Source organism: Apodemus sylvaticus, chromosome 20, assembly GCF_947179515.1.
Source record: "Apodemus sylvaticus chromosome 20, mApoSyl1.1, whole genome shotgun sequence".
In the NCBI taxonomy this organism is placed as follows: Eukaryota; Metazoa; Chordata; class Mammalia; order Rodentia; family Muridae; genus Apodemus; species Apodemus sylvaticus.
In genome coordinates, this window is record NC_067491.1 from 53,018,627 (window position 1) to 53,090,715 (window position 72,089).

Genomic DNA, 72,089 nt, shown 5'->3' on the forward strand with positions numbered 1-72,089 from the left:
CAAATGAGTGTTATTGCACTAACTTCTGCATGGAAAATCCAAAGACATTAATATTTACTACAGACAGTTGTTTTTCACGCTAAAATAATGGGAGAAATAACAAAAATGTTTTTATAAACAAATATTAGTCATTAAGTATTTATTGTGTAAGTATGCATTGTTGTCTCCTAAATGGCCACAATCTCATAGAAGCTGCATCAAGAATAACTTTTTCCATGTGTGTTCTTTTGTGATTGGTTACCTCACTTAGGATGATATTTTCCAGATCCAACCATTTGCCTAAGAATTTCATGAATTCATTGTTTTTAATTGCTGAGTAGTATTCCATTGTATAAATATACCACATTTTCTGTATCCATTCCTCCATTGAGGGACATCTGGGTTCTTTCCAGCCTCTGGCTGTTATAAATAGGGCTGCTATGAACATAGTGGAGCATGTGTCCTTATTACATGCCAGGGAATCCTCTGGGTATATGCCCAGAAGTGGTATTTCAGGGTCCTCCGGGGGAATACCAGGACAGAGAAGTAGGAGGGGGATGATAGGAGAATGGGCAGAGGGAAGAGGGCTTAGGAAACTTATGGGGAGGGGGGAACCTGGAAAGGGAAAATCATTTTGAATGTAAACAAAGAATATTGAAAATAAAAAATTAAAAATTAAAAATATAAAAAATTAAAAAACCAAAAAAGAATTACTTTTTCTATTTGTATTGTGAATCTGTTGATGCTGTTTAATAACTCAAAATGATGTCATCAGAAGCTTAATGATCTGTAATTTTATGTGCATCACTTTCACTATAATGTTAAATAACAAGGCACTCAAAGAAGGATTAAGATAAGTAACAAAGTGTCGATGGGAATAGCAAAACTCCGACTCTCATAAACAATTTAAGATTAATCTATTGAATTATTTTAAAATGTTTTAATACATATTGCTGTGCAACTAGAAACCTTAGAGCAATGTTTATAAGTTCCATAGAGAGAGAGAGAGAAAATATCAGAGATTTGTCCATTTTTTAAAAATTGATGCATGTAATGAGCAATGCTGATAGGCAAGTTTCTGTGGTCATCTCAAAAATGTGTTTCAGAATTTATTATTTCTCAAATAATTATTTCACAACCCCCATAAAGGAAGATATCATTAAATATCAATAGATTATCTTGTTAAACAGTGATAGGACTTTCTACTTGTGTGTCTGAGTGGTAGCATTTTTTTTATTACCAAATGTGATTATCCTCACCTTATGAGTTTCTAGGACCATAATACTGTTCAAATAATGGCAAAGCATTCTCTTTAATGTTGGTGTCTTTGGACTATGAACATGAGGCAAATTCCTGAATTGCTAGAACTTGTTTTCTCAGGGGGCTGTGAGAACTGGCATGCTGGCTCTAGAGGGGAGTGTCTCTTTCATGTGAAAGGGTGGAGACCTCTACTATTAGAGAGGAAAGTAAGTATGACAAAGGATCTTGATAAATAGGGCAGAGAATTACCAGGATATGCACTGTATGAAAAACATTAAATGGTCTATAGACTTATTTTAGAACTAAGTGAATGGTATATATTTCCTTATGTTTGGAAAGGAAGTGTTGGGGCACTTGTTTGAATTGGATAATAGGGTTCCTCAACAAAGGGTTAGTATACTATTGTGGCTCTCCTCTTTCTTACGTCAGTAAATACTGAGGGAGGCCTGTGATAGACCTTTCTGGAAAGACAAGGGGATAGCCATCGCAACAGAAAAGACGCAAAAACCCGATTTCCCAATTCTCCTTTTATTAACCTGTCCTGGATATCCTATTAAGCTAATAGCAAAGTGGGGGTGATTTTTCAGTGACCATTGAATATCTGAGAGGAAAAAAATAGATATAAAGAATATCAGAAAGAAAACAAATATTTTAGTCAAACACCGAATTACTAGAAAACTTACTACAAGTTTACGTGTTTAAAACATTGAGAACATAAAACTTTTTCCAGTTATAAAATTTTGTCTTGATTACATATGTTTTCATAAGGATGTTTCTTAACAGTCTAGAAGAAATTTCAACTCTATTCATTTTAATAGTTGATGACAACAGAAAATGAGGGCAATAAATGCTTTTGTTTAAATGCTCAGAAAGCTTCTAAACTGCTTTTGCTGAGCAGAAAAACAAAAATATATTGTGAAGAGAAGTTAAGTTCAGAAAGGCGATTTTGTCTTATAATTTAACAGGATTCATAGAGTTATGCTGTCAGAGGAGGTGTTCTCATTTTCAGAGAACCTCAATTTCATTTCCTGTAACTGCAACAAAATATCCTCACACCTACAGCCCTTGTTCTCTGTTAGGCATCATGAGTCCCCTGAATATATGTTATGGCTGAGTACCTGGGCAATCTTGTGGGGTTCCTAACAGTGGGAGCAGGGGGCTGTCCCTGACTTTTCTTGCCTACTTATGGGACTCCATTCCTCCCACTGAGTTGCCTCATCCAGCCTTGATATGATGGTATATGCCTTGCTCTTATTGTATCTTGTTGTGCTGCGTTTGGTTAATGTCCCTGGGAAGCCTGCTCTTTTCTGAGAAGCAGAGAAATCGATTCTGAGAAATAGAGGAGGCGGGAAGTGATACTGTGGGGAGATGAGAGAGCAGAATCTTGTTGAGATATAATATGCAAGGCAAGAATAAAAAGAACAATTCTTATACAAACATTTTGGGGATAATGGATTTATTTTACTTCACAGTTAAAGGCCACATGCTGTATTCACAAAGCAGTCATTAAAAACTTGACAGGAGATTGACAGAACTGGGCATATTATAACCACAATTAAAAGTGGAGAAGAATGAAATGAACATTGCCTTGCACAAGTCTTAATTTTTCTACTCTTAGTTAAGTTCATGCTTAGGGAATGTTGCCATCCATGGTATGTAAAATACTCTTCTTATCTCAATACACATACCATATGGACATATATTTATATTTGAATATGTACTCAATATATATGAGAGAAAATATGGAATGTTTCTCTGTGTAATGATTAATGTACTTAACATAACTAGTTTTACTTATTTTCTTGACAATTGCACTATTCAGTTCTTATTTCGGAACAAAAAATGTGTGTGTGTGTGTGTGTGTGTGTGTGTGTGTGTGTGTGTGTGTGTGGGCCAATTATTTAACTTCAGTATAGTGAATTATGCTGTAATAAACATGGATCTGACCGCTAATAAAAAAAAAGAATATCAGGTTCTCTCCCTATGTTTTTGTAAGGCTCTGTCCCTGTCATTTTAATCGTACTCGTGAGTTTATCCACATCACTTAGAATTTTGGGTATAATGACCACCAGTGTGCTGAGCCAGTGCAGCACTCACCGGGGAGTTATGGGACTGCCACTAGAGTAGGGAAAGAAGTAAAGACAGGGAGAATTATGGCAATGTGGGGTCATATCTAGTCAATCCATGTTTTCTAGGGCCGTGTCGACAGAATATAGAGCTGGGATTGCCTCAGGGGACGATGGCCATAAGGAGACGGGATTTCTATTTCCTTTAATAGGTCAAAGAGAAGTTGTAGAGTTCTTGGAAGTAGGCTAAACAATGGTCTGAGCTTGTTAAAGTTATCTGAAGTTATCTAAAACTCTCTGGAGGTAGGGAACCCTTAAGTTTTGGGGGAAGGTAAGGGCTGATTTAAGAGGACTTGTTGAAATGAGAGAAATTTCTTTTACCAAGAGTATGGCAGATGGAATAAGTTGTATTTAGTGTGGTGTTATTTTGAATCCTAGGGAGAAAAGGGAAATTATTAATTGATGTGTAGTTTGGAAGGAGGTGAAAGAATCTCCCCATATTTTTATGTCATCCATGAAATGGTATACATTGACTCTTTCGTCTAATTGAAGTTTTATTATTGTGGCCTTGGCAAGGATTTGGCTGTTATTTATCTCCTGAGGTTGTACGACCCATTCATATCATGAGGGTGGTTCAGAGTTGGTACTTGAGGGTACTGAGAACTCAAAGCATTCTCAGAAAGAAGAGGAGAGGAGAGGACAGGACAGGAGAGGAGAGGAGAGGAGAGGAGAGGAGAGAAGAGAAGAGAGGAAGGGAGGGAAGAGGAGAGAAGGAGAGGAGAGGAGAGAAGAGGGGAGGGGAGGGGAGGGGGAGAGGGGAGGGGAGAGGAGAGGGGAGGGGAGGGGGAGGGGAGAGGAGAGGAGGGGAGGGGAGAGGAGAGGGGAGGGGAGGGGAGGAGGGGAAGGGAGGGGAGAAGAGAGGAGAGGGGGAGGGGAGAGGAGGGGAGAGGAGAGGGGAGGAGAGGAGAGGGGAGGGGAGAGGAGGGGAGAGGAGAGGGAGGGGAGAGGAGGGGAGAGGAGAGGAGAGGGGAGAGGAGGAGAGAAGGGGAGGGGAGAAGAGAGGGGAGGGGAGGGGAGAGGAGAGGAGAGGAGAGGGGAGGGGAGGAGGGGAAGGGAGGGGAGAAGAGAGGAGAGGGGAGGGGGAGAGGAGGGGAGAGGAGAGGGGAGGGGGAGAGACCCAGAAGTCCTTAATATCATTTGCCAATAGAGGAACATTTGCAGGGATGGTTGACAGGGGCAGGAGCAGTCTCCTTTGGAGGGTACCCTAGACTCACATGGTTTTATTAATTGCCCTGAAATACTGCACTAGTCACCATTACCGTGAGCTTGTTCATTATATGGAACAAAAGGCTGTTCTTTGGACTGCAATAGGGTGGAATAGAAGCTGCTGTTTTAGCTGGGCGGTTGGTGGCGCACGCCTGTAATCCCAGCACTTGGGAGGCAAAGGCAGGCGGATTTCTGAGTTCGAGGCCAGCCTGGTCTACAGCGGTGAGTTCCAGGACAGCCAGGGCTACACAGAGAAACCCTGTCTTGAAAAAACAACAACAACAACAAAACAACAACAACAAAAAGCTGCTGTTTTATTAGTTGTATGAGCACTTTGAATTTTTCTGTCGATAGGAGCCAGAATTCAACCCAGATTGCTCCACTTAAAAGCTAATCAAGGACATCATTTAATATGTGGATTATGTCTTGGGTGTCCAAGAAGAACGGAGAAGTGGCCCCTGGTTCTGGAAAGACTCAGTGCATCAGTATAGGGGAATACCAGAACAGGGAAGTGGGGTGGAGTAGATGGAGGAACAGGGGGAGGGAAGAGAGCTTATGAGACTTTTGGGGAGTGGGGAGCCAGAAAAGGGAAAATCATTTGAAATGTAAATAAAGAATATATAGAATAAAAAAATTTTAAAAAGCTAATTAAAGCAGAAAGTAATTACATTAGAAATGGCTCTTAAAATTTGTGTTACTCAGAGGGAAGTTTTTAAGGTTCTCTAGAGAGTATCATTTTACTTATGGTTATCTATCCTGATGCAATTCCTTTCAGTTTGTGTTTTAAACACAGTGTCCAGGGTTTCTATAATATGTATCCCTAGAAGACTGTAAAAATGTTAGCTAGTAGAGGGCATATTAGATGGTTAGCCCCATCAGTGTGTTTGTCTGTAGACTTGCTTAGTGATAATTATAGGTGAGCTCCCCACTTTGCCTAAGATTTGAGGTACTTGAGTCAGACTCAATTGTCTGGAGCCTCTTATTGTCTCAAAATTGTTTTTATGGTTATATTTGGGTGAGCTTCCTCTGAGATGCTGAATAGAGCCCATATAAGGGTAGTTTTCCCGGTTATTGTTGTGGCTATTGACTGCCCCATTTTAAGTTTAGCGTGTACAGGTGTTTACCATCATCATAATACTAGAAGTGAAAAGTCTCTTTTCCAGTGATAATTTTGTGACATTTGGGGCCAGTTGTCTTAGGGATATTGTAGTCCTTTATGTGGAGTTTCCATTCTAGTCATTCAATTTACAATATCCTGTTTTTTAACATTTAAAAACAACCCCTCTGTTTAGTATTTTTGTCATGAAGCGGTAAGGTACAGACTTAATCTGGTGTGACATTGTTCCTATGTCTTGGATTATCATGACCTACTTCTAGTAGTGTTCATTTTTGAGATGTTGGCAGGCAAACCTGGATTCAGAAGTAATACCCTTTGCTCTGATGTTCTTATGGAAGAGATTTCTGACTACAAAATGAGAATTTTTTTCTCTTTCTTGTTTAAATTCTAACAATAAAATCATATAGGTCCTCTCAAAACATTTGGTGATGTAGGTGCAGGGAAGAGGCAGGGTCTTGTGAGACAGAGGGTGGGATGGTTCTAGTAATATGCAGGTTATATTGCCTCTTGTGTTCTGGTGAAAAAGTCTCCTTGGTCAAATAGTTGATTTTTTTTTTTTGGTCCTGATTTCACCTGATCTGTTGAAGACATTTGTCCCAGAAAAGGTCCTCCCAGTGTATAAGAATTGGACCAGACAGGGAGCTAATATCTTGCCAATCTTGAATTTTGTTTATCGTGGAAAATTTGGCTCTGAAGGAGCAGTTTTATCCAGGGTTCATAAATGCCATTTTTCTTTACTGAGTACTTTAAATCTGTGGCTTGGTATGGTTACGAGTATTTTATTTCATGTGGGTTTAATATTAACTCATAATTACCAGCATTCCCATTTTTATCTTTTGAATGGAGGGGAGGCAGAGTTTTTGTAGGGGAGTACCAGGACAGAGAAAAGGGAGGGGTAATGATTGGAGAATGGATGGAGAGAAGGGGATTATGGGACATATGGGGAGGGGGGAACTGGGAAAGGGGAAAGCATTTGGAATGTAAACAAAGAATATAGAAAATTAAAAATATATATATACAAAAAAAAGAAAAAAATAAAGAGGTGCTAATTCGTAGTTTACTTTTGTTTGTGTTAGGAACAATCTTGGATACTGCAAAGTTTTATGGTGGAGGGTTATGGGAAGCAGACTATTGAGTAACTTGGCTTTTATCCATTTTTTGGCAGGATTTTGCAAAGTGAATCTTTGTAAGTCGGGGGAAGTGGAAACAGGAACCACTCTCCTCTTTGGAAGAGGGAGGTAGAATAGGGGAAGTGCGGCTATTCATCTGCCTTTATAATGCAGCACTGTGGGAATACAGGTTCTTGGGCAAGGGGAAGAGGGTCAGGTAGGGCTGAAGGATAGTGAATCATTCTCTTTAATGTTCTGAGTTGCAGATGTGTATATGTTTTGATCTCTCACATTGTGTGAAGGCTGGAAGATGTAGGATGGGACAGTGTTTAGAGCCCTAATCCTAAGTCTTGTCTGGCTTAGAGGATGCAGCAATATCTGCTGGTTCTGTTTTAAGTGGAAATATGGGCTGGTAGGGAAAATTGGCTGAAAATTAGAGGAGAGAGCATTTCTTCTCAGATATCTTACCTTCAGGTGAGAGAACCTATCAAATAACTAGTTTTCTTTGAAATAAAATAATTTACAGTCATTGATACACGAACCATCACTGTAAATATATATTACTAGTTGTCAGACACGGGTACTAGGTGGAGTATTTCCTACCAAATCAAATCAACCTGTTTTGGGTAAACTTTATTCCAACAGATTTTTACAGGGCAATTAATTTCCTAGCCTGTGTGGACTTTTATCTGTTTGTTTTGTTTAAATGTGATGAAAAGTTACCCATAATGGAAAAGAAAGAGGACTCCCTGTCTCATACTACTTTCATGCAGTCTTTCATCTTTAGGAGGTTCAAAAGAGCTCCCAAAGTTTAGTTTTGGAAGTTTTCCAATGGACTACATGACCTTCCTCAGGTAGAGGTTGGGGGGGGGCGTGCGGGGGCGTGGGGGGGCGTTGAGTACTCTAGACAAATATAGAGAAGGGGATAACCTGTTGTTTAGGGAGTCCTCTATTTTATTTTATTTTATTACCAAGCTCAGAGAAGCTCTCTAGACATGGTTGAGTGCAACCTTTATTTGCAGTGTTTCCAAATATTTACCTAAGTTGACAGACTGATCTTTCATTATTTATATATTACTGAATATATTCAGACTATTCTTTCTGTAAATAGAAAATTTGGAGTAAGGTGTTGTTTGTAATTCAAAGATAATGCCTACCTATCTGTGCAGAACATTAAGTTCTAAGTTTCAATAATTGCACTTTCCAATTATTATTTACTTTTGCCTCTTTATTATACACAATAAGAATAGAATAATTTTAATTTTGCTGCCAACCAGATTCTGTAGGCAGAAAACAGAGATTAAATTTATTTATAGGATATTATTCTGGATACTCTAAATAATGTAATTTGGTAGAAAATAGAATATAAATTCCTAGTGACCACTGGGCGGTGGTGGCGCATGCCTGTAATCCCAGCACTCTGGGAGGGGGGGGGCAGGTGGATTTCTGAGTTCGAGGCCAGCCTGGTCTACAGAGTGAGTTCCAGGACAGCCAGGATTACACAGAGAAACCCTGTCTGGGGGGGGGGGGGGAACCAAATCCAAATTCCTAGTGACCTTATATACATGAGTCACTCAAAGTTTTTTCACATGTTTCTTGTTCCTTCAACAAAAAGAAAAAAAGAAAATTTGTCATTGTATTCTTGGACTTGTCATGGTGAACTGTTTCTAATAACTCATTCACAAATAAATACATTGTATGAATAATATTCTTGTTCAACTCCTTGGACAAAACAAGAGGTAATTAAAGCACACTTGAGGTTATATGTGAGACAACATTTTCAGAGAACATTGGCTATGGAAGGAAAACCCATTTTGATTTTTAACACTGGATGGAATTTTGATAGCTTCTTGAATCGAGTATGTTACAAGCTTCTGCTTTAATCTGTGACTGAGTTTCTAGATCATGTTATTTGAAATATTAAGACCCATTCAATGATCTTTGACCATGAAAGGATAAATGTAGTTGCCAACTGAAGATAAGAAATAACCCTGCTGAGGTCCTCCTTATTAGTGTCTCCAGCTTTTTCATCAAACCTTCCATATGAGGGTGGACGGTGAGACCTTAAATGGAGAATCCAAATAAACTTTTTTCTGTATATTTCCTTATATTTGAGTTTATCATAAAAACGAAAGAAGTAATAAACCACATTTCATGCATGTGAAATAATCAAAAGGCAGAGAATTAGGTGTTACATACAGAGCCATTCTCTATGATCGAGTGAGTACATTATTGCCACCATGACATGTAAGACATAGGACTCTAGATTCACCAGCATTTTTTTTAAGTCTCAAATAAGTTTTAAAAAAGGTGAATATAGAAAATTCATTAGAAACTGAATTCATAACCCGGCAGTGGTGGTGCATGCCTTTAATCCCAACACTTGGGAGGCAGAGGCAGGTGGATTTCTGAGTTCAAGGCCAGGTCTACAGAATGAGTTCCAGGACAGCCAGGACTACACAGAGAAACCTCTCTCAAAAAACAACAAACAAAAAAAACAAAAAAAAAACAAAACAAAAAAGGAAACTGAATTCATTTTGTAACTAATGGAGGCAATAATTTGGAAACAATTTTTCCTTTTATATTTTTCTTTGTAACAGAGATTTGGAAAAACTGTCATAAACTGCTAAACACATATTAATGACTGTTTAGTGTTGGAAAGGTGACAATTATACTAAAAGTATACAGAGAGACTGTGTTCATCAAGTGTAGGATTTGAATAAAAAATTATTGATTATTGAATGAGCAGTTCTGACACTATATGATAAAAAACTATGATACATTAATACCAGAATATTATAAATTCTGATAATAAAGGTAAAAATATATCTAACCTTCAGTGGGTTTCTGGATAGCGTTACATTCAGTTTATTGCATGGGAATTTCAATGTTATTTATGATGACATTTAAATTTAAAACTATGTGAGAAAATACTGGAAATCCGGAGGACCCTGCTATACCTCTCCTGGGCATATACCCAAAGGATTCCCAGGCATGCAATAAAGACACATGCTCCATTATCTTCATAGCAGCCTTATTTATAATAGCCAGAAGCTGGAAAGAACCTAGATGCCCCTCAAAGGAGGAATGGATACAGAAAATGTGGTATATTTACACAATGGAATACTACTCAGCAATTAGAAACAATGAATTCACAAAATTTTTAGGCAAATGGTTTGATCTGGAAAATATCATCCTATATGAGGTAACCCAGTCACAAAAGAATACACATGGAATGCAATCTCTGATAAGTGGATATTAATTAGCCCAGAAGCCCTGAATACCCAAGGCACAAATCACATAACAAATGACTCCCATGAAGAAGTATGGAGAAGGTCCTGATCCTGGAAAGGATTGATCTCGCATTGGAAGGGAATATAAGGACAGAGGATAAAAAGGAGGGAGGTGATTGGAGAATGGATGGAGAGAAAAAGGTTTATGGGACATATGGGGAGGTGAGATCCGGGAAAGGGGAAATCATTTGGAATGTAAACAAAGAATATAGAAAATAAAAATATTTATAAAAAATAATAATTTTTCAAATTATTTTCAAACCTTTGAAACAAGAGATTATTTAAGATGGAAATCTTGGATTACTGAAATATTATACTCCCTGAAAGAAAAGTATGTACTTTGCCTAGAGACAATGTGAACAGTGACTTACAAATATCTCATGAATTGGATGAACCTCAGCTACTAAAGGGTCAAAATTATAGGCTTATAATAATCACCCATAAATGCTTTTTTATAGATATATTCTTTATTTACATTGCAAAATTGTCCCATTTCCTGGTCCCCCCACCAAAGTCTCATAACCCATCTCCCCTCCCCATGTTCCCCAATCAGCCCTTTCCTGTTTCCCTGTTTGCAATCCCACCAGCAGTGGAGGAGTGTTCCTCTTTCTCCATATCCTTGCCAGCACCTGCTGTTATCTGAGTTTTTGATCTTAGTCATTCTGACTGGTGTGAGGTGAAATCTCAGGGTTGTTTTGATTTGCATTTCCCTGATGACTAAGGATGTTGAACATTTCTTTAGGTGTTTCTCAGCAATTCGATATTCCTCCGGAGAAAATTCTTTGTTTAGCTCTGTACCCCATTTTTTGTTTCATTTTTTTATTTGATATATTTTTTATTTACATTTCAAATGATTTCCCCTTTCCTGGCTCCCCACTCCCCGAAAGTCCCATAAGCCCTCTTCCTTCCCCCTGCTCCCCCATCCATCCCTTCTCACGTCCCTGTTCTGGTATTGCCCTACACTGCTGCACTGAGCCTTTCCAGAACCAGGGGCCACTCCTTCGTTCTTCTTGGACATCATTTGATATGTGGATTATGTCTTGGGTATTCCAAGTTTCTAGGCTAATATCTGCTTATCAGTGAGTGCAGACCATGATTGATCTTTGAGACTGGGTTACCTCACTTAGTATGATGTTTTTCAGCTCCATCCATTTGTCTAAGAATTTCATGAATTCATTGTTTCTAATGGCTGAATAGTACTCCATTGTGTATATATACCACATTTTTTGTATCCATTCCTCCGTTGAGGGACATATGGGTTCTTTCCAGCTTCTGGCTATTATAAATAGGGCTGCTATGAACATAGTGGAGCATATATCCTTATTACATGCTGGGGAATCCTCTGGGTATATGCCCAGGAGTGGTATAGCAGGGTCCTCTGGAAGTGATGTGCCCAGTTTTCTGAGGAACCGCCAAACTGATTTCCAGAGTGGTTGTACCAGCTTGCAATCCCACCAGCAGTGGAGGAGTGTTCCTCTTTCTCCATATCCTTGCCAACACTTGCTGTCTCCCAAGTTTTTATTCTTAGCCATTCTGACTGGTGTGAGGTGAAATCTCAGGGTTGTTTTGATTTGCATGTCTCTAATGACTAATGATGTTAAACATTTCTTAAGATGCTTCTCAACCATTTGAAGTTCTTCAGGTGAAAATTCTCTGTTTATCTCTGTACCCTATTATTAATAGGGTTATTTGGTTTTCTGGGGTCTAACTTCTTGAGTTCTTTGTATATATTGGATATTAGCCCTCTATCTGATGTAGGGTTGGTGAAGATCTTTTCCAATTTGTTGGTTGCCAATTTGCCCTTTTGATGGTGTCCTTTGCCTTACAGAAACTTTGTAATTCTATGAGGTCCCATTTGTCAATTCTTGATCTTAGAGCATACGCTATTGGTGTTCAGTTCAGGAACTTTCCCCTGTGCCCATGTCGTCAAGGGTTTTCCCCAGTACCACTTTTCTCAACATGGTTCATCTAGGAAAATATTCTGCGATGATTAGCATCGGGGCTCTTAGTGGGGGCTGTCATGAAACTTCAAGGAATTCTAGCTTGGCCTTTGAAAACAAGATAATGTATTTCAAAGTTTGTTCCCATTGGAATGGGTTTTCTGATAAATATAGTGCATTTTATTGTCCTTAGAAAGAAGTAATTCCAGTTAAATTGTCTGGTTTCTACACTTGTATTAATGCCATGTAGGGCATTCTATAAACACATCTCCAAATAAAGCTGAAGAAGTTATAGACAAGTAATTTATTCATGATACTTAAGTAGACTTCAAAAGTTTCACAGGCTATGGTCTTTCATATGCAACAGCTGTTCTATGTCCAGACAACACCATTTCATAACACTTCCTATAGTCTCCAGAAGTAATATTCTTTCTGCCTTCTTGTCTGAAATGTTTCCTCATGTGTGATGTTTGTTGTGTATGTTCCAAATATATTCAAACATTCACAGTTTCTACTTAATCAAGTCGACAACCTAGTTCCCTCTTTAGTCTGAATTACCCACATAGAGATATTAACCATATTTAATTAACCATATTTAAATAACCAATCCAAATTCTGCCTTTAGACTGTGCTTCAAATTATATCAAGTAGTAAAGCTTTTGGTTGGTTGTTTTATCCACCAAAACAGATTTGTCACAATTACATCAGTTTACACAGCATGCCTTGCAGGTCGTTACTGCAGCATCTAGCACTCAGTATGGTGTAGCTCTATGTTTTATGAGAAAAAACTTCCTTAGAAGTCTGAATTTTACTTCTCAGCACTATGACACAGACACTAGAGTATGAATTTCCTTCTCAGTTCATTATTATTTTCTTCATGTCCCGCAACAACTGTGTTTAGTGTCTTTAAAAATAATATATCACCACTGAATTACAGTTGACAATATGGAGTAATAGGATTCCAGTCCGTTGTTTTTGTTACGCTCTGTGACTTCCTTGATCATGTTATAAGCAGTGAGATTTTTGTGTAAGAAAAAAAGGTCTAATATCATCAACCTTGTTTGCCCAGCATAATATCTTCCAAACTGTTCATTTAGTTATGCATTTATTTTTTTTTGAAAACTGTTCCATTCACACACACAAATAGATAGATATGGACATAGATATAGCCATAGAGATAGAGACAGAAACAAAGGAAGAGACAGAAACAGACAGAGACAGAGATAGAGATATACTGCCTGAAATTTCACATTTTGTGAGTGCCACTTCATTTAATGGACAGACTCCTTGCTATAAAGAAGCCATTTACTTTCTTTCACTTCAACCTGTCAGTATTTGTTCTTATTTTTGTACCACAAGCATTATGTGTAACCAATCCTAAAATATTAGTAAAAACTGATCAAGGATCCTGGCCATTCAATGTTAATTCATTGAAAAGTTATATTTTTTGGATTGACAGCTATAATGGATATTTTATTTGAAGATTTTCACATGTTACCCATTTTTTATGTCTTCCTTAATTTCTTTCTTTAGTGTCTTAACTTATTTTAAACACATGTTATTTTTTACAGAAGTCAGGCATTGAAATTAGTAAACATAAGTAGTACTATTGTTAAGTTAAACCATTACAAAGATTTAAAAAAAAACACATGAGAGGTAGAAACAATTTGAACTGAACATTTTGGAGTTAGGACATATAACATTTAAACACTTCACAGTGGTTAAGAATGACTATATGTCACAATATCATGGCTTGCAAATTTCAGGCCATTACAAGAATTCAGCTGAGTGAACAAAAAATCTGGAACACTAGAGGAAAATGCCAACAGATGTATGTATATTAGGATGGGAATTTATTGTTTCCATTGATGTAATTTATTTAAACTGAAAATAATGCCCTTTACTGATATTTAAAGTTGGATCTATCATACAGATCTTTCACTTGTTTAGTTAGAGTCACACCAAGATACTTTATATTGTTTGTGGCTATTGTGAAGGGTGTCATTTCCCTAATTTCTTTCTCAGCCTGTTTATCCTTTGAGTATAGGAAGGCCACTGATTTGCTTGAGTTAATTTTATATCCAGCCACTTTGCTGAAGTTGTTTATCAGCTGTAGGAGTTCTCTGGTGGAATTTTTTTTTTGGGGGGGGGATGTCTCTTAAGTATACTATCATATCATCTGCAACTAGTTTGACTAAATAGTGATAGTTTGACTTTTTCCTTTCCAATTAGTATCCCTTTGACCTCCTTTTGTTGTCTAATTGCTCTGGCTAGAACTTCAAGTACGATATTGAATAAATATGGAAAGAGAGGGCAGCCTTGTCTAGTCCCTGATTTTCTTTGAGTTTGTTTATGTAGTGGATTACATTGATGGATTTCCATATATTGAACCATCCCTGCATCCCTGGGATGAAGCCTACTTGATCATGGTGAATGATTGTTTTGATGTGTTCTTGGATTCAGTTGGCAATAATTTTATCAGGTATTTTTGCATCGATATTTGTAAGGGAAATTGGTCTGAAGTTCTCTTTCTTTATTGGATCCTTTTTTTTTTTTTTTTTTTTTTTTTGCTTTTCCGTGCTTTGTTTTTGCATATCTAGCATTCATTTTTTTATCTATTTCAAGATACCCATATTGGTGCTGTGTAGTCTGTACTTTGCCTGGCCTTATAATGGCTCATTTCCTTAATTATAGCATGGATACATTGATTTCCTTAATGTATTTACATCTCTAATTATATGATAATTATATATTTTTCTAAGGAAGTAAGGATTTTACTTTTAATGATTTAAGGATTTCATTTAAATGTTGCTGTATGGAGGTTGGAACTGTTCAAAATATATTAGGTTGACAAATAATATAAATTATTTAATCATAGTATTTGACTTTCCTAAAATATTATAATTTTATGTGTTCACCTCTACCTGTAGGACAATTATATATTTATTTAAAGAAATAAGTATTTTAACTTTATTGATTTAATGTTTTATTTTATTTTATTTACATTTCAAGTGTTATCCCCTTACCCCGGTTTCTCCTGGAAAACTCCCCTCCTATTTGTTGTTGATGTTGCTACTGCTGTTTAAAAGTTAGTACTGTTCAAAATATATTCATTTATCAAAAAAGAATTGTTTTATTCAATGATAATGTTTGATTTCCTTGAGTCAATAAGACCTTGGTTATGATTGGTAGGGCTCAGATCAAGCCTTATCATTGAAATATCTGATTTTAATTCTGAAATATTAATTTAAGTATTTCCTGTTTATGTAGAATTGCAAAAGGAATACTATAGGTTTGCAATGAACTATATTAAGAAAACATGTTAGGATACATTACAGAAAAAGGACTTTAAGTTGATAGTCACTATTCTTATTGACGTGCAAAAAACGATTACCTGTGCTGTCATCCCCAAGCTTGACATACCATATATTCAATTTCCTTTTTTATTTTAATGTCTATTGAGGATGTTCTGTTCACCAAATTAATACCTTCATGAGTGAATAAAATAAGAGATTATTTTCATGAAAAAGTGTATTGTACTTTTATGTAGGTTATTTAGACAATGGACTTTTGGATGACTTAGGAATTACCTTTGGATGCAGTAACAATTATAAATGATGAGCAATAGTTCTAATGGCACTGGGCACTTGAGTATCAAGTGTGATCCACATGACTTATGGATTCAACTAAACTGAACACAACTACACTGAGGAAGAAAAAAATCAAAATGGTTTTCCCTGTTAAATTTGGATTTTTAATTTATACATGCAAATGAGCTAGATAGCTTTTAACAACTTTCTAATGAAAATAAGAATAACATATCTCCTTGAGCTAGTCATTGTTTATGACACTAACCATTTTAAATAGTTATTACTGTCAATATTTTGTAACATGATAAAATTGAACAGGGAATTTAGGTATTTGCTCCGAATATTGACAGATTAATCTGGGATTACATAATTGGAGTGACTGAGTCGGGGAAAGTACTGGGAGGAACACAGAGAGGAGCTGTGTATGCAGTGCTTGAGGGTTGGATTGTCATTGAGTTGACACTAGTCACTCAGGAATCTTACCCTGTTTTCTAATTTTAAGAAAAACTAAATATTGCTTTTTCCCTATTTACTTCATGAATATCCACTGACAAGCATCATGTGATATCCTAGTTTAAAAGTAAAGGAAAAGAGTAACATATCTTCCTGTGTGAAACCCCAATTTTTATGACAGTATTTCTCAGGTTTTATAAAATAGTCACAATATCCCAAGTTTTATTGTAATATCAAACCAGAACCTTAACTTTTTATTTGGATGATGTCATTAAGCTGGGATCATTATATTTTAAATACTATCAAAATAGGGATAAATTTTGTAAAAAAGAAAAAAAGAAAAAAAGTTTGTACTCTATGTGTAAAGTCTTGGAAAACCTTGGCATGAACTATGAACAAAAATTTACATACAGCTATGAACAAAAATTTACATACAGTAAGTTTCTGTAAGGCAAAGGACACTGTCAAAAGGACAAAACAGCAACCAACAAATTGGGAAAAGATCTTCACCAACCCTACATCTGACAGAGGGCTAATATCCAATATATACAAAGAATTCGAGAAGTTAGATTCCAGATGGCCAGTAACCCTATTAAAAAATGGGGTACAGAGCTAAACAAAGGATTTTCACTTGAAGAATTTTGAATGGCTGAGAAGGACCTTAAGAAATGTTCAACATCATTAGTCTTTAGAGAAATGCAAATCAAAACAACCCTGAGATTTCACCTCACACCAGTCAGAATGTCTAAGATTAAAAACTCAGGAGACAGCAGGTGTTGGTGAGGATGTGGAGAAAGAGGAACACTCCTTCACTGCTGGTGGGATTGCAAGCTGGTACAACCACTCTGGAAATCAGTCTGGCAGTTCCTCAGAAAACTGGGTATGATACTTCTGGAGGACCCTGTTACACTACTCCTGGGCATATACCCAGAGGATTCCCAAGCATGCAATAAGGACACATGCTCCACTATGTTCATAGCAGCCTTATTTATAATAGCCAGAAGTTGGAAAGAACCTAGACGTCCCTCAATGGAGAAATGGATACAGAAAATGTGGTATATTTACACAATGGAATACTACTCAGCAATTAAAAACAATGAATTCATGAAATTCTTAAGCAAATGGTTAGAACTGTAAAATATCATCCTAAGTGAGGTAACCCAATCACAAAAGAACATACATGGAATGCAGTCACTGATAAGTGGATATTAGCCCAGAAGCTCTGAATACTCAAGACACAATTCACATATCAAATGATTCCCAAGCAGAAGGAAAGAGAGGGCCCTGGTCCTGGAAAGGTTTTATGCAGCAATGTAGGGGATTACCAGAACAGAGAAGTGGGAGGGGATTGATTGGGGAATGGGTGGAGGGAAGAGGGCTTATGGGATTTATGAGGAGGGGTAACCGAGAAAGGGGAAATCATTTGGAATGTAAACAAAGAATATAGAAAAGGAAAAAGAAAAAAAAATACCCTTAATAAATTTTCATCTGAGGTATGACAAACTCTTTCCTTTTCCCAGTCTGTTTTTCTGTGTCCTTTAGGATAATAACTAAGATTATCTTGTTCTAGGTTTTGTCTTCCACATGTTTAGATTTGACTCAGAATATAAGGCATAGTGATTATTTCATAATGTGGTAAATTGTGTTAGATCATTATAATAATGTTGATCTTAAATATTGGAAGACTCTGTTTATAAGAATATACAGATAGTATGGAATTTTATGCTTGATTCCAGAAACAAAAATGATAAATCTTTGCACATAATCAGGGATAACTTTGGTAATTAAAAGATTTGCTGGGAAAAAATGAGAGATGAGTATGATCAGTGTCTGTTTTGTATATACGTGAAATTCTCAAATAACTAGCAAGAATATTATATTGAAGAAGAAATGGCACAATTAACATAGTAAAAATGGCCATGTTTTCAAAAACAATCTACAGATTCAATACAATCTCCATCAAAATTCCAACTCAATTCTTCGTAGAGTTAGAGCAATTTGCAAATTCAGCTGGAATAAAACAAACAAACAAACAGGATAGTGAAAACTATTCTCAACAATAAAAGAACTTCTGGGGGACTCACCATTGCTGACCTCAAGCAGTATTACAGAGCAATATTGATAGAAATTGTGTGGTATTGATACAGAGAGAGGCAGGTAGATACGTGGAATAGAATTGAAGACTCAGAAATGAACCCATATATCTATGGTCACTTGATATTTGATAAAGGAGCCAAAAATCATCCAGTGAAAACAAGACAGCATTTCAACAAGTATTGCTCGTTCAACTAGTAGGCAAGAATGTAAATAGATCCATTCATTTTTTGGATTAGATATTTTCTTTATTCAAATTATAAATATTTTCCCCTTTCCAGGTCTCCTTTTTGTAGCCCCCATACACCATCCCCATTACCCCTGCCTCCCCCAACCTCCCCACTCCCTTCTTCCCACACTGGCATTTCCCTACACTGTGACATCAAAAAAAAAAAAAAACACAGTTTGTACTCACTGATAAATAGATCCATTCTTAACTCCTTGTACAAAGCTCAAGTCCAAGTGGATCAAGAACCTCCACATAAAACCAGATACACTGAAACTATCTGAAGAGAAAATGGGGAAGAGCCTCAAACACCTGGGCACAGGGGAAATTTTCCTGAACAGAAAACCAATAGCTTATGCTCTAAAATCAAAATAGACAAATTGGACATCATAAAATTGCAAAGCTTCTGTAAGGCAAAGGACATTGTCTATAGGACAAACCAGTAAACAACAGAGTGGGAAAACACCTTTACCAACCCTAAATCTGATAGAGGGCTAATATCCAATATATACAAAGAACTTAAAACATTAGACCACAGAGAACCAAATTACCCTATTAAAAATGGGGTACAGAGCTAAACAAAGATTTCTCAGCTGAAGAATATTGAATGGACGAGGAGCACCTACAAAAATGTTCAACATGGTTAATCATCAGGGAAATGCAAATCAAAAGAACTCTGAGATTCTACCTCACATCAGTAAGAATGGCTAAGATCAAAAACTCAAGTGACGGCATATGCTAGCAAGGATGTGGAGAAAGAGGAAGACTCCTGCATGGTTGGTGGGATTGAAAGCTATTACAACTACTCTGAAAATCAATGTGGCAGTTCCTCATTATATTGGATATAGTATTTCCTGAGGGCCCAGCTATACTACTCCTGGCCATATACCCAAAAGATGTTCCTACATGTAAAAAGGACTCATGCTCCATTATGTTCATAGCAACCTTAATTATAATAGCCAGAAGCTGGAAAGAACCCAGATGTCCTTCAATGGAGGAATGGATACAGATAATGTTATACATTTACACAAAGGAGTAATGGGGAGGGAGGTGACATAGAGGGTATCTATGGGAAAAACAGGAAAGGGGATAACACTGGAAATGTAAGTAAAGAAAATAGCCAATAATAAATTATGCTAATCCTTTTCCTTTCTGAAGTGGAGAGGAGCGATAAGGAAAGCTTTTTAGGTATACTTTAACTTTTTAACCTTGAGATTTTCTGTATCATTAAATGAGACTCTTTTAAAATGAAAAAAAAAAAATAGTGGTTGGTGAATGATACAGGCATTGGAATTCCAAGTTTATTATGGCCTCTTAGACATATAAACATAAGTTAAACTGTGCCATGAGATATTTTTCTCCATTCCCTCTATGACATTTACCTTCCAAAAGAACTCCTCACACAATAATAGTGGGAGACTTCAACACCCCCCTTTCATCAATGGGCAGATCATTGAAACAGGAACTAAACAGAGACACAGTGAAACTAATAGAAGTTGTGAACCAAATGGATTTAACAGATATCTGAAGCATATTCCACCCTAAAACAAAAAAATATACCTTCTTAGCACCTCACAGTACCTTCTCCAAAACTGACTGTATAATCAGACAAAAAAAAAAAAGAAAGAAAAACAAGTCTCAACACAAGAAGATTGAATAATTCTGTGTATCCTATCAGATCACCACAGACAAAGACTGGTCTTCAATAACAACAACAAACCAGAAAGCCCACAGAAATCTGAAAGCTCAACAGCTCTCTACTCAATGATAACTTGGTCAGGAAAGAAATAAAGAAAGAAATTAAAAACATTTTAGAGTTTAACAAAAATGAAGGCATGACATACCCAAACTTAGGGGTCAAAAATGAAAGCAGTGCTAAGAGGAAAACCCATAGCTCTGAGTGCCTCCATGAAGAAATTGGAGAAAGCAGATACTGACAGCTTAAAAGTACATCTGAAAGCTCTAGAAAAAAAAAAAAAAAAAAAAAAAAAAAAAAAAACAGAAGCAAATGCACCCAAGAGGCATAGATGCCATGAAATAATCAAACTCGGGGATGAAAGCAACCAAGTAGAAACAAAAAGAACTATACAAAGAATCAACAAAGTCAGAAGCTGCTTCTTTGAGAAAATCAACAAGATAAATATAAAGCCGTGCCCTGGTAGACATTGGGACTCCCCACCACCACCACCAAAACTGGCCTGGGTGATGGCAGTACATGGGGGAGGGGGCTAATCTAGCTCAAATAAAATAAAGACCTTGACGTGAATTGCATCAGATTAGCTCCTGTCTGCTTTAATTTGGGGGTGGGGGGGGGTGGGGGAATCACTAAACACAGCAGGATGAAAATTTGTGTCATTTCCCTGGCACAACAATACCATACCTGGGCCTTCATCTGAAGTCTGTCTTTGAACTCAAGAATCTACCTGCAGTTTTAAACATACACAGAAAGCTTGGCTGGGTGGGATCTCCTGTGATCACCACATCCTAAATCGTTTATCACTTTCTTAAGAATCTTTCTAACAAGTTGGTTCACGGTGTAGCGCCTATTGTTCTTTTGGATAGGTGAAGTCCCTCATATACTTCATATCACATCCTTAATTTTTGCATAGTTGAGAAATTATATAGTTTTGAACTCATGTTTTTAGAGTTCTTTCCCACAGCTTTAAGGTCCTTAAGGTCCCAACTTTTACAATTTTGCTGAGACATTAGTCAAAGCTTCAACTTACAGACTCATGCTGGTCCTGATTTTCAGTCATTTATGTTAACAGAGAAGATATTCCTTAAATAGGAACTTATAAATATGTACAATATTATACAAACAAGCTTTATATCCACAGCAGGCACTGAAAATTTAGGAGACATATGCACTGCTGGCCCTGTTCCACTGGTGGGAACCAGGTCATACCATCCCTACCAAAGTCATGTTAAACTTAACATCTTTTTTGTATTTTATTTGACAGTGCAAATGGTGACCATGAGCACTTGATGTGCTCAATGCAGATTGGAAGTACAATAAAACCAGTAAGAATAAACCAACTGTAATTCCTTCATTTATCAGCAAAGTTGTCTAGAAAGAAAAAGAAGTGAACTTATACACCACAGAGACAAAAGCTGCAAACACTTCCCCAAAGAAATGGAGTCCATTGTAAAATTACTACTATGAATGATTTTAAGACATCAGAAATCTGTATCCACAGCAAAATTAAAATTGTTCTAACCCCCTTCTAAATGATACTGAATTTCAGAACAGTCATGATCAAAGCTACTATATTATAAATGGGTTAAGCAAACCCACTGAACAATCAATGGAATTGCACTTAGAGCCTGATATTAGTGTTTTTAATTTCATTTTCCATAAATAGAACTGCTTCCTCTAAAGCGTTTAGCCTATCATTAAATCCCCCATCACTATTCTCATTGATCATCACTACTGCTATTTAAACATTTTTGGATAACTGATTTACATGATTTACTGTATGAATCTTTAGTCTTTTAACTAAAGACTGATGAATAAGTCAAAACTAGAAATCATACCTATTAAATTTGTGATCTCCAATATCAAGGTTGTAACAAACCTTTTTGATCTCAGATAATAATAAAGAGATATCAATCTCCACAGAATGGAGAAATAAAAAGTTACATTGTTTTAAGGATAGAAGGGAGAAACAGTGAGTAATGCTATAATAGTTTTTAAGTAATGCATGTTTTAAAAGTGTTAACTAGAAACTAATCTTCATAGATGGGTGAATAAAGAAATCCAGACCTTTGATCTCAAATGCAACAACAAAGACAGGAGAAAGGGAGAAACCATACCTCAACAGATAATAATAATTGTTTAAAATTGTTTTAATTTCCTTTGAGTTGTTTTAATTATCCTCAGTATTTATGAATTTTTATCCTCTTGCCCAAGGTACAAACTCATAGCGATCTCTGCTAATCATTATAACCACATTGAGCCCTTCAAATACCAAACCAAAGCACTAAAAAAGAACAATTCACTATCCTTCTTCTTATATATTTGTATTTACTCAAAGATTAATTTGTCTACATATTTCATTTCCTCACACATCCTTTGAAACTACTTCAGGACACATTCTTGTGCAACATCAAAATATTAAACTAGGTCAGTGACAATAAATAAACTGTATTTTTGCATGTCTTATGGAAAAATCATATTTTCTCTGATAAAACAAACGAAGGACATCTGTATGTATGTCCCAAGTTCCAAGACAATATACAGGTCTGATAGGCATGTACTCTTACAATGGGTAACAAATTTTTAAATAAAAACTGAATTAATTTATCAAGATAATCTCCTTATCTCTTAAGTCTTCTCCAAAAGCCCTTCATATATTCCCCTCTCTGATGGATACCCGTGGATTCCACTAATCCCCAGTGGTTTACCATAGTAAAAGAGAAAACATTCTCAGCAGGCTAATCCCTAGTTCCTCAGTTTTCAATTCACTTTAAAATTCTCTTGAACTTTCTAAGGTCCATTCAAGTGCCCCAGTGAATTCCAAACCCAACAAATACATCCATAACATGACTTATGTAGCTATGTGAAAGAGAAAGAAAAGAGATGGCAAAAGTCAGAATGATAAAAGTTTTCTGTGAGATTTCCAGAAATGTCAGAAATTTAACCCATAAAAAATCTTACCACCATGGCTGTCTGAACTTTACAGGTACATGGATGACATTTATAGTCATGGTAATTTGGATGAGGAAAGCACACGAGAGCCTCCACCCTACACAAATAACTCCAGGAAAGTAAGAAATGCTGAGATAAGGAGAAAGTTTTTGCCAGGGACAAATATACTACTTGACCTTTTGGTCATCTCATAAAATATCTATAGACACAGAACATAATACATGGTGAGCAGGTTGTATTTAGGATATTTGCATACACATATACATAAATATATGAATACACACATATAATATATGTATATTATATATGTAAACATGGATTCATATTTATGAAAATATATGCACAAGTATCTACATATCTGTATATATGCATATACATTATCTGTGTATAAGTATATATATGCACATATCTGCACAAATATATAAACACATATATATATGCGCATATGTACAAATGTGCATACATATGTACATGCATACATATTCATGTATGTATATATTCATACATATGTTTCTTGGACTGTGTATCTCTTTTCATTGCCCTGATGGCTAAGATATTTGACCATTCAAGTGTTTCTAAGCTACATAAGATTCCATTGTTGAAAATTCTGCTTAGATTGATAGTATCTATTTTTGTCACATCTTGGTTTTTTGTGTTCTTTATATATTTTGGATATTAAAACTTGTCAGACATGGAGTTGGTAAAAAAAAAAAAAAGTTCCTATTAAGTAGGCTGCTTCCTTTTACTTAAATTGATTGTGTCCTCTGCCTTATAGAATAGCCATGTACCACCATGCTTGGGTGTAGTATACTATATTTTATGGAGAATTAAGAATCCATGTATGCCTATGTACATATCTGCACATGCATATATATGTATATATATACATACATATATATATATATATATATATATATATATATATATATATATATATATATATATATATATATATATATCAGGAATAATTGAATAATAAACAAGAAACCAAACAAAATTGCTAACTCAAGGGAGGGGAAAAGACAAAAACTAGGAAGAAATTGTTGTTTCCTTTGCTGCTAAGGTTCAAACCTAAGGCCTTGTGCTTGATAGGCAAGCATTCTTTTCCTGAGATAAAGCTTCAACCTCCACCTGAGACTTCTGAGCACACATTTTCCCATAGCCTTGATATTTAAAATCTGTAACTGTTCCATTTGTTCAAAATTAATCTGTTAAAAACCTTAAAATTGAAAACAAATTTGAACAGAGGAATCTAACTCAGGCAATATTATTATTATATATAGAAAAGACTTGTTTGATGTGAAATCTGGATATCTTTATCAGTACGTATAAGCACCCCACCATCACCAACAAAGGTCTGCAAATAAATTTTACTTTCATTCTGCAGTTTGTTATGAGTGATGTTTGCTTATAATGTTCAAAATGATGTTGTTTTAAAATAATGATGTATGAATTATAAAATGGAACAAATAAATAATAAAAAAAGAATACTTTGGGTTTCATAAGTCCCTCTTCTTAAGAGTTGATCTTAGTTGCTTGCATTATAAGGATTGCAACCAGAAGTCTTCTGCTGTGCCAATAAGTTCAAGGATAGTCCCCATTTTCTTACTCTCAGGATCAGTGTGATGTTTTGTGCAATTGCTTTATATATCTCTATGTAATTTGATGTTAGGTATATGTTTGCTGTATATTGTCTTTATGTCTTTATTCTGTTCAAGGAGACAATATATATCTTGGATCTCTAAAAGTCGGTAATCATAAAGAGATGATTGATTTTGTCAAGGGCCTTTTCAGCAATTGATTGTCTTTTTGTTGATTGGTTGTTGCTTTTTTGTTATTGTTGTTTGTGGTTGTTGTCTGTTTTTTGTTGTTGTTAGCTGTGAAACTTTTAATGAATTATATTTCCTAGTTGTTAAAGAACTGTTTAAATTATTCATCTCAATTTTCTTACTATTATATTCATTCGATTCATTTTCCTTGATGATCACAAAGCCTTAGAGAAAATGGTATATAATAGATCCCACACTAAATTTAAGCAGTGTTCTTGATTACTTTTTAATTAATTTATATTGTTCTTTCTATCATTATGATAATTAGCCAGGGGAGATGAAGTTTCTAAATCAATACCAACTGCATTTCTCTATGTTTGATATATCAACTAAATGGTATTTAGAGTGACAGGGTCTTACTCTCAAGATTTAGAGGTTACTGCTGTGTCATACATCTCAAAAACCATCACACAGCCTACATATTGCAATGAGGTTTTTGCTTGATAGTTTGATATGTATAATAAAGGAATTGTCTCTCTTACTATAGGTTACTCAATTTAAAATATTGGTATGTGTACACATTTTAGGAAGTTTGTCAGTAGTATGTGTGCATGCAACAATTTCCAAAGAATTTAATGATGTTTATGCTTCCAACCTTCACCACATCTAATATTATATGATGTAATATTGGCTATTATCCCATTTATTACATTCTCTCTCCCCTTCATTGAAGACCATGCACATCCACATGACCATTTTGAATTTACTGAATTCTATGGGATATTTAACTCAAACATTGATAACCAAATATTTAAAGACAGAATTCACAGAATATAAGCAAATATATGAAAATGGCCTTTCTTACTTTGAGTATCCTCACTTAGAATGTCTGTGTTCTACTTCAGCCATCAATATTTAAGGTTTAATATTTTGGTTGTATTAACAATTGGGCAATTTTCCTTGCATCACTGTATATTTTCTTTATCTATCCTTCAGATGAACATCTCAGTTTTATGTATTTTAAAGGAATTGTGAAAAGACCATCAAAAACATTAATGAGCAATTACTACTATAATAAGATGTACAGTCCCTGATGTATGTGTCAAGCATGGTATAGGTGGATCATGAGGTATCGAAATCTTTTGAATAAATATTTTTCTTCGATCAGTTTCCTTCCACCCGTAGAATGTCATGCTTGAGACAGAGAAAAGGTTAATCCAGCTTTAATGAAATTTGAGTAACACAGACCACAGTTGAAAGGGCAATGGAAACATTTAGACTTAAAAAAAAATCTATGAATCTTTGTTTAATGTTCTTTATATCAAAGGTTAAGATGAGATCTGATGTTTTGGTCACATTTAGAAACAAGATTAAGCATTGCATATACAAACAAATAAATTCTAAATGGACAATTATTTAAGAATTTGAGACAATAGCCCTGTTCTGTGCACAATGTTATTGCAAGTAAGTGTGTGTGTGTGTGTGTGTGTGTGTGTGTGTGTGTGTGTGTGTGTGTGTGTTTTGTTTTATTAACTTCACTGTAAACACTACAAAGGGACAAATAATCACCATATATGGTGTTTTGATGACACAAATGTAATGGAAAAGTAATGAACCAGTTCTTCTTAAAAACAAATAATATGTGTTAATTATTTACATATGTATGTATTGATTTCCCTTAAAGAATTGAAATACTGCAAATTATCACAAAACCTTTGGTACAACTTCATGGAAGTGTCATCAGTGTGGCATCTTCCTTTTTATCTCCTAATAGTTTTTGACTATAGATTCTCACAAGTCCACTTCTAGCATTTTAAGCATAAGAGAAAATTTGACAATATTTGACTCAAGTGTCATCTTTTCTTCCTCTATTCATCAAATAAGTAAAAAATGACTAAACTGTAATTTTCACAGGTCTAATATTTCTATATTCTTTACCCAACAGCATGTCTTTGCTATTAGATGAAGGATGTTTTAAACCTTAAAACCACAGACATGGTGATCCTCAAATGCCCTGCTGAAAAAAGCCACACTATTATGCAAGTTCTGAGATTCTCATATGGAAGATATATACAGCATTTTATGAAAATTTGTGTGGCAATTATAAGTGTCTTAGCAGAAAAACAATATCTATCCACAAATCCAGCCTTACATAATATACTAGAAAGTAAAACTCCAATTCAAGGAGGATAAACACATCCAAGAAAACAGAAAAAATAAGTAATTCTGTACCAGCAAAAACAAGTAACACACACACACACATACACACACACACACACACACAAACATACAAATACACACTAACACCAATGACATTAAAATAAAGGAAATAAAAATTACTGGCCAATAATATCTCTCAACATCAAAGGGCTCAATTCCCCAATGAAAAGAAATAGGTTAACAAAATGGATATGAAAATGGGATCTGTCATTCTGCTACATGCAAAAAATACACATCAGCAATAAAGTTAGACATTACCTCAAGTAAAGCAATCCAACACATGTGCTTAATGAACAACTCTTTACTCAATAATCTTTGGGTCATGGAAGAAACTAAAAGAAAAGTAATTAAAGATGTTCTAGGATTTAATGAAAATGAATGAACAACCCATCCAAGTTAAGGTACAACTTCATACCACTAAGTATCCCCATCAAGAAATTAAAAATTTCTCATAAAAACCAATTTAAAAGTACCATGAAAGCTCTGAAAAAAGAAAAGAAAAAGCAAGGTCACCAAAGAGAAGTAGAAGAACGGAAATAATCAAAATCAAGACTGAAATTAATTAGTTAGAAACTAAGAAAACAATACAAAGAATCAATGAAACCAATAACAAATTCTTTGAGAAAATCAAGAAGATACACAATCAATTAGCCAAACTAACCAAAAGACAGAGTCACAGTATCCAAATACAGAAAATTAGAAATTAAAAGAGATACAAAGCAGAAGACACTGAGGAAATGTAAATAATCATTACATCTTACTTCAAAAGCTGTATACCACAAAATTAGAAAATATTAATGAAATGGAATATTTCAAATTCTTTTGTTATGTTTGCAAAGGTTAGACTGCTAGGCCAAATTATATTTTCTGATTCGTGAGGAACTCCAATACTGTTCTGTATAATGACTACAATAATTTACATTTCCATCTACAGAGTACAACAGTCTTTCTCATGTCATTGATTGATCCCTCTTAATAATTTGAAATTTCTATTTATGGATGTTCATGTCAAAACCTGTTTGTGTGTGTCAGAGGACAACTTGCAGAAAACAGTTCTCTACTTCTTAAATGTAGTTTGCAGGTGACACACTACAGTCATCAAATTTACTGTCAAGCTCCTTTACACAGTAAGCTATGTTGTTAGCCACAGCAAGGTCTTTCCTATTGCTCTAATAATCATTCTACCACATGTGAGGTTATTTCATTGTACCCAGTTGCATATTCCTGATGAGCATTGCTTTTGGACACCTGTGTGTTTCCTTTTGAGAAACATTTGTTCAGGTGTTTTAAATAGTTTCAGAAGAGTTTTTATTTTCTAGATTTTTTTAATTGAGTCATTTCAGATTTTTGGATACTATCCTCTTATTGGACAAATATTCATACATTTTCTTCCAATTCTTAAGTGGTCTCTCACATCTTTAATGGTTTTTTTCTTTGAGTTTGTTTATGTAGTGGATAGCATTTATGGATTTCCTTATATTGAACCATCCCTGCATCCCTGGGATGAAGCCTACTTGATCATGGTGGATGATCATTTTGATGTGTTCTTGGATTCGGTAGGTAAGAATTTTATTGAGTATTTTTGCATCGATATTCATAAGGGAAATTGGCCTGAAGTTCTCTTTCTTAGTTGGATCTTTGTGTTGTTTTGGTATCAGCGTAATAGTGGCTTCGTAGAAGGAGTTGGGTAGTGTTCCTTCTGTTTCTATTTGGTGGAATAGTTTGAAGAGTATTGGTGTTAAGTCTGATAGAATTCTGCACTGAAACCATCTGGTCCTGTGCTTTTTATAGTCGGAAGGCTATCTATGAACCCTTCTATTTCTTTAGGGGTTATGGGTCTGTTTAGATGGTCTATTTGATCATGGTTTAATTTTGGTCATTGGTATCTGTCTAAGAAAATGTCCATTTCCTCCAGATTCTCCTGTTGTGTTGAGTACAGGTTTTTGTAGTAGGATCTGATGATTTTTTGAATTTCCTCGGTTTCTGTTGTAATATCTCCCTTTTCATTTCTAATTTTGTTAATTTGGATACTTTCTCTGTGCCCTTTGGTTAGTCTGGCTAAGGGTTTATCTATCTTGTTGATTTTTTCAAAGAACCAGCTTTTGGTTTTGATGATTCTTTGTATGGTTCTCTTGGTTTCATCTTGATTGATTTCAGCCCTGAGTTTGATGATTTTCTGTCTTCTTCTCCTCCTGGGTGAATTAGCTTCTTTTTGTTCCAGGGCTTTCAGTTGTTCCATTAATCTTCTAGTGTATGCTCTCTCGTTTTTCTTTTTGGAGGCACTCAAAGCTATGAGTTTTCCTCTTAGCACTGCTTTCATTGTGTTCCATAGATTTGTGTATGTTGTGCCTTCATTTTCATCAAATTCTAAAAAATCTTTGATTTCTGTCTTTATTTCTTCCTTGACCAAGGTATCATTGAGTAGAGTATTGTTCAGTTTGCATGCGTATGTGGGCTTTCTTTTGTTTTTATTGTTATTAAAGACCACTTTTACTCCATAGTGCTCTGATAGGAGGCATGGGATTATTTCAATCTTCTTATATTTGTTGAGGTCTGTTTATGACCTACTATATGATCGATTTTGGAGAAGGTACCATGAGGTGCTGAGGAAAAGGTATATTCTTTTGCTTTGGGATGAAAAGTTCTATATGTATTTGTTAAATCCAATTGGTCCAAAGGTTCAATTAATTTCACTGTCTCCCTGTTTAGTTTCTGTTTTCCTGATCGGTCCATTGGTGAGAGTAGAGTGTTGAAGTCACCCACAATTATTGTGTTTGGTGCAATGTGTGCTTTGAGCTTTAATAAAGTTTCTTTAAAAAAAATAAAGTTTCTTTTATGAATGAGGGTGCCCTTGTATTTGGAGCATAGATGTTCAGGATTGAGAGTTCTTCTTGTTGGATTTTTCCTTTGACCAGAAAGAAGTGACCTTCCATGTCTCTTTTGATGACATTAGGTTGAAAGTCAATTTTATCTGATATTAGAATGGCAACTCCAGCTTGTTTCCTAGTACCATTTGCTTGTAGAATTGTCTTCCAGCCTTTTACTCTAAGGTAGTTTTTGTCTTTGACACTGAGGTATGTTTCCTGTATGCAGCAAAATGTAGGGTCCTGTTTATGTAACCAGTCTGTTAGTCTATGTCTTTTTATTGGAGAATTGAGTCCATTGACATTAAGAGATATTAAGGAGTAGTGGTCAGTGCTTCCTATCATTTTGTATTTTAATTTTATACGTGTGTGATTATCTTCTTTGGGGTTTGATGATAGAAGCTTAATATCCTGCTTTTTCCAGGGTATAGTTTCCCTCGTTGTAATGGTGTTTTCCACCTATTATCCTTTGTAGGGCTCGGTTTATGGAAAGATATTGTGTAAATTTGGTTTTGTCATGGAATATCTTGGTTTCTCCATCTATAGTAATTGAGAGTTTCGCTGGGTATAGTAGTCTCGGCTGGCATTTGTGTTCTCTTAGAGTCTGCATGAGCTCTGCCCAGGATCTTCTAGCTTTCAGGGTCTCTGGTGAGAAGTCTGGTATAATTCTGATAGGTCTCCCTTTATATGTTACTTGCCCTTTTTCTCTTACTGCCCTAAGTATTCTTTCTTTGTTTAGTACATTTGGGGTTTTGATTATTATGTGACGGGAGGTATTTCTGTTCTGGTCCAGTCTGTTTGGAGTTCTGTAGGCTTCTTGTATATTCATGGGCATCTCTCTCTTTAGGTTAGGGAAGTTTTCTTCCATAATTTTGTTGAAAATATTTGCTGGCCCTTTAAGTGGTAAGCCTTTACTCTCATCAATGCCTATAATCCTTAGATTTGGCTTTCTCATTGTGTCCTGGATTGCCTGGATGTTTTGGGTTACAAGCTTTTTGCATTTTGCACTTTCTTTAACTGTTGAGTCCATGGTTTCTATGGTATCTTCGGCATCTGAGATTCTTTCTTCTATCTCTTGTATTCTGTTATATTTGTGTCTATGGTCCCTGATTTCTTCCCAAGGTTTTCTATCTCCAAAGTTGTCTCCCTTTGTGCTTTCTTAGCTGTTTCTACTTCTGTTTTTAGATCCTGATAGTTTTTGCTCAGTTCCATCATTTGCTTGTTTGTGTTTTCCTCTAATTCTTTAAGAGATTTTTGTGTTTCCTCTTTCATGACTTCTGCCTGTTGATCAAATTTCTCCTGTATTTTTTTAAGGGACTTTTGCATTTCCTCCTTATTGGCTACTAACTTCTGACCCATATTCTTTCTCCTGAATTTCTTTAAGTGATTTTTGTGTTTCCCTTGTAAGGGCTTCTAGTTTTTGATCATTTTTCTCCTGAATTTCTTTAAGGGGTTTATTTATGTCCTTCATGTGTTCCTCTATCAGCATCCTTACCAGTGCTTTTAAATCCAACTCTTCTTTTTCTGGTGTGTTGGGGTATCCAGGACTTGCTATTGTTGGAGAATTGGGTTCAGATGCTGCCATAATGCCTTGGTTTCTGTTAGTAACATTCCTACATTTGCCTTTACCATCTAGTTCTCCCTGGTGTTAAATGGTCTTATTGTCACTGGCTGGTGCTTCAACTTACTGTGGATCTTTAAGGTTATTTCTGCAACAATGGATGACTGGGTTTCCTCTGACACAGATTACTGATATGCTGCCTTCCTCTTTTGTGCCTTTGGAGCCCTGCTCTGTCTTGCCTCAAGCAATGTTATACTTAGGTTGTCAAGGTCAACCAGGTGTTCTCTGACTGCTCTGTTATGGAGCGAAGATGGTGTGGTGGGGGTCACTCCCTTTGTTGATTCTCATATAGGACACAGGTCCCGTGACAGACCGGCTTCAGGATGAACCGCCTATGTGCTCAGTTCCTGAGTGCAGGCAGACCCCTGGAGATTTGCACCCCCAGAGATCTAAAGCTCAGGGTGATCCGTACCTAGTGATGCTTTTCTGTACTGGCAGGGAGTGACTATGGCCGTGGGGAATCTCTTCCTCTGCTGCTCTCAGGGCAGGACACAGGTCCCATGGCCAGCAGGCTGGCAGGCAAACCACCTATGTGCTCAGTTCTTTGGCGTGGGAAGACCCCTAGCGGTTTGCACCACCAGAGATCTAAAGCTCATGGTGATACAGTACCTTTTCTGTCCCTGCAGGCAGTGAATATGGCCGCGAGGTTTCTCTCCTTCTGCTGCTCTCCGGGCAGGGCACAGGCCCCACGCCTGGCTGTCTGGTGGACAAACCACCTATATGCTCAGTTCTTTGGCGCAGGCAGACCCCTGGTGGTTTACACCACCAGAGATCTAAAGCTCAGGGTGATACAGTACCTAGTGACCCTTTTCTGTCCTGGCAGGGAGCAAATATCCTGAGATGAATTCTTAAGGAGGCTTTCTGCTAGTATGTGTACATTATTCCTGTTGAAACAGCAAGGAATCACCATGACAACCAGTAAAATGGTTTTCAGAGCTCCTTCAGTCTCCATCACAGGAAGCAGATGCCAGTGAATATTACTCAGTCATTAATGGTGCATAGAAGTTACAACTGAACATGTGACAATTCTCAATGTTCAATCAATTGCCCTTCAAGATTCACCTAAGACAGTTCCATTGAGGTAAATAGGGGAGGGCCAAGTCCTATGAGACATGGGATGAAAACACCGTAACAGAGATTCATTCCCATGTTTGGCTTCACATTGCAACTACCTTCCAGGTTAAAATGAAAGATGCATGAGTTCCTCAATTCCTTTCATCCAAACCATTTAGATGATGGCGGGGCAGAAAATCGGCAGGTAGATATTTCAGTGTCAATAGTTTTACCGTTTCTGTGAAGAGACACCTGACCAAGGCAACATAGAGAAGAGTTTATTATGGATTGTGTTTCCATAAGTTTAGAGTACAAGGTCATCATGGTGGATAGTATGGAGGCAGAAAGGCCAGCACAGATGACGCTGGACAATACCTAAGGACTTAAATAACAATGCACAAGTTAGAGACTACAAGAAGTAACTGGGAAAGTTCTAGTCTTTTGAAACCTAAAATGCTCATCCTCAGGGACACAATGCCTCAAAGACATACTTCCTAATACTTCCCATAGTCAAACCTATAGGTAACCAAGCAAGCAAACACATTAGCCAACATGGGCCTTTCTCAATCAATCCACCACAGGAAATATTGTGCAAACAATGGTGATAATCCTTGAGTAATAGAGTCCAGATCTATTGCATATAATCTCATTGCAATATCTTTAGCCAACCTTCATCATTTTTCTGGGCAAGGTGTTCTTTACCTGCAATATAAAGTAATCATGATATGTAATAAGAATTGTCTACTTGAACCAACCTAGAATTACCTGAGAAGGGGGTCTCAATCAGGAATTGTCTACATTGGTTTTGCCTGCAAGCACACATGAGGAAGATTATTTCCATTGCACTGATATATAAAGTCTATTCTACTAAATGTAGAAGGATTCTCTAGGCAACAGTGTACTGAACTATATGAACAGAGAATTTGGGCTGATCGTAACCAAGTTAGTAAGGAAGTCAGAACACAAACATTCTTTTATCTGTTCTTGATTGTGCATTAGACATAACCAACTGTCTCAAGCCCTTGCTGCTGTGACTTCCCTACAATAAGTGACTACAACCTATAATTGTGAGTTAAAGAAGCCCCTTTTCTCCTCAAGTATATGTTTGTCTAGATATATTTCCATAGCAGCAAAAGGGCACTGGGGCAGTAATATAAATCGCTTGAAAATTGTGACTCTTTTTATAAAAATTTCTTTTTCTTTTCTTTATTTTTTTACACTTCAAATTTTATTCACCCCCCCATCTACCCTCCAACTGTTCCATGTCCCATACCCCTTGTTTCCACAAAAATATACCTACCCCATCCCCACCAAACCAGACCTCTAAACTCCCTTGGGCCTCCAGTCTCTGGAGGGTTAGGTGCATCTTCTCTAACTGAACTCAGACCCAGCAGTCCTCTACTGTATATGTGTTGAGAGCCTCACATCAGCTAGTGTATGCTGCCTGGTTGGTGGTCCAGTGTTTGAGAGATCTTGGAGGTCCTGGTTAATTGAGACTGCTGGTCCTCCTACAAGGTAGCCTTCCTCCTCTGCTTCTTCTAACCTTTCTCTAATTCAACTACAGAGGTCAGCAGCTTTGTCCATTGGTTGGGTGTAAATATCTGCAAATGACTCAGTTGCTGGTTGAGTCTTCCTGAGTGTGGTCATGATAGGTCCCTTTTTGTGAGTGCTCCATTGACTCAGTAATAGTGTCAGGCCTTGGAACCTCACCTTGAGCTGGATCCTACTTTGGGCCTGTCGCTGGACTTTCTTTTCCACAGGTTCCTCTCCATTTCCAATCCTGCAGTTTTTTCAGACAGAAACAATTATAGACCAGAGTTTTGACTGGGATGGCAACCCCCTCTCTCACTTGATTCCCTGTCTTCCTGCTGGAGGTGGGCTCTATGAGTTCCCTCTCCCTACTATTGAGCATTTCATCAAATTAGCATAGTAAAAATTGCCATCCTACCAAAGGCAATTTACAGATTCAATGCAATCCCTATCAAAATCCTAACACAATTCTTTAAAGACCTGGAAAGAGCAATTCTTGAATTCATCTGGAAAGGCAAAATAAAAACAAAACAGCAAAAGCAATTCTTTTTTTTTTTATTCGATATAATTTATTTACATTTCAAATGATTTCCCCTTTTCTAGCCCCCCCCACTCCCCGAAAGTCCCGTAAGCCCCCTTCTCTTCCCCTGTCCTCCCTCCCACCCCTTCCCAGTTCCCCGTTCTGGTTTTGCCAAATACTGTTTCACTGAGTCTTTCCAGAACCAGGGACCACTCCTGCTTTCTTCTTGTATCTCATTTGATGTGTGGATTATGTTTTGGGTATTCCAGTTTTCTAGGTTAATAACCACTTATTAGTGAGTGCATACCATGATTCACCTTTTGAGTCTGGGTTACCTCACTTAGTATGATGTTCTCTAGCTCCATCCATTTGCCTAAGAATTTCATGAATTCATTGTTTCTAATGGCTGAATAGTACTCCATTGTGTAGATATACCACATTTTTTGTATCCACTCTTCTGTTGAGGGATACCTGGGTTCTTTCCAGCATCTGGCAATTATAAATAGGGCTGCTATGAACATAGTAGAGCATGTATCCTTATTACATGGTGGGGAATCCTCTGGGTATATGCCCAGGAGTGGTATAGCAGGATCTTCTGGAAGTGAGGTGCCCAGTTTTCGGAGGAACCGCCAGACTGAGCAAAAGCAATTCTTATCAATAAAAGAATGGCTGGGGTAATCACCATCCCTAACCTCAAGCTTAACTATGGCGCAATAGTGACAAAAATTGCATGGTACTGGTACAGAGACAGACACGTTGATCAATGGAATAGAATTAAAGACCCAGAAATAAAACCACACACTTCCAGACACTTGATCTTTGACAAAGATGCCAAAAATATACAATGGAAAACAGAAAGCATCTTCAATAAATAGTGCTGGTCTAACTGGCTGTCTATATGTAGAAAAATGAAGACAGAGACATATTTGTCACCTTGCACCAAGCTCGAATACAAGTGGATCAAGGACCTCAACATAAAACCAGATACACTGAATCTAATAGAAGAGAAAGTGGGAAAGAACATCGAACTTATTGGCACAGGAGGACATTTCCTAAACAGGACTCTAATGGCTCATGCTCTATGATCGAGCATTGTGGCTATTAAAAGTAAAATGCCAGATAGGACTAGGGTCTTTGCAGTAGGTGTGCTTTAGTTAGGACTTGCCTGGAGTCAGAATCTTATATGAGCTTTTTGTTGTGTAGAAACGTTTCCTGTGTTCCACCTACAAATTGATTTTCTCAGCATCTTTGTCATAGAATCCCAGAAAGAAGGCTACATTGTGCAAATGCCCCGTGTCTTCCATCCTAATCCCCACATATACATAAGTCTACACATACACATCTCTAACGAGCTCTCTGTCATTTCACTCAAGCTCACCTGCTGTAGAAAAAAGGTGGTATGCATAAAAGCTGATATCACCCTCATCTACAGAGAAGCAAATGTTCAATTGTACTAGAGTAGCACTGAAACGATACCATCTTAATAGATTTTGTTCTGTATTTTGTAGTTACTCTACTTTGACCAAGCTTAGGTACATCACAGCAGTGCAAGATGGGCACTAATAGTATCTATATCCTAGACAGTTATAACAGGAGAACGGTATAGTACCTAAATTTCTTCAAGATGAACATTGAATTGAATAAATATTTTACAAATATTATCCAAACTTCTTGCATCTAAATTACCAATACCTTTATTTTCTCCAAATAAAAACTAGCATCCATGGAGCTGCTCAGTGTTTCAAAGTATTCTTAGCTCTTTCTTTTTTTTCATACATTTTATTTTATTTTTTTCTCTTTTTTATGAGATATTTGATTTATTTGCATTTCAAATGTTATCCCCTTTCCTTGTTTCCCCTCCAACAAACCAATCCTATCCCCTCCTCTCCTCCTCCCCCTTATCACCAACCCCCCTCCCACTTTCCCGACCTGGCATTCCCCTACACAGGAGCATCAAGCCTTCATAGGGCCAACAGCCTCTCCTCTCATTGATGTCTGAAAAGGCCATCCTCTGCTACATATAAGACCAAAATTTCATTTCTAACTGCTATGTCTGGTGGCTCACAACTGTCTGTACCTTTAGTTACAGGTATTTCAATCCCATTTTCTGAACTGTGAAGATAACTGCAGGTACATATGGAAACCCAACACACACACACACACACACACACACACACACACACACATATATATATATATATATAATTTAAATAAGACTACAGAAGTACACTTCATCATATTTACTATATGAGTTTATAAAATCCAGGGTTTCTGCCCATATGATTATATGACATGCAGAATTTCTTCTCAAGTAGATACAGACTATGCATACATTCTCTCCATGTGATCTATTGCAAGTGTGCTTCTCATGCAGATATTAAGTACTGGTTCAAAAGAGGCACTTGCTTTTCAGGACTGTGTTCTCAAATTTCAAGAATTTGTCCCATCCAAGAACATGACCTCCAGGCTGCTTCACCTGCTGATATGTGATATCAATAATATCTTCCCAATAGGGTACAATATTTCAAGGACTGCTCATTGGTGTACAAGATATACGGGTCTAAATCCCAAGTGGTTACAGGATATACAGGACTCCTTCAAATACAAGTACATTACATTTAGTACTTTGTCCATTGAAAATTTCAAAACTTTCCATCCACAATATGCAAGAATTATTCTCATGTGGTTATGTGATATCCAAGACCACTCCACATGCACACATATTATATGGCAGATTTGGGCTCATTCAAGTACTAAATATCCAAGACTATTCAGGTCAATTCTTGATATGCAGAAATTATTTTCATGTGGGAATATGACATCTAATACTTCTTCTCCTTCTTGTATAGGTTCATGATTTTCAGAATTTCTTTCCACATGGGTACAAAGTGTCCAGGACTTTGTTCCATGCATGCAAAGGATGTAAAGTACCCTCTCTTATATGAGTTGTAAATAAACACGATTGAGTCTCTGTTTTTTGATAATATATAGTACTTCTTTCTATGTAAGTACCATATCTAACACTGTTTCCTAAATTTATGCATGATATCTATGACTTTGTCCTATGGTCAAAGTCCTTTGGTACATGCCATTCATGACTTTGAACAATGTTTATTCGACTTTACGAGAACCTTTTTCCTTGAATGTACATTACACATGAAATTATAGGAATTCTTTCCATGTGGAAATATTATATCAAGCACTCCTTCCCGTGCATGTACCATTATTAAGGAATGCTTCACATACAGGAACACCATACCTAAAATTTCTTTCCATGTGAGTGCCCAATATACAGGATGGTTTCCCTATGGGTGCGACATATGCGGGGCTCATACTTATGACTGAATCCAGACCCAGCCATCCTCTGCTGCGTATGTGTTGGGGACCTCATATCAGCTGATGTGTTCTGCCTGATTGGTGGTCCAGTGTTTGAGATTTCTCAGGGATCCAGATTAGTTGAGACTGTTGGTCCTCCTACAGGATTTCCCACTTCCTTAACTTCTTGCAGCATTTCCCTAATTCAAACACAGGGGTCAGCAGATTCTGTCCATTGGTTAGGTGTAAATATCTGCATCTGACTCTTTCAGCTACTTGTTGGGTCTTTTGGGTGTCAGTCATGATGGGCCCCTAATGTGAGCACACCATAGCTTCTTCAGTAGTAGAGTCAGGCCTTGGGGCCTCCCCTTGAGCTGGATCCCACTTTACACCGGTGGCTGGAACTCCTTTTCTCATGTTCTTTATTTTTGTCCCTGAAGTTCTTTCAAACTGGCACAATTATGGGTCAGAGTTTTTGACTGTAGGATGTCAAGCCCATCCTGTGCTTGATACCCTGTCTTTCTGATGCTCTACAAGTTCCTTCTCTGCACTGTAGGTCATTTTATCCAAGGTACATTCTGGAGGGTCCCTCCAGCTTCTACCTCCTGAGGTTGCCTGTTTCCATTCTTTATACTGGACCTCAGGATTTCAATCCTTTTCTTCCACCTAATACCTGAGCATTCCTCTCATTCCCTCCCTGGCCCCTTTCCATCCCAGGTCCATCCCAGGTCCATCCCTCCTTCCCTCCTACTGTGATTGCTTTCTTCTCTCTCCAAAGTGGGATTAAGGCATCCTCACCTGGGCCCATCAGCTTGCTAACATTTTGAGTTTGGTGGACTGTATCCTGGGTATTCTCTGTGCTTTTTGACTAATATCCACTTATTAGTGAGTGCATGCCATGCATGTGATGTTGGGTGTGAGTTATCACACTCAAGTTCATATTTTCTAGTTCCATCCATTTGCCTGGAAAACTCAAGATGTCCTCATTCTTAATAGCTGAGTAGTGTTCCATTGTGTAAATGAACCACCTTTTCTGTATCCATTCTTCTGTTGGGGGGCATCTGCATTGTTTCCAGCTTCTGGCTATCACCAACAAGTCCAAAATGAACATATTGGAACTTTTATTTCTGGGGTATGGTGGAGCATCTTTTGGGTATATGTCTATGAGTGGGATAGATGAGTCTTCATGTAGATGATCTATTTTCAATTTTCTGAGGAATCTCCAGATTAATTTCCAGAGTGGTTGTGCCAGTTTGCAATCCCACCAGCAATAGAGGAGTGCTCCTCTTTAACCACATCCTTGCCAATATGTGTTATCACCTGAGGTTTTGATCTTAGCCATCCTGATTGGTGTAAGGTAGAATATCAAGTTTGTTATGACCTGCATTTCCCTGATCTAAAGACTCTGAACATTTCTTTAAGTGCTTCTCATCCATTCAAGATTCCGCTGTAGTGAATTCTCTGTTTAATTGTATACCCCATTTTTTGATTGGACTGTTGAGTTTTTTTTTTTATAGTTAGCTTCTTGAGCTCTTTATATATTTTGGATATTAGCCCTCTAGAAGATGTGGAGTTAATGAAGATTTTTCCCAACCTGTAGGCTGCCTATTTGTCCTATTAACTATGTCCTTTGCCTTGCAGAAGCCTTCCAGTTTCATGGAGTCCCATTTATCAACCCTTGATCTTAGAGCGTGAGCCACTGGAATTCTGTATAGGAAATTTCCCCCATGGATCAATCTGTTCAAGGCTCTTTCCCACTTTCTCTTCTATTAGATTGATTATATCTGGTTTTGTGTTGAGATCCTTGGTCCACTTGGATTTGAGCTTTGTGCAAGGTGACAAATATGGTTCTATTTTCATTTTTCTACATATAAACTGCCAGGGAGACAAACAGCATTTATTGAAGATGATTTCCTTTTTCCACTGTATATTTTTTGGCATTTTTTCCTCAAAGATCAAGTGTGCATATGTGTGTAGTTTTATTTCTGGTTCTATTCAACTGATCAACATGTCTGTCTCTGTACCAATACCATGCAATTTTTATGACTATTCCTCTGTCGTATAGCTTGAGACAGGGATGTTGATGCCCCTAGAATTTCTTTTATTGTTAAGAACTGTTTTTGATTTTCTGGGTTTTTTGCTTTTCCAGACAAATTTTATAATTTCTTTTTCCATATCTTTGAAGAATTTTGTTGGAATTTTGGTGGGGATTGCATTGAATCAGTAGTCTGCCATTGGTAGGATGGCTAATTTTACTACGTTAATTCTGCAAATTCATGTGCATGGGAGATCTCTCCCTTTTCTGAGATCTCCTTCAATATCTTTCTTTAGAGACTTGAGGTTATTGTCATAAAAATCTTTCACTTGTTTGTTTAGAGTTATCCCAAGATATTTTTTACATTTTTTTGGCTATTGTGAAGGGAGTTGTTTCCCTAATTTATTTCTTAGTAAGTTTATCATTTATATAAATAAGGCTATTCATTTATTTTAGTTAATTTAATATCAAGTTACTAGGCTGAAGTTGTTTATCAGCTATAGAACTTCTCTAGTAGAATTTTGGGGGTCACTTAGGTATACTATCGTGTCACCTGCAATAATAGTGATACCTTGATTCCTCCTTTGCAAACTTGTATCCCCTTGATCTCCTCTACTTGTCTTATTGCTATACCTAGTACTTTGAGTACTATATTGAACAGATATGAAGAGAGTGAGCATCCTTTCCTTGTCCCTGATTTTAGTGGGATTGTTTCAAATCTCTCTCCATTTAATTTGATATTGGCTGTTGGTTTGGAATAGATTGCTTTTATCATGTTCACTTGTGGGCCTTGAATTCCTGACCTCTCCAATACTGTTAAAATGAAGGTGTGTTGTATTTTGCTAATTGCTTTTTCAGCATCTAATTAAAAGACCATGTAATTTTTTTTGAGTTTGTTTGTATAGTAGATTACATTAATGGATTTAGGGAAATGCAAATCAAAACAACCCTGAGATTTCACCCTATACCAGTCAGAATGGCTAAGATTAAAAATTCAGGAGACAGCAGGTGTTGGCGAGGATATGGAGAAAGAGGAACACTCCTCCACTGCTGGTGGGGTTGCAAATTGGTACAACCACTCTGGAAATCAGTCTGGCGGTTCCTCAGAAAACTGGGCATGTCACTTCCACAGGATCCTGCTATACCACTCCTGGGAATATACCCAGCAGATTCCCCAGCATGTAATAAGGATATGTGCTCCACTATGTTCATAGCAGCCCTATTTATAATAGCCAGAAGCTGGAAAGAACCCAGGTATCCCTCAACGGAAAAATGGATGCAAAAAAATGTAGTATATATACACAATGGAGTACTATTCAGCCATCAGAAACAATGAATTCATGAAATTCTTAGACAAATGAATGGAGTTGGAGAACATACTAAGTGAGGTAACCCAGTCTCAAAAGATCAATCATGGTATGCACTCACTAATAAGTGGATATTAGCCTAGAAAATTGGAATACCCAAAACCTAATCCACACATCAAATGATGTACAAGAAGAACGGAGGAGTGGCCCTGGTTCTGGAAAGACTCAGTGTAGGGCAAAACCAGAACAGGGAAGTGGGAAGGGGTGGATGGGAGAACAGGGGGAGGGAAGGAGGCTTATGTGACTTTCGGGGAGTGGGGGGCCAGAAAAGGGGAAATCATTTGAAATGTAAATAAAAAATATATCGAATAAAAACAAAAAACAAAACAACAACAACAAAAAAGAAACAAACTTGTATCCCTGGAATAAAGCCTACTTGATTGTGGAGAATGATGGTTTACATGTGTTCTTGGATTCTGTTTGCAAGAATTTTATTGAGTATTTTTGCATCCATATTCATAAGCGAAATTGGTCTGAGGTTCTTCCCCCCTCTCCCTCTCCCTCTCCCTCTCCCTCTCCCTCCTCTCTCTCTCTCTCTCTCTCTCTCTCTCTCTCTCTCTCTCTCTCTCTCTCTCTCTTCATTCTTGTATGGCTTAGGTATCAGAATAATTATGGTTTCATAGAATGAATTATGTAGTATTCCTTCTGTTTCTATTTTATGGAATATTTGAAGAATATTGGTTTTTGGTCTTCATTGAATGTCTGGTAAAACTGTTCACTAAAGCCATCTGGCCCAGGAATTTTTTTGGTTGGGAAGTTTTTAATGACTCATATTTTATTATGGGATATGGGCCTGTTTAAATAGTTTACCTGCTCTTGATTTAATGTTGCTATGTGATATCTGATGAGAAAATCATCTAGATTTTCCAGTGTTCTTGAGTATAGGCTTTTGTAGTAGGATCTGATGATTCTTTGAATTTTCACACTTTCTGTTGCTATGCCCCCCTTTTCATTTTTGATTTTGTTAGTTTGGATACTGCCTCAGGGCCCTTTAGTTAGTTTGGCTAGATGTTTATCTATCTTGTTGATTCTCTCATAGAACCAGTTTTTGGTTGTATCATTCGCTTTGTGTCTATTGGGTTGCTTTCTGCCCTCAGTTTGGCTCTTTCCTGCCTTCTACCTCTCTTGGGGATGTTTGCTTCTTTTTGCTCTAGAGCTCTCAGGTGTTCTGTTCATTTGCTAGTGTAAGCTCTCTCCAATTTCTTTACCAGGGCTCTTATTGCTGTGAATTTTTCTCTTAGCACTGTTCTTTGTGTTCCCTAAGTTTGGGTATATGGTGTCACCATTTTCACTGAATTTCAGGAAGTTTTTAATTTCTCTTTGTATTTCTTCCCTGATCAAGTTATTATTGAGTATAGAATTGTTCAGTTTCCAAGTATATGTGAGCTTTCTGGTTGTTGTTGTTGTTGTTGTTGTTGTTGTTATTGATAGACCAGCCTTAGACCATGGTGATCTGTTAGGAAGCATGGGATTATTTCAATCTCGTGTCTGTTAAGGGTTGTTTTGTGACCAACTATATGGCCAGTTTTGGAGAAATTTCCTTGAGGTACTGAGAAGGTGTTGTTTTTTGTTTTAGCATGAAGTGTTCTGTAGATATCTGTTAAATCCATTTGGTTCATTACCTCTATTAGTTTCACTGTGTCTCTGTTTAGTGTCTGTTTCAATGACCTGTCCATTGGTGAGAGTGTGCTGTTGAAGACTCCCATTATTATTGAGTGGGGTTCAATGTGTGTTTTGAGCTTTATTAAAGTTTCTTTTGGATAAAAGTGAGTTTGTCAGTTCCGGTGGCAGCGGCGGCGGCAGTGCAGCAGTAGCTGGTCCAGCTGAAGGGCCATCAGCAGTGGAGCCAGGGCGACACAGGGACCAGTTAGGCCCTGCGCCCACGACCACTGACCTTCGCTGACCAGCCGGGCTGCAAGCAGCTGCAGTTGTGCTGCGCCTTTCCTGCACGGAGGCCACTTCAGAACTCGGCCTCCCACCAGTCAGGAGAGGTGCATCCATCTTGGTTCCAGACTCCGGGGATCGGACAGACTGAGGTACACAAACATAATCCGAGGCCAACACTGGGGTGGTCTGAGCCCAACGGGCGTTGGCCTGCACCCAGGCCCTGGGCTTGTCGGGGGGCCATCGGGGTGCCAACCCAGCCAGGGTTTTTTTTTTTTTTTGCCCAGGCCTGCGCGCACGCCGCCGCCATTTTGCCTGCAGGACAACAGAGAGCTCTGGCGGGCAGACCTGTAACAGGCATAGCCTGAGGCTAACAAAGCGAGGGTCTAGGCCCCAAAAGGCACAGGACTGACCCCAAGGACTGGGCGGCTTGGTGGGCCATCTGTGAGTCAGCCCGCCCAGGGGATTGTTAGCACAGCAGACTCTCCTGACGCTTTCAGGGAGCGCGGGCGCGCACGCCCGCCATCCTAGTCACCTGGCAGACCCAATTAACAGTCATAGCCCTAGGGGAACTTTGCTCGGACCTTGGCCTCCCAGGCTTTTGCCTGGACTCAGGGACTGGGCGGCCAGGCTAACCTTGTGTGCGACAGCCCGGTTGGCGGATCGGCTGCCCAGCGGAGTGAGCGGAACACAGGGGAGATCACAGCAGCATACATCATCGGCACTCCCTGGGGGTGCACACAGGCTCCATCTGGTCCACAGACACAATCTGGGGCAAGGCCTCAGGCTGAAGCCCTCAGCTCTACTCCCTCCGCTTCCGGATCCAGATCAGCCTGGGTGGCAGCACCACATCTCCAAGTCCTGCAAGTGGCTAGCTGGGCTTCTAGGAGGCCAGCTGGGAGAAGTCAGTGTGCTTCAGTGAATTCAGCGGGCCCCAGCGGGAGCCTTCGGGTGCCTGCTTTGGGATCTGAACAGCCTGGGCAGCAGCACCCTGTCTACAAGCAGTGCAGGAGGTAAGTTGTGCACCAGAGGCCAACTGGGAAGGGGCAGCTTACACTGGTGAGTCCAGCACTGACAAGACAAACTAACATCAGTGAGAACTAGATGGCAAAAGGCAAACGCAGGAACGTCACTAACAGAAATCAAGGCAATATGGCAACATCTGAACCCAATTCTCCTCTACCAACATGTCCTGGATACCCCATCACACCAGTAAAACAAGATTTGGATTTAAAATCACTGGTCATGATGCTGGTACAGGAACACATGAAGGACATACTTAAAGAAATTCAGGAGAAAATGGATCAAAAGTTAGAAGCCCTTGCAAGGGAAACACAAAAATCATTGAAAGAAATCCAGGAGAATACAAAAGCCAACAAGGAGGAAATGCAAAAAACACTTAAAGAAATACAGGAGAACTTTGGTCAACAGGCTGAGGTCATGAAAAATGAAACACAAAAATCTCTTAAAGAAATACAGGAGAACTTTGGTCAACAGGCTGAGGTCATGAAAAAGGAAACACAAAAATCTCTTAAAGAATTCCAGGAAAACACAAACATGCAAGTGAAGGAGCTAAGCAAAACCATCCAGGATCTAAAATCAGAAGTAGAAACAACTAAGAAAACTCAAAGGGAGACAACTTTGGAGATAGAAAGCCTTGGGAAGAAATCGGGGGACAGAGATGCAAATTTCAACAACAGAATACAAGAGATAGAAGAAAGAATCTCAGATGCTGAAGATTCCATAGAAACCATGGACTTAACAGTTAAAGAAAATGCAAAATGCAAAAAGTTTGTAACCCAAAATATCCAGGAAATCCAGGACACAATGAGAAGACCAAACCTAAGGATTATAGGCATAGATGAGAGTGAAGATTTACAACTTAAAGGGCCAGCAAATATCTTCAATAAAATTATGGAAGAAAACTTCCCTAACCTAAAGAGAGAGATGCCCATGAATATACAAGAAGCCTACAGAACTCCAAACAGACTGGACCAGAACAGAAATACTTCCTGTCACATAATAATCAAAACACCAAATGTTCTAAACAAAGAAAGAATACTAAAGGCAGTAAGAGAAAAAGGCCAAGTAACATATAAAGGAAGACCTATCAGAATCACAGCAGACTTTTCACCTGAGACTATGAAGGCTAGAAGGTCCTGGTCAGATCTCATGCAGACTCTAAGAAAACACAAATGCCAACCAAAACTACTATATCCAGCAAAACTCTCAATCACCATAGATGGAGAAACTAAGATATTTCATGACAAAACCAAGTTTACCCAATATCTATCCACAAACCCGGCCCTAAAAAGGATAATAGGAGGACAACACCAATACAAGGAGGGAAACTTCACCCTGGAAAAAGCAAGATAGTAACCTTTCATCAAACCCAAAAGAAGATAAGCATTCAACTTTAAAAAATAACGTCAAAAATGATAGGAAGTAACAATCACTATTCCTTAATATCTCTTAACATCAATGGACTTAATGCCCCAATAAAAAGACACAGACTAACTGACTGGATACATAAACAGGACCCTACATTTTGCTGCTTACAGGAAACACACCTCAGGGTCAAAGACAAACACTACCTTGGAGTAAAAGGCTGGAAGACAATTTTACAAGCAAACGGTCTCAGGAAACAAGCTGGAGTAGCCATTTTAATATCAGATAAAATTGACTTTCAACCCAAAGTCATCAAAAGGGACCCTGAGGGACACTTCTTGCTGGTCAAAGGAAAAATACAAAAAGAAGAACTGTCAATCCTGAACATCTATGCCCCAAATGCAAGGGCACCCTCTTTCATAAAAGAAACTTTATTAAAACTAAAAGCATACATTGCACCTAACACAATAATTGTGGGTGACTTCAACACTGCACTTTCCTCAATGGACCGATCAGGAAAACAGAAACTAAACAGGGACACAATGAAACTAATTGAAGCTTTGGACCAATTAGATTTAACAGATATATATAGAACATTCTATCCTAAAACAAAAGAATATACCTTTTTCTCAGCACCTCATGGTACCTTCTCCAAAATCGACCATATAATTGGTCACAAGACTGACCTCAACAAATATAAGAAGATAGAACTAATCCCATGCCTCCTATCTGATCACTATGGAGTAAAAGTGGTCTTCAATAGCAACAGAAACAACAGAAAACCCACATACACCTGGAAGCTGAACAATATTCTACTCAATGATACCTTGGTCAAGGAAGAAATAAAGAAAGAAATTAAAGACTTTTTAGAACATAATGAAAATGAAAACACAACATACCCAAATCTATGGGACACAATGAAAGCAGTGCTAAGAGGAAAACTCATAGCCCTGAGTGCCTCCAAAAAGAAAATGGAAAGAGCATACATTACCAGCTTAATGACACACCTGAAAGCCCTAGAACAAAAAGAAGCTATTTCGCCCAGGAGGAGTAGAAGGCAGGAAATCATCAAACTCAGGGCCGAAATCAATCAAGTAGAAACAAAGAGAACCATACAAAAAATCAACAAAACCAGGAGCTGGTTCTTTGAGAAAATCAACAAGATAGATAAACCCTTAGCCAGACTGACCAAAGGACACAGAGAAAGTATCCAAATTAACAAACTTAGAAATGAAAAGGGAGATATAACAACGGAAACTGAGGAAATCCAAAAAATCATCAGATCCTACTACAAGAGCCTGTACTCAACACAACTGGAAAATCTGGAGGAAATGGACAATTTCCTTGACAGATACCAAATACCAAAATTAAATCAGGACCAACTAGACCATCTAAACAGTCCCATAATGCCTAAAGAAATAGAAGGAGTCATAGAAAGTCTTCCAACCAAAAAAAGCACAGGACCAGATGGCTTCAGTGCAGAATTCTACCAGACCTTCAAAGAAGAGTTAACACCAATACTCTTCAAACTATTCCACAAAATAGAAACAGAAGGAACACTACCCAATTCCTTCTACGAAGCCACAATTACGCTGATACCAAAGCCACACAAAGATCCAACAAAGAAAGAGAACTTCAGACCAATTTCCCTTATGAACATAGATGCAAAAATACTCAATAAAATTCTTGCCAACCGAATCCAAGAACACATCAAAATGATCATCCACCATGATCAAGTAGGCTTTATCCCGGGAATGCAGGGTTGGTTCAATATACGGAAATCCATCAATACAATCCACTACATAAACAAACTCAAAGAACAAAACCACATGGTCATTTCATTGGATGCTGAAAAAGCATTTGACAAAATTCAGCATCCCTTCATGCTTAAAGTCTTGGAGAGAACAGGAATTCAAGGCCCATACCTAAACATAGTAAAAGCAATATACAGCAAACCGATAGCCAGCATCAAACTAAATGGAGAGAAACTTGAAGCGATCCCACTGAAATCAGGGACCAGACAAGGCTGCCCCCTTTCTCCTTATCTTTTCAATATTGTACTTGAGGTACTAGCTCGGGCAATTCGACAACATAAGGAGGTCAAAGGGATACAAATTGGAAAGGAGGAAGTCAAACTATCATTATTTGCAGACGACATGATCGTCTACCTAAGTGACCCAAAGAACTCCACTAGAGAGCTCATACAGCTGATAAACAACTTCAGCAAAGTGGCAGGTTACAAAATCAACTCAAGCAAATCAGTGGCCTTCCTATACTCAAAGGATAAGCAGGCTGAGAAAGAAATTAGGGAAATGACCCCCTTCACAATAGCCACAAACAGTATAAAGTATCTTGGGGTGACTCTTACCAAACATGCGAAAGATCTGTATGACAAGAACTTCAAGACTCTGAAGAAGGAAATGGAAGAAGACCTCAAAAAATGGGAAAACCTCCCATGCTCATGGATCGGTATAATCAATATAGTTAAAATGGCCATTTTGCCTAAAGCACTATACAGATTCAATGCAATACCCATCAAAATCCCAACTCAATTCTTCACAGAGTTAGAAAGAGCAATTATCAAATTCATCTGGAACAACAAAAAACCCAGGATAGCTAAAACTATTCTCAGCAACAAAAGAAAATCTGGGGGAATCAGTATCCCTGACCTCAAGCAATACTACAGAGCAATAGTGTTAAAAACTGCATGGTATTGGTACAGTGACAGGCAGGAGGATCAATGGAACAGGATTGAAGATCCAGAAATGAACCCACACACCTATGGCCACTTGATCCTCGACAAAGAGGCTGAAAACATCCAATGGAAAAAAGATAGCCTTTTCAACAAATGGTGCTGGTTCAACTGGAGGTCAGCATGCAGAAGAATGCAAATTGATCCATCCTTGTCTCCTTGTACTAAGCTCCAATCCAAATGGATCAAGGACCTCCACATAAAGCCAGACACTCTGAAGCTAATAGAAAAGAAACTGGGGAAGACCCTTGAGGACATCGGTACAGGGAGAAAGTTTCTGAACAGAACACCAATAGCGTATGCTCTAAGAGCAAGAATTGACAAATGGGACCTCATAAGGTTACAGAGTTTCTGTAAGGCAAAGGACACCATCAAGAGGACAGATCGGCAACCAACAAATTGGGAAAAGATCTTCACCAATCCTACATCAGATAGAGGGCTAATATCCAATATATATAAAGAACTCAAGAAGTTAGACTCCAGAAAACCGAACAACCCTATTAAAAAATGGGGTACAGAGTTAAATAAAGAATTCTCACCTGAAGAACTTCGGATGGCAGAGAAGCATCTTAAAAAATGCTCAACTTCATTAGTCATTAGGGAAATGCAAATCAAAACAACCCTAAGATTTCATCTTACACCAGTCAGAATGGCTAAGATTAAAAATTCAGGAGACAGCAGGTGTTGGAGAGGGTATGGAGAAAGAGGAACACTCCTCCATTGCTGGTGGGGTTGCAAATTGGTACAACCACTCTGGAAATCAGTCTGGCGGTTCCTCCAAAAACTGGGCACCTCACTTCCAGAAGATCCTGCTATACCACTCCTGGGCATATATCCAGAGGATTCCCCACCATATAATAAGGATACATGCTCTACTATGTTCATAGCAGCCCTATTTATAATTGCCAGATGCTGGAAAGAACCCAGGTATCCCTCAACAGAAGAGTGGATGCAAAAAATGTGGTATATCTACACAATGGAGTACTATTCAGCCATTAGAAACAATGAATTCATGAAATTCTTAGGCAAATGGATGGAGCTAGAGAACATCATACTAAGTGAGGTAACCCAGACTCAAAAGGTGAATCATGGTATGCACTCACTAATAAGTGGTTATTAACCTAGAAAACTGGAATACCCAAAACATAATCCACACATCAAATGAGATACAAGAAGAAAGGAGGAGTGGCCCCTGGTTCTGGAAAGACTCAGTGAAACAGTATTCGGCAAAACCAGAACGGGGAAGTGGGAAGGGGTGGGAGGGAGGACAGGGGAAGAGAAGGGGGCTTACGGGACTATCGGGGAGTGGGGGGGCTAGAAAAGGGGAAATCATTTGAAATGTAAATAAATTTTATCGAATAAAAAAAAACAAACAAACAAAAAAGTTTCTTTTTTAAATGTGGTTCCCTTGCATTTGGGGAATAGATATTCAGAATTAAGACTTTCTCTTTTTGATGAATATGAAGTGTCCTTCCTCATCACACTTGATAATTTTTGCTTGAAAGTTTATTTTATTAGATATTAGAATTTTGCTTGTTTTCTGGGACCATTTGCTCAGAAGACCTTTTTCTATCTGAGGCAGTGTCTGTCTTTGTTATTGGGTGTATTTCTTGTATGCCCGGGCGACAAGGCTAACCTAGTGTGCGCCAGCCCGGTTGGGGAAATCGGCTGCCCAGCGGAGTGAGCGGAGCACAGGGGAGGTCACAGCAACATTCACCTTCGGAGCTCCCTGGGGGTGCACACAGGTTCCACCTGGTCCACAGACAAAATCTGGGGCAAGGCCTCAGGCAGAAGCCCCCAGCTCAACTCTCTCCGCTTCAGATCAGCCTGGGTGGCCGCCACATCTCCAAGTCCCTCAAGAGGCTAGTGGGGGCTTCCGGGCGGCCAGCTGGGAGAAGTCGGTGTGCTCCAATAAATCCTGCGGGCCCCAGCGGGAGCCTTCAGGTGCCTGCTTCGGGATCTGAACAGCCTGGACAACAGCACCCTGTCTACAGGCAGTGCAGAGTGTAAGCTGTGCACCAGAGGCCAACGGGGAAGGGGCAGCTTGCACTGGTGAGTCCAGCACTGACAAGACCAAGTAACACCAGTGAGAGCTAGATGGCAAAAGGCAAACGCAGGAACGTCACTAACAGAAATCAAGGCAATATGGCAACATCTGAACCAATTTCTCCTCTACCAGCAAGTCCTGGATACCCCATCACACCAGTAAAACAAGATTTGGATTTAAAATCACTGGTCATGATGCTGGTACAGGAACACATGAAGGACATTCAGGAGAAAATGGATCAAAAGTTAGAAGCCCTTGCAAGGGAAACACAAAAATCATTGAAAGAAATCCAGGAGAATACAAAAGCCAACAAGGAGGAAATGCAAAAAACACTTAAAGAAATACAGGAGAACTTTGGTCAACAGGCTGAGGTCATGAAAGACGAAACACAAAAATCTCTTAAAGAAATACAGGAGAACTTTGGTCAACAGGCTGAGGTCATGAAAGAAAAAACACAAAAATCTCTTAAAGAATTACAGGAAAGCACAAACAAGCAAGTGAAGGAGCTAAGCAAAACCATCCAGGATCTAAAAACAGAAGTAGAAACAACTAAGAAAACTCAAAAGGAGACAACTTTGGAGATAGAAAGCCTTGGGAAGAAATCAGGGGACAGAGATGTAAATATCAACAACAGAATACAAGAAATAGAAAAAAGAATCTCAGATGCTGAAGATTCCATAGAAACCATGGACTCAACAGTTAAAGAAAATGCAAAATGCAAAAAGCTTGTAACCCAAAATATCCAGGAAATCCAGGACACAATGAGAAGACCAAACCTAAGGATTATAGGCATAGATGAGAGTGAAGATTTACAACTTAAAGGGCCAGCAAATATCTTCAATAAAATTATGGAAGAAAACTTCCCTAACCTAAAGAGAGAGATGCCCATGAATATACAAGAAGCCTACAGAACTCCAAACAGACTGGACCAGAACAGAAATACTTCCCGTCACATAATAATCAAAACACCAAATGTTCTAAACAAAGAAAGAATATTAAAGGCAGTAAGAGAAAAAGGCCAAGTAACATATAAAGGAAGACCTATCAGAATCACAGCAGACTTTTCACCTGAGACTATGAAGGCTAGAAGGTCCTGGGCAGATCTCATGCAGACTCTAAGAGAACACAAATGCCAACCAAAACTACTATATCCAGCAAAACTCTCAATCACCATAGATGGAGAAACTAAGATATTTCACGACAAAACCAAGTTCACCCAATATCTATCCACAAACCCAGCCCTAAAAAGGATAATAGGAGGACAACACCAATACAAGGAGGGAAACTTCACCCTGAAAAAAGCAAGATAGTAACCTTTCATCAAACCCAAAAGAAGTTAAGCAATCAAATTTAAAAAATAACGTCAAAAATGATAGGAAGTAACAATCACTATTCCTTAATATCTCTTAACATCAATGGACTCAATGTCCCAATAAAAAGACACAGACTAACTGACTGGATACGTAAACAGGACCCTACATTTTGCTGCTTACAGGAAACACACCTCAGGGTCAAAGACAAACACTACCTTAGAGTAAAAGGCTGGAAGACAATTTTACAAGCAAATGGTCTCAGGAAACAAGCTGGAGTAGCCATTTTAATATCAGATAAAATTGACTTTCAACCCAAAGTCATCAAAAGAGACTCTGAGGGACACTTCTTGCTGGTCAAAGGAAAAATACAACAAGAAGAACTCTCAATCCTGAACATCTATGCTCCAAATGCAAGGGCACCCTCTTTCATAAAAGAAACTTTATTAAAACTCAAAGCACACATTGCACCTAACACAATAATTGTGGGTGACTTCAACACTGCACTTTCCTCAATGGACCGATCAGGAAAACAGAAACTAAACAAGGACACAATGAAACTAATTGAAGCTTTGGACCAATTAGATTTAACTGATATATATAGAACATTCTATCCTAAAACAAAAGAATATACCTTTTTTTCAGCACCTCATGGTACCTTCTCCAAAATCGACCATATAATTGGTCACAAGACAGACCTCAACAAATATAAGAAGATAGAACTAATCCCATGCCTCCTATCTGATCACTATGGAATAAAAGTGGTCTTCAATAGCAACAGAAACAACAGAAAACCCACATACACGTGGAAATTGAACAATACTCTACTCAATGACACCTTGGTCAAGGAAGAAATAAAGAAAGAAATTAAAGACTTTTTAGAACACAATGAAAATGAAAACACAACATACCCAAATCTATGGGACACAATGAAAGCAGTGCTAAGAGGAAAACTCATAGCCCTGAGTGCCTCCAAAAAGAAAATGGAGAGAGCATACATTACCAACTTAATGATACACCTGAAAGCCCTAGAACAAAAAGAAGCTATTTCACCCAGGAGGAGTAGAAGGCAGGAAATCATCAAACTCAGGGCCGAAATCAATCAAGTAGAAACAAAGAGAACCATACAAAAATCAACAAAACCAGGAGCTGGTTCTTTGAGAAAATCAACAAGATAGATAAACCCTTAGCCAGACTGACCAAAGGGCACAGAGAAAGTATCCAAATTAACAAACTTAGAAATGAAAAGGGAGACATAACAACGGAAACTGAGGAAATCCAAAAAATCATCAGATCCTACTACAAGAGCCTGTACTCAACACAACTGGAGAATCTGGAGGAAATGGACAATTTCCTTGACAGATACCAAATACCAAAATTAAATCAGGACCAACTAGACCATCTAAACAGTCCCATAAAGCCTAAAGAAATAGAAGGAGTCATAGAAAGTCTTCCAACCAAAAAAAGCACAGGACCAGATGGTTTCAGTGCAGAATTCTACCAGACCTTCAAAGAAGAGTTAACACCAATACTCTTCAAACTATTCCACAAAATAGAAACAGAAGGAACCCTACCCAATTCCTTCTACGAAGCCACAATTACGCTGATACCAAAGCCACACAAAGATCCAACAAAGAAAGACAACTTCAGACCAATTTCCCTTATGAACATCGATGCAAAAATACTCAATAAAATTCTTGCCAACCGAATCCAAGAACACATCAAAACGATCATCCACCATGATCAAGTAGGCTTTATCCCGGGAATGCAGGGTTGGTTCAATATACGGAAATCCATCAATACAATCCACTACATAAACAAACTCAAAGAACAAAACCACATGGTCATTTCATTGGATGCTGAAAAAGCATTTGACAAAATTCAGCATCCCTTCATGCTTAAAGTCTTGGAGAGAACAGGAATTCAAGGCCCATACCTAAACATAGTAAAAGCAATATACAGCAAACCGATAGCCAGCATCAAACTAAATGGAGAGAAACTTGAAGCGATCCCACTGAAATCAGGGACCAGACAAGGCTGCCCCCTTTCTCCTTATCTTTTCAATATTGTACTTGAGGTACTAGCTCGGGCAATTCGACAACATAAAGAGGTCAAAGGGATACAAATTGGAAAGGAGGAAGTCAAACTATCATTATTTGCAGATGACATGATCGTCTACCTAAGTGACCCAAAGAACTCCACTAGAGAGCTCATACAGCTGATAAACAACTTCAGCAAAGTGGCAGGTTACAAAATCAACTCAAGCAAATCAGTGGCCTTCCTATACTCAAAGGATAAGCAGGCTGAGAAAGAAATTAGGGAAATGACCCCCTTCACAATAGCCACAAACAGTATAAAGTATCTTGGGGTGACTCTTACCAAACATGCGAAAGATCTGTATGACAAGAACTTCAAGACTCTGAAGAAGGAAATGGAAGAAGACCTCAAAAAATGGGGAAACCTCCCATGCTCATGGATCGGTAGAATCAATATAGTTAAAATGGCCATTTTGCCTAAAGCACTATACAGATTCAATGCAATACCCATCAAAATCCCAACTCAATTCTTCACAGAGTTAGAAAGAGCAATTATCAAATTCATCTGGAACAACAAAAAACCCAGGATAGCTAAAACTATTCTCAGCAACAAAAGAAAATCTGGGGGAATCAGTATCCCTGACCTCAAGCAATACTTCAGAGCAATAGTGTTAAAAACTGCATGGTATTGGTACAGTGACAGGCAGGAGGATCAATGGAACAGGATTGAAGATCCAGAAATGAACCCACACACCTATGGCCACTTGATCCTCGACAAAGAGGCTGAAAACATCCAATGGAAAAAAGATAGCCTTTTCAACAAATGGTGCTGGTTCAACTGGAGGTCAGCATGCAGAAGAATGCGAATTGATCCATCCTTGTCTCCTTGTACTAAGCTCAAATCCAAATGGATCAAGGACCTCCACATAAAGCCAGACACTCTGAAGCTAATAGAAAAGAAACTGGGGAAGACCCTTGAGGACATCGGTACAGGGAGAAAGTTTCTGAACAGAACACCAATAGCGTATGCTCTAAGAGCAAGAATTGACAAATGGGACCTCATAAGGTTACAGAGTTTCTGTAAGGCAAAGGACACCATCAAGAGGACAGATCGGCAACCAACAAATTGGGAAAAGATCTTCACCAATCCTACATCAGATAGAGGGCTAATATCCAATATATATAAAGAACTCAAGAAGTTAGACTCCAGAAAACCGAACAACCCTATTAAAAAATGGGGTACAGAGTTAAACAAAGAATTCTCACCTGAAGAACTTCGGATGGCGGAGAAGCATCTTAAAAAATGCTCAACTTCATTAGTCATTAGGGAAATGCAAATCAAAACAACCCTAAGATTTCATCTTACACCAGTCAGAATGGCTAAGATTAAAAATTCAGGAGACAGCAGGTGTTGGAGAGGGTGCGGAGAAAGAGGAACACTCCTCCACTGCTGGTGGGGTTGCAAATTGGTACAACCACTCTGGAAAGCAGTCTGGCGGTTCCTCCGAAAACTGGGCACCTCACTTCCAGAAGATCCTGCTATACCACTCCTGGGCATATACCCAGAGGATTCCCCACCATGTAATAAGGATACATGCTCTACTATGTTCATAGCAGCCCTATTTATAATTGCCAGATGCTGGAAAGAACCCAGGTATCCCTCAACAGAAGAGTGGATACAAAAAATGTGGTATATCTACACAATGGAGTACTATTCAGCCATTAGAAACAATGAATTCATGAAATTCTTAGGCAAATGGATGGAGCTAGAGAACATCATACTAAGTGAGGTAACCCAGACTCAAAAGGTGAATCATGGTATGCACTCACTAATAAGTGGTTATTAACCTAGAAAACTGGAATACCCAAAACATAATCCACACATCAAATGAGATACAAGAAGAAAGCAGGAGTGGTCCCTGGTTCTGGAAAGACTCAGTGAAACAGTATTTGGCAAAACCAGAACGGGGAACTGGGAAGGGGTGGGAGGGAGGACAGGGGAAGAGAAGGGGGCTTACGGGACTTTCGGGGAGTCGGGGGGGGCTAGAAAAGGGGAAATCATTTGAAATGTAAATAAATTATATCGAATAAAAATAAATAAATAAAAGTAGCATCAAAAAAAAAGATATACAGTAAAAAAAAAAAAAAAAAAAAAAAAAAGGTTTATTATTCCTGTATCATTAAAAACTGGACAGCATTACTTGGATTGTAATACATTTTCATTATCTATCCTTCAGGTGTTGAACATCTGTATTTTATGCATTTTGAAGTTGTGTAAAGACTATAAATGAACATAGGTGAGCAATTATCTCTATAATAAGGTGAGTCCCTGATATATATGCCCAAGTGTGATATAGCTGAATCATGAGTTATTTAAATCTTTTGAATAAATATTTTCTTTCCTTCAGTTGCCTTCCACACTTAGATGATCATGTCTTATTGGCAAACTGTGACATAGGAAAGGTTAATCCAGCTTTAATGAAATTTGATTAACACAGACCACAATGGAAATGCCAATAGGTATTTAGACTTGAAAAATATCTAAGAGTCTGTTCAATGTTCTTTTTATCAAAGGTTAAGATGAGGTCTGTTGTTTGGGTCATATTCAGAAATAAGATTTAAACATTTTATGAGCTAACAATTAAATTCCAAATGGACAATAATTTAAGAAAGTAACACCATAGCCCTGTGCTATGTGCAATGCTATAGTAAGTGGGTGGTTTTGTATTAACTTCTCCATGAGCAGTTCAAAGGGATAAATAGTCAAGTATATGGTGTTTTGATGATACTTTTTTTCAACTATAGATTCTAATAAATCCATTTCCGGCACTTTAAGGGCAAGAGAAATCAAGTCCAAGAATAATATTTGATCCACTTGTCACATTTTCTTCCTCTATCCACCAAATAAGAAAAACAACTAAACTGTAATTTAATAGACCTATTTTATAAACTAGCAGGGACCTCAAAAATTCTACCAAAGAATTTCTACAGTTGATAAACCACTTTAGCAAAATGGCTGCATATAAAATTAGCCAAATAAATCATTAGTCTTCCTTTATACAAATGATTAACGGGCTGAGAAAGAAATCATGAAAACAATACCTTTCACATTAGTCACAAATAATATGAAATATATTGGAGTAACTCTAACCAAACAAATTAAAGATATCTATAACAAGAATTTCATGTCCCTCAAGAAAGAAATTGAAGAACTGAAGGACAGAAAATGGAGAGATCTCCCATAATCATGGGTTGGTAGAATTACCATAGTAAAAAAAAAAAAAAAAAAAAAAAAAAAAAAAAAAAAAAAAAAAAAAAAAAAAAAAGACCATCCTTCCAAAAGCAATACAGATTCAATGCAATCCCCATCAAAATTCTAACACAATTTTTCAAAGACATGGAAAGAGAAATCTTCAAATTCATCTGGAGAAAAGAAACATCATGATAGCAAAAAAAGTCTTACCAATAAATAAACTTTTGCTGGAATCACCATCCCTGACCTCGAGCTATACTAAAGAGCAATAGTGATAAAAGCTGAATATTCTTGGTACAGAGACAAACAGAAGGATAAATAGAACAGAATCGAAGGCTCGGGAATAAAACCACACACTTAAGGTTCTTTAATCTTTAACAAAGAGGCAAAAAATATACAATAGAAAAAATAAGGCCTCTTCAATAAATTATGCTGGCCTCACTGGCACTCCGTATGTAAAAACAAAATGAAATAGATCTATATTTGTCATCTTGCACAAAGCTCAAGTTCACGTAGATCAAGGAACTTAATATAAAACCAGATACACTAAATCTAATAAAAATGATAAGAACTTCAAACTCATGGGCTCTGGGAAAAATTGCCTAAACAGAACTCCAGTGCCTCAAGCGATAAGATCAAGAATTGATCGATAAGACTTCATAAAACAAAAGTTACAGTACAGCAAAGGATATAGTCAATTGGACACATCAACAACTTCCAGATTGGGAAAAAATCTTCACTAATCCCACATCTTATAGAGGGCTAATATCCAAAATATATAAAGAACTCAAGAAGCTAATCTGAAAAAAAAAACAAGCAATTCAATCAAAATATGGGGCATAAATTTAAACAGTGATTCATAACAGAGAAATCTAGAAAAGTAGAGAAGTACTTAAAGAAATATTTAAAGTCATTAATGATTAGAGAAATGCAAAACAAAATAACACTGAGATTCCACCTTATACCAATCAGAATGGCTAAGATCAAAAACTCAGATTAGAGCACATGTTGTTGAGGATGTGGAGAAAGAAGAACCCTTATCCATTGTTAGTGGTATTACAAACTGGTACAACCACTCTGGAAATCAATCTGAAGGTTCCTCAGAAAATTGGAGATAGATATTCCTGAAGACCCAACTGTAGAACTATTGGATATCTATCCAAAAATTCCCCACCATGCCACACAGGCACATGCTCCACTATATTCATAGGGTCTCATTTGTGATAGCCAGAAGCTGTAAACAACCCAGATGTCCCAGAACAGAAGTATGGATACAGAAAATGTGTTTCTTTTACACAGTGGAATAACATTCAGCTATTATGAATGAGGACTTCATAAGTCTTGCATGTAAATGGATGAAACAAGAAAATATCTTCCCGAGTGAATAACTCAGACTCAAAAGGACATGCATGGTTTGTATTCACTAATAAGTAGATATTAGCCAAAAAAATATAGAATACCCAAGATACAATTCACAGAACTCAAGGAGGTTAACAAGCTGAAGGGCCCAAGTGAGAATGCATCGATCCTAACTGGAAAGGGGAAGAAAACAATCATGGGGTGTGGGGCAGAGAGATGAAGGCATTTGGGTGGGAGCCTCAGAGATGGTAAGGGGAGGAGAAAATGGGGCCATTATCTAATATAGTGGTGGGGGAACAGGAGTGAAGCACTAAGGGACAGCAGAAAGAAATGGAAATTGGTAACCTAGTGGGGTAGGAGGTAGAATGGACCTCTAGGATATACCAGAGACCTGAGAGGTAAGAGATGTTCTGGACTTGAAGGGAGTGACATTAGATGAAAAGCCCTACAGTGGGGAGAGGGAACTTGTAGAGTCCCTCTCCAGTAGAAAGGCAGGGCATCAAGTACAGGGATGGGGTTGCCATTCCACAGTCAAAAACTCTGACTCAGAATTGTTCATGTATAAAAGAACTGCAGGTAAACATTGAAGAAGGGATGGAGGGGAAGGAGGTTCAGTGACTGGCCCACAATGGGATCCATTGCAAGGGGAGGCTCCAAGGACTGACACTTTTACTGAAATTGTGGTGTGCTTATAAACAGGAGCCTAGCATGGCAGCCCTCTGAGAGGCCCAACAAGCAGCTGTAAGAGTCAGATGTAGATACTTATACCCAACCAATGAACAGAAGCCAGGGACCCCTGGTGTTGGATTAGGGATAAGCTAGAAGAAGCAGAGGACAACAGCAACACCATAGGAAAACAAACAGTATCAACTAACCTGGATCCCTGAGATCACTCAGTGTGCCACCAACCAGGCAACATACATTAGCTGTCTGAGGCCCCAGACACATACAGCATAGGACTGCCTGGTCTGGCCTCAGTGAGAGAATAAGCACCTAACCCTAAAGAGACTTGAGGCAACAGGGAGTGGTGAGGCTTAATGTGGTGGGAGTAGGGGTATTTGGACATCCTCTTGGAGATGAGAGAGAAGGAATGGGGTGAGGAACAGTCAGAGGGCATACTGGGAGGGGAACAATGACTGAACTCTATAAAGAAGACTAAAGGATAATGATAGAAATAATAATAACAATACTACTAATAAATAATAATAATAATAAAAGAATGGTACAATTAGAGATAGAAAAATAGTAGGTATGTCCCAGAGGGAGACTCACAACCTTAAATGTATTCAGTGTACTTAGTTTCCATGTTTTACATTTTTTGGTTGCTTGTTAAACATTTATAACATTCATAAATTTTTATTTGTTTTTTTCATAAATATACATATATGAGATTTCTTGTGTTTTTAATTTTTTAAATTAACTCTACATCCCAGTATCTACAGACTCTCCATTCCCAGTATATCCTACCACAGATCTTTCCAACATTCCTTGTTCTTCTTCTCCAAGAAGGGGAAACTCACCTGGGTATGGATGCCACATAACTCACCCATTACCACTACTTCACCCCCCAGTACATCATGTCAGTGCATAAGTAGGCACATTGTTCCCCACCAATCCAGACAAGTTGGCCAAGTTACCAGAACTGGATTCAGAGGCAATCAAGAGATTCACTAACAGCCCAAGTTCCAGTCACTGGGAAACTCAAATGAAGAGCAAACTACAAATCTGCTACATATGTGCAGGGGAGGGCTACGTACAACCCTCACCCTTTGGTTAAGGCTTCAGTCTCTGGAAACCCTGAGGGTCAAAGTTAGTTCACTCTGTTTGTCTTACAGTGGAGTGCCTGTCTTCTACAGGTCCATCAATCTATCACTCCCATGGATATCAACCCAAATTGGCATATCAAATTGCAGTAGAAGTAGGTGCATTTTGTCCTATTGCCTACTTTTGTTTTTTCCATATCCTCTTCAAAAATAAGTAGTTTTATCTCTTAAAAATATTTTTTCACCAACTATCTTTCATTTTATGTTTTATACAGTTCCTTTGCCATTAAATTGCTAGGTAGTGTGTTATAGAGTTGTAATATCATATAGCATGAAAGTCTTTGTGTTTATTAAAGAAGAGGGAAAATCCCTTACAGGGAAATTGTAGTCAACTTCAAACACTATTTGATGTTATGAGATTTTATTTGTTTGTTTGTTTTGTTTGCTTGCATTGATGGCAAGACATATTAATGGTAATACATTTCTTTATTCAATACCACTTTGAGGTAACTACAATGACTTGGACAATATCAATCACAACAAAGTTTTAAGTGAAAAAGAGGACAAAAACAGTAACAGTCATGCTGTGGGAAGTCATGTCATGATCACTATCAGGATCTGAATTAACTGAAATAAATAGGCTGAGAAGTAAGGACACTGAAGTTCTTCTTGGGAGGAAAGGAAGGCCAAGTAATTAAACAGTTTGAGATAAGCATTTGGTCTGTTTCAATGAATTTAGACTTTGTTGATTTTGTTTGATATTGGTTTAATTTTTTCATTGTTTCATATTCATTGGAGTCTTGTTAGCATTTAGGGCTCTGCCTCTGATATAGGCAACAATTGTGGATGCCAGAAATAATACCACATACCTTGGAACTAAGACTATAATGCTTGTTAGCCACTGTATGATCTCTGCAAATAAAAGTTGCGTATGCAAGTTAATCACTCAGTGACTTTATGAGCTGAACCATCTCCAGGGAAAATTGATAGTTTGGGTATATAATTTTGTAAGAATGGAAAGTATATGTGTCTCTTGGATGAGTAATATTTGTCAATGAGAGATGCACTCTTGTCTTCATCAATAGAAGAAAAGTTCCACTTTAAGTACATGGCCCAAACAACATATACTTCCATATCCACTGTCTTTCATTCAAATTTGGATTAGGTTAAATCAATCCCTCCTCAAATGTTGAAAGAAGATATAGGAAAAAGTAAAATGTGTGGTTTTATTTAGCAATGTAAGTTAGGAAGTAGTTTGGCTAAGTCTAATAATACATAAGATTCCAAGGGAAGTGTGGGCAGAGGGAGTTTGCTGATGTGTTCCACTTGTATTGATTCCCTTTGTAAGTGTTCTCAATCCAATTAAAAAAAGAAGCAAGCAAACAAAAATGTAAGTGAGGCAATGGTTGTGAGGTATTGTTTTTAAATAATAAAGGGATTTTAGGGCAAACTGAATGTAGCAAATTGTTGTAAGGCTAAAAAGAAATAGAAAGATTGCCAATGATGTAACTTTGCCATGACTCTCTATAATAAATATCATCTTGATTATGAAATTGAAAAATCTATATGTAGACTAGGATACAAGAAATGTAGAAGAGAGGAGTATGGTGGTTAATCAATGTAAGTGAGACTTACAATACAAAGCCATATATTTGAGGAGCACATCCAAGATGTACTTTGAGAACTATTTCAGTTCTTGTAGAACATTTTAGAAATGAAAAATATGTAAATATATATATATATATATATATATATATATATATATATATATATATATATATATATATATATAATCACAGGCCATAAGATTATAAACTGAAGATATTAGGATTATAAATATGGTCCTCCAGTTAATAAAATATATTTTCTTTGTTGGACATGTAGACGACTTTAGGATTTCCATCTGATTGAAAATATGCTCTTTGCATTTCTGCTTATGAAATCTTGACTGTAGAAACAATGGTGATAAATGTTGTCCCTGGAACACAGTTGGTTGAATATATGAGTAAGACTTGAAAAGTTTCAATTCAAACAGCTTTCAGTGGATTTCTGTCCTGTGGAAGGTTTGTAGAAAATATACTAAACCAGCTAGTATGAGAGGTTACTTTACAGAGATATCAGAATGGAATATGTTTTTTACTGGTTGAGATTAACAGCTTGGATAGCTAGTTAAAGTGATGTAACATTTGAACAATCACTATCATTAGAGAAACGTAAAACCATAAAGGTAAAAAAGTTCATGCAGATGTTGCTACATCTTAACAGTACCTTCTTAGTGTTTGATATAGTAAAATGTTGTGTTTTAAAGAAAGAGTTCAGGCCCTACACCCTAATAACCTTAAATAATAGCCTATGTGGACATTTCATGAGACTACCACATACCAAGATAATTAGATATCCTCTCTTTTACTGTTCAAAGAAGAACCCACACAAATGGCCTACAAACTAAAAGTAAGTAAACACTATGATTGTTGTAAATCACTCCAAAGCACATTTTGTGCAAGTGACTATTTTCTTTTTTTCTTTTTTTTTTTTTTTTCTCATTTTTTTTCCTTTGGGTTCTTTTTTTTTTTTTTTTTTTTTAATTTTATTTTATTTTTTTTTATTTGATATAATTTATTTACATTTCAAATGATTTCCCCTTTTCTAGCCCCCCCACTCCCCGAAAGTCCCGTAAGCCCCCTTCTCTTCCCCTGTCCTCCCTCCCACCCCTTCCCAGTTCCCCGTTCTGGTTTTGCCAAATACTGTTTCACTGAGTCTTTCCAGAACCAGGGACCACTCCTGCTTTCTTCTTGTATCTCATTTGATGTGTGGATTATGTTTTGGGTATTCCAGTTTTCTAGGTTAATAACCACTTATTAGTGAGTGCATACCATGATTCACCTTTTGAGTCTGGGTTACCTCACTTAGTATGATGTTCTCTAGCTCCATCCATTTGCCTAAGAATTTCATGAATTCATTGTTTCTAATGGCTGAATAGTACTCCATTGTGTATATATACCACATTTTTTGTATCCACTCTTCTGTTGAGGGATACCTGGGTTCTTTCCAGCATCTGGCAATTATAAATAGGGCTGCTATGAACATAGTAGAGCATGTATCCTTATTACATGGTGGGGAATCCTCTGGGTATATGCCCAGGAGTGGTATAGCAGGATCTTCTGGAAGTGAGGTGCCCAGTTTTCGGAGGAACCGCCAGACTGCTTTCCAGAGTGGTTGTACCAATTTGCAACCCCACCAGCAGTGGAGGAGTGTTCCTCTTTCTCCGCACCCTCTCCAACACCTGCTGTCTCCTGAATTTTTAATCTTAGCCATTCTGACTGGTGTAAGATGAAATCTTAGGGTTGTTTTGATTTGCATTTCCCTAGAGAGCTCCTACAGCTGATAAACAACTTCAGCAAAGTGGCAGGTTACAAAATCAACTCAAGCAAATCAGTGGCCTTCCTATACTCAAAGGATAAGCAGGCTGAGAAAGAAATTAGGGAAATGACCCCCTTCACAATAGCCACAAACAGTATAAAGTATCTTGGGGTGACTCTTACCAAACATGCGAAAGATCTGTATGGCAAGAACTTCAAGACTCTGAAGAAGGAAATGGAAGAAGACCTCAAAAAATGGGAAAACCTCCCATGCTCATGGATCGGTAGAATCAATATAGTTAAAATGGCCATTTTGCCTAAAGCACTATACAGATTCAATGCAATACCCATCAAAATCCCAACTCAATTCTTCACAGAGTTAGAAAGAGCAATTATCAAATTCATCTGGAACAACAAAAAACCCAGGATAGCTAAAACTATTCTCAGCAACAAAAGAAAATCTGGGGGAATCAGTATCCCTGACCTCAAGCAATACTACAGAGCAATAGTGTTAAAAACTGCATGGTATTGGTACAGTGACAGGCAGGAGGATCAATGGAACAGGATTGAAGATCCAGAAATGAACCCACACACCTATGGCCACTTGATCCTCGACAAAGAGGCTGAAAACATCCAATGGAAAAAAGATAGCCTTTTCAACAAATGGTGCTGGTTCAACTGGAGGTCAGCATGCAGAAGAATGCGAATTGATCCATCCTTGTCTCCTTGTACTAAGCTCAAATCCAAATGGATCAAGGACCTCCACATAAAGCCAGACACTCTGAAGCTAATAGAAAAGAAACTGGGGAAGACCCTTGAGGACATCGGTACAGGGAGAAAGTTTCTGAACAGAACACCAATAGCGTATGCTCTAAGAGCAAGAATTGACAAATGGGACCTCATAAGGTTACAGAGTTTCTGTAAGGCAAAGGACACCATCAAGAGGACAGATCGGCAACCAACAAATTGGGAAAAGATCTTCACCAATCCTACATCAGATAGAGGGCTAATATCCAATATATATAAAGAACTCAAGAAGTTAGACTCCAGAAAACCGAACAACCCTATTAAAAAATGGGGTACAGAGTTAAACAAAGAATTCTCACCTGAAGAACTTCGGATGGCGGAGAAGCATCTTAAAAAATGCAAGTGACTATTTTCAATTTGAGAATGTACTCCACTTTATGTTCATTTTACATGATATGTATTTATTAAAATGTTTATATTGATTATAGTTCCATGTGTACTTTAACCTGGGCTAATTGAGCTTCTGTCCCTTGCACTACAGATATGCATAAGCACAGAGAAATCCAAACACATATGGAATAAACAATAATTTTTTGAATAGCACATAAAAACCAAATCAAATCTCAGCAAACAAATGAAATCACTTTTAAGTATGTAAAAAAAATGTAATGTTGTAACTCATTGAAAACCACATGTCTATGTTGGGATAGAAATATTTATAATTGCAAATGGAAGTAAACTCAATGGACAAGACTGTCAATTGATTTTAAACTCATTTAGAAATGAAATTCTGATAGTATTCTCTATTTTAATAACTTTACCTTACTTTCCATAATATACCTGAAGTCTCATTGACATTCATGTCAATGGAATATAGGCTCTCATATTTGTATTAATCTCTTAACTAAATATCCTTATTCAAAGAATGACACTGAAATTGTTTCAAATAGAGAATGGTTCTGATATGACACAGCTATGCAAACATTCAGTGTAATACCTCCTTGACATGTTTATCTTACACAGTGTTCTTTTATACACATGGGCACATCCAGAATTCTGGTTTTCAGTTTCAAGTCACCTTTACCTTTTTAGCAAACAGTTAGTGACTAAAAGTAAATTTGATCCAAATGAATTTCTTATGGCACTGTCACACTGTGGCTAGAATTACATCATTATAACTCACTGTAGAAACAGAAACATACATATGGTATGTTGTGTTACTGATATTCCTCCATGATCTTTAATGTCAACCAGTGTGTATTCATGAAAGAAGATGTTCAAGTTAAGCTTCACTGTGGTTCTTTTCATAAGATATAAAATTTAGTCTTAAAACACATAGAAATTATTGCCTGCTATAAATATTATTTTATTCAACTAAATTGTATGACTTTAATGTCTAGGTGCCTGGGAATGTTATGGATTCACCCCAACAGTTATGCCTTTGCATGGTTCTTATAGAAACAATATCCTGGCACAGGTTTTAAAGGCATTTTCTCTTGACTCACAAAGCATAACAATTTCTAATTTTTATTTTTCAATAATTAAGTTATTGATTGATTGATTGCAGCCTCCCTCCCATCCTTTTCTCCGAGTACTTCCCACTTACCATCCTACTTTCTACTTTCTCCTCAGAAAATGAGGAGAAGGAAGACAATGGATGTCAATATTCATGGCATAGGGAAATGAAATAATACCTGGTGTATCTTCTCCTATTGAGACTAGATAAGACAGATCAGTTGTGTAAATTGGACCCAACTGGAGGCAGTAGAATCAGAGACAGCTATGAGTCTACTGTTAAATGTATCAGAAAAACAGGCTGCACAACTGTTATATACGTTAAGAGTGCTTAACTCATCCCATTCATGCTGCCTTGTTGACGTTTCAGTCTCTGAGGCCCTATGGACCCAGACTATTTAATTCTGTAGGGTTTTTGTTTTTATTTGTGGTTTCTGTGACTTCTATATTTTCTTCAATGCTCGATCCCCCTCTTCATTAGGATTTCTGAAGCTTCACCTAGTGTTTGACTCTGGGTCTCTCCTTCTCTTTCAGTAAATTGTTGAGTGAAGCCTCTCTGAAGACAGTTATTCTGTTCTTCTGTCTACAAGTATAGGACAATATCATATTTAGTTTCTAGGACCACTTTTATCTTATGGCATGTGTCGTGGGCTAGGTGGGGAATTGGTTGGTCATTTTCTCAATTTTTTGTTCAACTACATGTTTTGAAGGCAGGATAAATATTGATTGTAGCATTTGTGGCTGTGGTGGTGTCCCCCCCCCATTTCTGGTTACAGGAAATGGCCTTGTACATGCTCCATATCTCCCATTTTTAGGAGTCTTATCTAGAAACATCAACATAGAGTTTTGGGACATTCCATTGTGTTATCTTTTTATCTCATCATCGTGATGCCCCACATTTTTTACAGTTGTTCAGTTTTTATTATTGAATAGCTTTTCTATAGAAAACAATCATTGCTCCTTTTGAATATACAACAACTCCTAAATTTCTGTTCCCATATCATATGAACAGACATTCACAGTAGCATTAATCATGAAAAAGCATTTTATGTACCATCAATATTTTTATTTTGGGGAATATTAGTTTGATATGTTTAATGTCTACAAATTATTTTTCTTTTAATCTATTCAACTAGTGGATGAATTCCTGGAATAAGTCTCTGTGTTATATTAATTTTCAATATGTCTTCATTTGGTTATACTTTTAAGATTTTAATTATTCAATGATTCCAGTAAGCTCATAACCTAATATAAAACTCTTTATAATGACAGAACAATATCATATATATAGAAAGAAACTTTGTTATTGGATATGAAGTACTGGGCTATTTAAACCATTTGTCATCATGTTGGGCAAATGATCAAGAAAAGGGTATGATAAGAATATTTTGCATTTGCTGTTTATCAGCCCTGTTCAATTGATTAAGGAGGAAGAAGAAATAAATCAGAAAGAAGAGGAAGAGGAGGAGAACTTGGTGGAAGAAGAATAAAAAAAGTAAAAAGAAGAGGAAGGAGGTGGAAGAAGAAGAAGAGGACAAGGAGAAAGAAGAAGAGGAGGAGGAGGGGGAGAACATATTTTGATGCATGTAATTAGAAAACTATTTACCTATGAGTGAGTAATATTGGATGGCAAGTGTCTATGTTAATCTCAGATCTGAGAATTGGAATAGTAGTATTTTAGAAGAACTCATGAATGTAGATATAATCATTAAATGCTAAACATTAGGTATTAAATAAATAGGACAAAGCAGGTTTCCAGTGATGTTCTATAGTCTACTAATCAGATTTATTGGCAGTGTTAGGAAAGATTGTATTTAATATTTGGAAAATGTACATGGATTGGACATCAAACCTGAGATACACATGATTGTCTCTGGTCTAGATTTTTCCAGCATAGCATAGCTTATAGTAAACATAGGTTTTCACTGGTTGAGATTGAGTTATTTAACAGTTGGAACTAGAGTAGAGCATGTTTATAAGTCTTAGTAGCATCTAAAAAAGGAATTTTTATTTACTGCAAATGATTGGCAATATATAATTTTTATATATAATTCTTATGAAAATATTATTATTGTTGTTGTTGTTATTATTATCCTTTGCTTTTTCTCTATCAGTTTTGCAATTTGAGAGAATATATTTGGGTATGAATAGGTACTCCTGCCATGAGATACATACTGGAGCAATAAGAATTTTAGTGTCACCTAAGCTCATTTAGTCAAGAGAACCAGGACTTTATAATGTTTCAAACTCCTCCTTAGAATATCACTGAGACACAAGTAGCCATACAAATAGCCATGGAAGGCAATGTTGCTAATTAATTGTTTCTTGTGCATGTATCCTGATCTGTATGGGCAATTTCCCATAATTGTTTAACATCTAGAAGGATAAATCTGCCAGCCATAAAGATGCCCCATGTCTCATGTTGATTTTGAAGCATGGCAAGCCAAACTTCACAGAAAATTTGAAAAGTAAACAAATAATAAAATAACTCCTAATATGTCTAATATATTTTATATATAACTAAAAATTCAATAATTCACATGACCTCACAGAGACTGAAGCTTTAACCATGAAGCTTGCATGGGACTTTACCAGGATCTCCTCATGTAAATTGTGGATGTTAACTTTCTGATTTACCAGACACCTCTACCTGTATGATACATATAGTTCTCTAAGCAAAAATAGGGATGAATTTTAATACTTTAAGGGTTTGTTATTGCTATTGTTGTAATTGTTTCAAAGATTGTGAATATTCAACACATATCATGTTGTGAGGTAATACAGTTGTTTTCCTTAATCATGATGCTAGATGTCCTAAAGACGCTAAGTCTTTGGCTATGGTTAATAGGGTACAGATGGTGACTTATGTTTGAAATATTTCATTTTTTTACCTGAAATGCTTATTTCCAAAATTTGCTATGTATACAGGATGGAAAAAATAGAATATTATAGGTTTGGCATGTTCTAAATTAGGACCCAATCTTAGAGGATACTACAGAAACTGGAGATCAAGTGGTAGCCACTGTTCTCTCTTTGATGTGTGACAATGATTACCGTGCTGTCATCACCAACCTCACCACACCACTTAGAGGCCTGAACAATTCTGAGAGACAGTATAAATGTGCAAGCTAGATGGTCTTTGGAGGGGCTTAAACTCCAGACTGCCAGACTATTTTTGGATGCTAAATTATCAATATGAAGTTGATAATTCTGTATTCACTTGTGGGATTCTTCATCATTTGCAATGGTAAGCACCTAAACAAAAGTGTTTTTCCCCATATCCCATGTATACCTGTTTCAGTGATTAATGATTTCACTACAAGATTCCTCTGTGTAGAAACTCTACCTAAATTGATATTGACTTTTTTTCATGAATTAAACTGAATCCAGAAATATATTCACTGTGCCTTACAACATGCATTTTACATTCTACAGGTGAATTCAGTGTGGAAAGTAACAATAAGGATGATGTTGTCAGCTCTGTAAATGGAAACATAAATTGGTATAGATTTATAAAACGCATAGCAAGTATGCCTGAATTGGAAAGCAGTATGCGCATTATGTTGATGACTGATGGCAGAATTATGATCTTCATGCAAGTTCTTCCAGGTAATCTATCTGATCTCAGTCACTGAGATGATCAGCAGACTTATATCTCTGCCATAATGGAGTAATCACACATTTGTTATTGCATAGCAGGTTTCTTTATTTTATTGAATAACATTTGAATTTGTGTTACACTTTTAGAATACAAACTGTTGAGGAACATAGGTTGAAATGAAATTTCACCTGGAGACTACATATTCAAATTACACCCATTAACAACTGTCTTTTTATTTTAAACCATTTTATAGAGTAATAAAGGAGTATTTGTTTATGTAAATTAATTTTTCAGTAAACAATTTGAGTTTACATCAATTGAAATATATTCTGTGGACAATTATTTTATCTTCAGTAGTTGGTATAACATGGGCAAACAGGGCAGTGAGAGATATGTTAGACAAATGGTGCCTTATGCTTCCCATAAATGGGAAAGTGAGATCTAGTAGAATTAGAGCAGATGCCAATAAATTGGGTTGTCACCTCTGTGAGCTCTGTGATCTCATTTGATTTAAGACTTTAAGCTATTTTATTTTTCTGCTATATATGAATCTCAATTGATTGATGTTTTCCATTGAGAAAGAAATAAAAGAAGCAAAAGCAATCATGGGATCTCTGGATCAAGTCATCTTTTGAAAGTAGCCCATGTTCAAATGTAATAAATTGTACTTGGGAATACTTATGTACAGGTTGACCTATGTTAGTTAATGTCTCCTTGTCGTCATTCCTTATTATTATCATTCTTAATATCCATTGAACATTGCTATAAACCAACTTAATAATTTTATAATTTTATGTAAGGTGTCATGGAAACCTATAATTTCGTGTAGTATAGTTAATCAATTAGGTTTTTGGATGTATTTACAATGACTTGAATAGTAGCATGCTTCCTGGCACTGGACAACTGAATCTCAGATATGATGAACATACTTCTTTCATTCAACTAAACTGAACTACTATAGAAGGAGGTAAAATGACTCAAAATATTATTGTCTCTTAAATTTGAATTTTCTTTTATCTATCAAAAGGTGATAGCTAGTTTTCAACATTTTTAAAGGAGATGAAAACAGTGTATCTCTATATACCGATTATTTTTATGTCAATAAATATGCTTTTATATATGCCAATATTTTGTTTTGGTATGCATTTGGGGAGGGTCCCCTTTATGATTCCAAATACTCTGCTTCTTCCTTCCCAGGACATCCAGGCAATTCTCTACACTGAGCTTAAAGAAAATTGCAGGGTCTGGAATGGGCCAGGTCCCAGCCCAGTGGGGAATAAATGTGTTGGGGTATACAGAATAGAGAGAGAAGGCCTTCTCCTAAGATTTTCTTATTTCATCACTTTTAGATTAAGTCCTTCTTTAAGGTTCTTCAATGAAACAGCTCTCTTAGATGACCTTATCTTGTGCACAAATGTTATTCAAGGTGGAATTGTTGCCGAACACTTTATTCTGGGTGAAACAAAGGTGTATATGAACTTTGGGATGTGGGAAGGTATTTTCAGGGTAAATAAAATTCATTGACTAGAATTTAAAGTCCTCTGAATTTATATGAAGAGCCATTCTACTAATTCCAAGTACTTGCTGGGTCAGTTCCAATCAGGAAGAGAGGATGTTTGTAGTTCTGTCATGGACTACCCAACCTTCCCCAGGTAGAGGGTATGAGGTTTCAGAATCCCAAACCAAAGTTAGAGACAGGAAAGCTCTTCTGTTAAAGGAAATCCTTCATTTTGCTATCTGAACATGGTAGACTTCAACCTTAATTAGCAGCATTTCTCCAAATATTGTGTGCTGATGAAATTGACCAGGTAGCTCCCCTAATGCATCTTAACTCTCAGGAGTTAATCTCTAGTTCACCGTTCATTATTGACCTGGAGGTGTAGAAGTGGTGGGATCACGGAAGTACAGGGTGAATGCAGTACTGAACAGTTGGGTTGTTACTAGAGTACCAGTGCCTCAGACATCTTATCCTGTCTTCTACTACCAATAAAAACTAAATAATTTACTTTCTCCATATTTGTTTTTAATACTGTCTGATGATTCATTGAAAGGCAACATGTGATGTTCTGTTTACAAGTGAAGGAAGAGAGAGAATTATATTTTAAGATGTGAGCCATAAATGTGGTAACTGTAGGTCTCAGGTTTTCATAAAAACAGTCTTAGTATCCAAATGATTACATTATTGTTAGACCAGAAGCCTTATCTTTTTACTAAAAGTACATGTTCAATTTGGGATTAGCACAATTTGGGATAGTTACAGAGATGAATTTGTATAAATGTTATATACTGTGCAGGCTAAGCTTTTGAGGGGTAGTTCATGGTTTGTTTCAGCTGAAAGTAGTAATGTAAATTCCCAAATAGCCTGTACTGAAAGAGTTTGCATCTAAGGAATAAAATCTCCCCCTTTTTTCAGTACTTTTTTACTAAACAGCTCTGGCTTTCATGATAATTTTTGAAATGTGCTTGTATTATTTTTGTCTTTGAAATATTTATTTTCAACTCATAAGCCTCTGTTATCGTTTCTATAGAGGATTGTGTGCTAGATTGTTATAATTAGTAGGAAAAATAGAGATAATACATGGGAAATTTGTAATCAGCATCCCTGTTACTGAAAGCAGAGATAAAAAGAGTAAATATCCCATTGTCTCCCAGAAATTCACTTCAATTCATAGTGTTTTCCATGGGGTACAGGCTCTAGAGAAAATATGTGATATTGGTTCCTAGTTTGTCTTGCAGAACA